The following is a 61,044-nucleotide window of genomic DNA, read 5'->3' as shown; positions in this document are numbered from 1 at the left end:
TCCTCAGAAAGATCGAAGACCTCAACGCCAGGGATCCAGCAAACGACTTACCGTTCTTCCCAGCGAAGGAATCATGGACGTGGTCACCATCTTATCCAACGCAAGGACGTCGAGTCCCCCCGGCAGAGGTTCAGGTCAATCCGGCCCAGCCAGGTTCACAGAAGAACAGGTACAGGCAGACGCAGATCAATTTCGAGTATGCGGCTCCAGGTGGAAGACCGTACACCAAGGAGTCTCGGTCGAGTCAGCGCTCGACCCCCCCAGTAGCTAAGTCCCCCCCTCCTCATTTCCCCAATCCAGAATCTCCGATAGCCCCTCCTGTGTCGAGCAATGGTTTAACGCCCCCAGATAGTGCCCAACCTCTAACCATGCCCAATGTCTGAACAACCGCAACCATCGCCAACAAGACTAAGGATACTTCAAATTAACCTCAACAAGTCATCAAGAGCGCACCTAGAATTGTACAACAGAGTATCGAAGAAGGAGTGGGATATAGTGCTGGTGCAGGAGCCGCACGTGACGGTGATGGGCAACATCAGGACGCCAAACGGTTTCGTCGCAGTGGCCCCAGTAGACCGATACAAGGACAAGGCACCAATGACAAGAGCGGTAACTTGGGTCAGCTCGGATCTCGCAACTAGCTCATGGAAAATACTCAACATGCCGGGAACCAACGACACTGTCACAATCCAGATGGCTGGCGCCTATGGACGACTAACTATCATCAACACCTATAACGACTGCAATCACTCAAGAACTTTATGTGTGGTCCGCGAGTTCTTACGCACAAACCGCGTGGAAGTTCTGTCAAGGGAGGACGACCATCTAATATGGGCTGGCGACTTCAACAGACATCATCCGATGTGGGACGACGACACGGACGACAGACTCTTCACACCAAGAGCCATGCAAGACGCAGGAAAACTGATAGAAATGCTTGCAGACCTCAACCTGAAGATGGCCCTACCGAAGGGGCAACCGACACTGGAGCACCTAGTCACCAAGAAATACTCGCGCCCCGACAACTTTTGGTGTACGGAAGAGATATACGACCTACTAATCCGATGCGAGGTTGACCCTTCAATCAGGCCACCAGCGACCGACCACTTCCCAATAGCAACCTATATTGACCTACCACAAGAGCGCATCACATTCAAAACATCTTACAACTTCAGAGCTACGGACTGGGAGGACTTCCAAGAAAACCTGGCCATTCGACTACTCGACATTCCACTTCCACAGCCACTTACAACAAGGCGACAGTTTCAAGAAGCCGCGACAGATCTTACAGAAGCCATCCAAGACGTCATCCGAACCAGGGTCCCAGAGAACAAGCCATGCCTGTTCTTGAAGAGATGGTGGAACAGCGACCTTAGCCGGAAGAAGACAATGATGAAAAAGCTAAGTCGGCTCGCGTATAGATTCTGGGCACTCCCAGATCACATCTCGCACACAGAGTTACGGAAAGCCAGGAACGAGTACGGGGAGGCCATCATGGAGGCCAAGCGCCGGCACTGGGAGGATTTCTTGGAAAATGCGGCTGAACAAGATCTGTGGACGGCAAATCGATACCTCAAGGAGCCCATTGGAGACGGAGGCAAGACACGCATTCCAACACTCAAGGTACCTGTCGAAGGGGGGGGGCGGCCTCCTGCAGGAAATCAACACCAACGAAGGCAAGGCGAAGGTATTGGCGCAGATCTTCTTTCCCAAGAAACCAGAGCTCTCCAGGGTCCCAGAGAACCACGAGTACCCAGAACCGCTTCCTCCACCGCCAATCATCACCTCAGAGCAAATCACACGACAAATCAGGAGGTTGTCGCCCTTCAAGGCGTGCGGCCCAGACGAGATCCCTAATGTGGTCTTGCAGAAGTGTTTGGAGCAGCTGATCGACTATCTAACTCATCTTTTTAGAGGCGTCTTCGCTTTGAACACCTACTGCCCAGGGTGGCAGGTGTTTACCACGGCGGTACTCCGGAAACCAGGTAAACCGTGCTACGAGATACCAAAAGCCTACCGTCCAATAGCCCTTCTCTGCACGATACCCAAAGTACTAACAGCAATTGTCGCGGAGAACATCTCACACATGGTGGAAAAGGACGCCCTGCTGCCAGACACACACTTCGGAGGACGACCAGGCCGAACCACGACGGACGCCATTCACTACCTGGTAGGAAAGATCAAGTCAGCTTGGGGCAAAAAGAGGGTCGCATCGGTCCTTTTCCTGGACGTAGAGGGGGCCTTCCCAAACGCGGTCACTGACAGGCTCATACACAATCTCAAGAAGCGAAGAATACCAACCGTTTATGTCAAGTTCATCGAGCGGCTGCTGAAAGGACGTAAGACCAAGCTAAAGTTTGACGACTTTATTTCAGAGTTCATCGAAATCACAAACGGTATCGGACAAGGCGACCCGATCTCAATGCTACTCTACGTCATCTACAACGCGGACCTGCTGGAGGCCTTACGACGGCTGAATGAAGACGCCATCGGTTACGTGGACGACGCTCTGGTGGTAGCTACGGCAAAGACATTCAAGGAAACGACACGAGCACTAAAGAGCTTTATGGAGAGAAGGGAAGGAGGCTTCGACTGGGCCAAGGACCACAACTCAAACTTCGAAATCAGCAAAGTGGCCGTGATGCACTGCCAGCCGCAAGCAAGGAAACCTGAAGATCGCCCAAATCCGGTACTCCGGCTGCAAGGGAGGGTTGTAGAAGAAGTTGGGAGCTACAAGTATTTGGGGGTGCACATCGATGCTCAGTTACGATGGAGAGTACAGGAGAATGGGGCTTTGGTGAAGGCTACGTCATATATCATGATGTTCCGTCGACTAACCCGCACTAACCTAGGTATCCGACCAAAGCTCATGCGACTACTGTATATCTCGGTGGCAGTTCCCAAGATGACTTACGCGCTGGATGTCTGGTTTGTGCCTCCGCACAAGAAGGAAGGCAAACGGAACAACAGCGGGTCAGTAAGGGCGCAAAAGGCAATGGGGAAGATACAGAGGATAGCAACGAGGGCAATCACAGGGGGCCTATGGACCTCACCGAACGACCTGCTGGATGCACATGCCGGGGTTCTTCCGGTGAATCTCATGCTCGAGCGCATATGTCACGCGGCTGTAGTCCGAACCGCGACCTTACCCGACAGCCACCCCCTTAGGGCCATGATACGAGGATATAGCAAGACCCCAGCAAAAACTCACCTTGCCCCTTTGCAGAAGTTGATAGAATGTTTCAAGATCAAGCCACGGCGCTTTGAAACAATCAGACCAGACCCACGGCCACCGACGTACAAGAGGGCCTTCACAGCAATGGTCGCAAGCTCGAAGGAAGAGTCGATAAAAGACGAGGCGAAGGACGACTCTGACATCAAGATTTACACCGATGGTTCAGGGTTCGAAGGAGGGGTAGGGGCAGCGGCGGTCCTCTACAGGAAAGGGGTTGAGGAGCCTGAAAGGATCTTACGTTTTCATTTAGGTTCACTGACGAAGCATACCACCTTCGAAGGAGAGGCGGTAGGCTCTATTCTTGCAGCATGGATGCTACAAGATCAACCAGAGGTAGGGAAGGCGACGATCACCAGTTACACAGACAGTCAGGCCTTCATAAAGGCGACAAACACGAGGAAACCGGGCCCAGGCCAATACCTAGTAATGGGTTACCTGGGCCTTACAGAGATTATGGGAGACGGAACTGATGTTCCAGGTCCCAACGATACTGACAAGTTTGCGCTCAAGTGGGTGGCGGCTCACACAGGGGTGAAGGGGAACGAAAGGGTGGATGAAGAAGCGAAGAAAGCGGCACAGGGCGACTCAAGCCCATGGGAGGAGCTGCCCCCAATACTACGCAAGCGCTTGCCGTATAGCGCATCAGCGGTGAAGCAGGAGTTTGGAGTGCAGCTGAAGGTCAGGTGGAAGAATGCATGGAAAGAGTCACCACGATACGCCAGGTTCCAACACGTCGACAAGGACTTCCCCTTCAACAAGTTCCGGAAAATCAGCGACAGGCTCTCCAGGCCCCAGGCGAGTTTACTAACACAAATACGAACCGGCCACATACCCCTCAATAGCTACCTCTATCGCATCAATAAATCGACCAACGGGCGTTGCGCGTCATGCTGGAGTAGGGAGCGGCTGGAGATCACGGAGACAGTGGTGCATTTCCTGTTTGAGTGTCAGACGTACGCGGCAGAGCGATATGATATGGATAGGGCGCTGGGTCGTCACTCGAGGGATCTCCGAGGAATCCTGGCAAGTTTGGACAGGGTCAAGGAACTGCTCAAATTCGTGGGGAGGACGGCCAGGCTCAAGACAACGCTTGGAGACACAATAGGTGATGTATCCCACTTAGAAACTGAGGAAGATTGATGGATAACGCACGCTTTCAGGAATCTTTACTACAGCACAGGTCTCAACAGAATAGCTGGCCCCAGCCAGCGGGCTCGCCCAAAACACCCCCCCTCTCTCCTCTACCCGCTTTTCAGTCTGCGGACCCCAAGCAGACGACCTTTTCTCTCAACAGCTACAAGGATAACGCCGAAAACACATGAAGACAGATACACGGAAACACCAAGACTTTTTGTCTTTCACCTGATCATGCTCGTCCCACCGACTGTGCCTGTCGCCTCGCGATCGGGTACTTAACAAGCCGAAACACTACTAAGATGGATTGCAAAGATAAGCAAGATGACGAGACTACCCCGCTCACTTATACAGATGTGTCCCAAAACGGCGTTTTCGTGCCGGGCTGGGTGGGGGAATGTTCACCGTGGGCGTGCCCTCAACAGTGCATGGGGCAATCTCAAGGGGGTCAGGAATACATGGCATTAGGGGCCATAGGTAGTCTACAAAAGTTGTAAAGTCTGACATAGGGCCTCGCCCTAATGGACTCTAAATTTGACTCGAAAAAAAAAAAAAAAAAAAAAATGTATCATTGTGGTCGTAAGACTGGGTTGATACATGTCTGGAGCTCCTAACATGGTATGCAGAAGAATGGACGTATAGACAAGTGTCCGCGTGACCAGAAAGGAAGTCAGAAGATCCGGTACCGATGTTCAATGGAAAACACCAAGATAGCTCACTGGCGCACCCGTTCGGAGAGGGCGCATAAATGCAGAAGAACGTAAATAGTCCGTTTCTAATTCTGTCATTCGCATCATGGTTCGAGGGTACGAAATGGAGGTTGACGGCCTTCAACAATTGGCAGAGCTTATGTAAGCTGAAGTGCAAGTCGGAAGGAGAACGGAGGGAGGCAGGTGGATGGGAGAGACCAGATCTTCCTTGCAGGCCTTGACATCAGAATCAACCTGGATACGGGAGGGGGGACCCAAAACTTGATGACTAAACCAGGATGTGAGATGCGAAATGGAGGCCTTCGTCATGGGAGTATAGTCCAGCGGTCAATATGCTTTGGGGCTGAAGTCGGAGGATCGTAAGATTGGAATCGTGGATGGCGAAGCGACGGTGGCTGACACGGCGTGTGGCCGCTTCCTCCACAAAAAGAAAAGGCACACACTGCCGATGATATGTATCGCCCGTCGAATCTTATGTGGACTCGCAAGATCTATGTAGTGTCACCATAAACTTGCCCCCCCGATATCGGGATCAGCCTATCCATGACCCTCCCTTGAATCGATCTATAAAAAGAAGTCAGATTCAGGCCAGATTTCAAGGTAATCACCACGAACCAAACGAGGACATTCTCTCTCCTAAGCCCCGCCCACGAATCACCTGGCCCTCACCCACCAATCACCCAGGCCTTGATTATAGTTCTGACAAGCGACTTCGAGGTGACGAAATGGAAAGGGAACATCGACAATTGGTGTATGATCCAGCGATCAGATGCTTTGGGATGAAGAGTAAGCCGGGGAATCGTAAGATTGGAATAGCAGATGGCGAAGCTACGGCGGCTGACCATGGCAGGTGGTGCTTGCTTCGTGGACCCATCGAATCTAATGTGGACTCGCAAGATCTATAGACTTGCCCCGATATCGGGATCAGCCTAGAAGAAGCAAGAGTGGTCCAAAACTCTGTCCATGACTGTTTCGCGGGTTGTACCCTCCCTTGAATCGATCTATGAAAGGCATGGTTAGGTATCAAGGTAACAAGCACGAACCAAACGCAAATTAACCTAGACTTATTCCGCGCCATTATCACCTGGCCCTCACCCACCAATCACCTCAATCTTGCTTGTAGTTTTGACAAGCGAATTCGAGGGTACGAAACGGAGGCGGACCATCGACAACGACAATTGCAACTCCCACCTGGGGCATATATGACCCGTGGCGGAGGGGGATGTATAATGCAGAAGGGCCTGAAACGGCATGTGGTGGGCGCTTGCTTCATGAAAAGAAAGGTACACGCCCATCGAATCTATTGTGGACTCGCAAGATCTAGTGTCACTATAGCCTTGACCGGATATCGGGGATCAGCCTAGAAGAAGCAGGTGTGGTCCAAAAATCGATCCATGATAGTTTCGCGGGTTCATACCCTCCCTCGAAATCGATCTATGAAAAAGAGTCAGATTCAGGTCAGATTTTGAAGGGAACAACCACGAACCAATCTTGGATTAACCTTCACTCATGCCTCGCCCACTCATCACCACCAATCACCCACACCTTGCCTATAGTTCTGACAAGCAAATCCGAGGGTACGAAATGGAGGCGCAACGACAGCGACAATTGCAACTCCCAACCTGGGACATGCATGGCCCGAGGAGTATAATGCAGAAAGAACATAAACAATCCTGGCACTCGGATTTGAGGGTACGAAATGAAGATGAAGCTGGGTATGCGCATGACAACAATGGTTGCTGCTCCATGACGACCTGAGGGAGATTGGAAGGAGAGAAGACTCGATCCTGGAAGGCGGGGATCTATCCAAATCGACCCTAGATAAAGGCAGAGCCAATGGGTGTCGCAAAGAGAATGAACACAACCGCATCACTTGACCCCCCTGTTCAATTGAGTTCAACTTGAAGGGAAGGTCTTGTAGGACGAAAACAAAAGGGAGCATATGACAACTGTAACCCGACGCATGGTCCAGACAATCTGTGTTTAGGGGGCGAAGGGTTGGAGAGTCGATTCAGTGGGTCATGGATCTACATTCCACTGAAAGCCTGCCACAACGTGATTCCTGAACCAGGCTCGGGTTCATTTATAGATCGGAAGAGGGTGGACGGTGTCAGAAAGTAAAGTATGTTGGAGGAAGGTGTAAGAAGTCGGACTGGACGAAGACAATTTGGAGGTACGAGATGAAGCTGAAGCTCTCGGATGTGCGCATGACAACGACGGTTGCTACTCCAGCCTGGCCAAGACGACCTGGGAGATTGGAAGTAGGAAAGAGTCGATCCTGGAAGGCGGGGATCTATCCAAATCGACCCTAGATAAAGGCAGAGCCAACGGTTCTTGGCTGTCGCAAAGAGAATGAACAACCGCATCACTTGACTCCGCCGTTCAAGTTGAGTTTGAAGGAAAGGGAAGGTAGGACGAAGATGAAGACGAAAGGGAGCATTGAACAGTTGAAACCCGACCATGGTTTAGTTCTGGAAACGACCTTCGTAGTCATACAGAAATTGGAGTTTCCACTGTCATGGCGGAGCGCCCATGATCTGTGTGCGAAGAAGAAGGGGTTGAAGGGGTGGAGAGTCGATCAAAGTTGAGGACCGGCATTGCTACACCTGCCACGAGTCGTGTAGATTTCGACGTCGCCAGGAAGTAAGATATTTTCAAAGGAAAATAACCAGGAGGGTGTAAGAAGTCCGGACTGGACGAAGCCTATCCGAGAGCAGAAAGGTGTGCATAGTGCAGACAAAGAAGTTGTGTCCCATGAAGCATACGTGGACTTGAAACTTGGTCCCTCAATGAACGATCTAAACACGAATCAGTTTGATTTCCTAATGAGAACGAAAAGGGACGAACACGAAGAAAAAACAACACTTGAGCTCCTCTCCCTGATGTCCGTAATCCCATCACCTCGCCCTAGCCAACCACTCCATCTCCCCCACCGCATCCGGGTTCTCATCCCTGGGCCAATAATCATCCCTCTGCACCAAATCAATCTCCCACTCGCCCTCTTTAGGGTGCTTCAAACACGGAAGCATACTCCTCTCCCGCTCAACAGCAACCATCGTCATCTCCCTAACCTCCTCCCTCTCCATCTTAACCCACTCCTTCGCCCTCGCCCAAATACTCCCCTCACCCTTAACAATATCACCCCATTCAACACGCGGGAGTCGGTAGTACGGCAGGAGGATGAACCTCGTGTCCGCGAGACATTTTTCAAGGACGTAGTCCCACATTTCTAGATGTGGATCACGCAGGGAATCTGCGTTTAGACTGAGAACGAGACATTCCAGCTTTGGACAGGTATCCAAGATTGTTTGTAGGGAATACGCAACCTTTGCCGCCGTATCCGCCGACAACCCCACACGCGCGTGAACGGCAAGGTGCGTAAGCCCCGGAACGTCCGCAACACTCGAAAAGCGATGGCCATGCGTGATGGAGGTATAAAGGTGCGTGACGCCCTTCAAAACCGGTTCATGAAAATTAACAAGGTGCGGTGAACCATGATGCACTATCATCATGAACCTTGGGTAAATGGGGTGCTGGCGTAACCAATACGCGTTCGCAGATAAACTCTGCCCCGTAATCGCCAACTTTGTTAATCCGCCAAATACAGGCCCGACGCTGGCGAGCGCCGTTTCCATGGACGGACGTCGGTCGTCTACGACTAGCACGAGGGAATCGACGTTGTATGATGAGAGTGGTCTTGGGGATGTGTGTAGTTTGGATTTTAGGGCTGGGATGTAGTGACGGCGCTTTGGGAGGATGATGGTTGTGAAGCGGAAGATGTGTTCTGGGAGCGTGAAGGAGAGGTGGCGGAAGAGGAAGCGGAGGAGGAGGATGTTCACGTCTGAGGAGATTAGGCGGAGGGAATGGGCTTGATGGGGAAGGGAAGAGGCGATGTGGAGTAGGATTTCGCGGATGAGTTCGAGTGGGAGGTTGGCCCAGATGTGTGAGGAGAGTGTCATTTTTCTAGGTGGCTTGAGAGAGAGCGGTGACATTCTTCGTGCAAGAAGCGCGTCATTTTGGTAGAGAGAAGGAAAGCGTGTTGTTTGTTTATGCTGTGCTTGCGTGTTGATTCAAAGTCCGAGTAGCTGCCGGACCAACAAGAAAGCAGCCATTTAAAGTTAAAAAGGCGATTGAGAGTCAGCTGTGAAAAGTGGTAAGTTTTCAACAATTTTTCGTCATATTTTCAGTACAAGGTACGACGGACGAGCGGAACCTCCCCATAAATTTGATATCGACGACAAACGTGAAGTATCTACGAAATGTAACAAAACCAAACAAACATTTCTCCTCCTGCCAAGTTCGTCAAACACCAAAGGTACGTGTCAGACTCTTATCTGAAGGCTCCAAACTTACTAACAACGTCATAAATGCACAGAGTTCTGCAATTACAAGTTAGAATGGTTAGTAAGTCCATGAAAACTCGCATAACGGTAAAACTACCGTTTACTTCAAAGAATCACAATATACGCGAAGCGGAAGACGCCTTCAGCATAGTTGGTGATGTGTAAAAGGTTGAACACCGTTCACAAAGCGATAACACGTGAAAACGACCTTCAAACAAGTAAGCGGACAATCACATCTCAAATCGATGCAAAACTCACGTATTCAAAAGTTACAACGAACGGCGTGTTTGCACAACATCGACGACACCCTCAACACGTACGGTGGATGTCAATACATCGTGTTGGGTTTTGGGAAGGTGGATTGAGGGCATTAACGTTGAAACGGCTGAAATAAAAGGTAAGTTCATGACTACTCTCATAACCACAAAAGCAAACGACTTACCTCGAAGATCAACAGTACAACTGGACGAAATTTGCGTTGAAGCTGATCAGGGTGTAGTTGATGTAGTTGGTGACATTGCAAAGGCCGGGGAACCTTTGGGAGCTGGTAACGGACGTAAACAACCTTCAAACATGTAAGCAATCGCCTTATGATGCAAACCAACCTAAAATTCACCTTTATCTGAAAGCTACAGCATGCAACTGATTTCAACAAGGTCAACGACGTCCCAACGTGTTTGGTGGACGTCGATACATTGTGTTGAGCATTGGAAAGGTGCGGTAACGTGTTGAAGCGGCTAAATGTGAAATGTAAGTCCATGAACTTGCATAACAATGGAAACTTGACAGTAAACACGCCGCAACTCAAAGACGGACTTGCGTTGAGGGCGTTAGGGCGTAGTTGATGTCGTTTGTCACGTCGCCAAGGCCGGGAAACACTGAGAAGCTGGTAGCGCACGTAAACGATCTTTGAAGAAGTAAGTAATCATTTCAGAGCTCAAAGCAATGTAAAACTCACCCACATCAAAGCTACAACATGTGGCACCACGTGTAGAACATCAACGACGTCTTGGCGGACGTCGATACGTCGTGGCGAGCCTTGGAGAGGTGGAAGGCAGGCGGGGGGGTGAGGAAGTCACCCCTTTGCCAAAGCTTCAAAGAATGACAGCGCGTAGTTGTTCCAGCCGCCAACGTCGACCGAAAACGAGAAACGAGCCCTGGCGGGACCCATGTCATGCCCGGATAGGGATTAGCGGACGTCGATATGTTGCGTCAAGGGAACAAAGGGCGGGGATGACTCCAAATGAAGTAGGTAAGTACTTCTTTGTGTTCAGAATGCTAAAACCTATTTATTATTGTATTTTCGCAGTTTTCAACCGCAACGGATGCCATCCGACATCCGTGCACGACCCACGCATAGAGAGGGTGTTTAGCGGACGACGATACGTCGTCTCCAAGCCTGGGGAACCGATGGCGATGTGGAAGGGTTTCTGAAGCTAAAGGGTGGTGTACGATCGTTTTGCGGACGACGATACGTCGTCTTGGGGCCATAAGCGGTGTAGGGTGTTGTGCAACGGTCGGAATTTTTCCCAAGCACATAGAGGGCGTTTAGCGGACGTCGATACGTCGTCTCGGAGCTTGGGAGACTTATGGCGAGGTGGAATGGTTTTGGAAGCTGGAGGGTGGCGTGTGGCCAATATACGGACGACGATACATTGTCTTGGGGCCAGGAGGGGTGTATGGTGTTGTGGAAGAATTCTAAACGAAATGGGTAAGCACCTCTTCGCCCTTATGGATCTAAACACTTACCAAACCTCTTTATTCTTGTCTTTTCGAAGTTCCCAACCCCAGCCAATGCCATCCCATGCATAGAGAGGGTGTTTAGCGGACTGCGATATGTCGTCTTGAAGCCTGGGAGACCCATAGCGAGGTGGAAGGGCTCCAGAAGCTGGAGGGTGGCGTGTGATCATTTTCCGGATGACGACACGTGGTCTTGGGGCCAGGAGGGATGCAGGACGCTGTGGAACAGTGGGAAAAACTTGCTAGCATGTAGAGAGGGCGTTGAGCAGACGACGATACATCGTCTCGAAGCTTGGGAAACCCATGGCGAGGTGGAAGGGGTATCAAAGCTGGAGGGTGCCGTGCGACCGTTTTGCGGAAGAGGGTTAGGAGGCGTGCATGGCAGTGTGTAACGGTCGCGAAAATGTGAAAGGGTTTCCAAGTGGCGTGCATCCGTTTTGCAGGTGACGATACGTCATTTTGGGATCTGGAGGGGCACGGGGCATTGTGTATATGTTGGGAAAGGTTGAAGACACATCCACAGTCCTATACATATTTTTTGCGGAAGGCGATATATCGTTTTCGAGCCCTGGAGACGTGTAGGAAGCTAAACGATAAGAGTAAGTCAGTTTTGCCTCCCTGAACATGCATACACTAACGTACCCCCGTTTAGTGGATGTTGATACATTAGTCAATATCAGGACAGTCATCGACCGAGGCTAAGAAAGGCGATGTGGACGTAGTGAACAGGCAATCGTCCACAATCATGACGGCAGCGAGAACTCTACAATAAATCGGTAAGTATCATTCACACACTATTGAAAAGATAAATGACTTACATTGCATTTGAAAAGGTCGGCGTCGTGGTGCTTTACACCGCTCATCCTCGAACCCTTTGTTCAACAAAGGTCTTCATCACTCGACTGCCAGACTTTAACTCTGGCCAGTGGTCCGCTCGCCGCTGGGCCAAAACTTCAGAAAAAGGGTACGAATCTTTCAAAAAAACGTGAGTATCAGTACATACATCTGAATACCAAAAAAACAAGCAGGCACTGACCTTCATTAAAAGAGGTCCGCTCGCCGCGGGGCCAAAACTTTGCTTCAAATTTTTTGCATCGCATATTGAATAGGCATAGAAAGAACAGAATAAGAGATTGCCTGTTGGATGGATGTATGGATACAACATTGTTGAACAAAGAGGAGCACATGAAAAAGAAACATAGGGAGGAGGGGCATTAGGACCCCTTAGGAAGAGGAGAGAAGGACAAAAGTCGCCAAATATTTCGTGAGGCTTTATACCTGGAGCAGCCAAGGGCTGCGGGGATCTGCGAGGTATGATCTTTCAGCCTTGTTGCAAACTTCTGACTTGCTGTTTATTTTCGCGATGGCCTGGGCAACCCTCCCTAGAAATCATTTCCGTAACAGATCACTAACTACCCTGCCTGATCGAAAATTTTCTCAAGCTGAAGATTTTGGAATTATCCCAACCCATTACAGAATGCTGAATGGTGTCTTGAGTGGCCAACATTTTCTCGGTTTCCTCACTTATTTAGCTTACAATTCATGCTCATTTCAGCAGAATAAAGTACTTGGCAGAGAACCACTGACAGGTACTTTACTCTGATGACATGGGCATGAATAACAATGAGTTATCCGCAAAAGATCTAGAACTTTGAACTTAGATTTGCAGACTCAGGCTTTGATGCACGGAGAATGGACTTTTTCTAGGGCATGTTGACTTTGCGAAGAAAGCTTGCTGCTGATCTGAACCCTGACCCAGCGGGTTACGTATCACAAACACAATCATGAAATGCCAGCTCAGTGCTCACATAATTTCAGCACGACAAACGACCCGATTAGTGATCCCAGCAGAATGGAACACTGGCATCACTTGGTCAGCAGTTACAAAGGGTTGCAACATTTTAGGCTCACAAAGGATTCACGAGAATGAGGGTTGATGAAAGAAAGGTGGCCGTGCACATCGATCAGATCTGAATCCGGAAATTCAAGGTGCGCCAATTGCCTTCCTCCGTTCCCCCCTCCATTGATCAATGACTGACCGAAATCCAAAGGTTACAATTGAAGAAGTAGATATAACATTATCAGTGGTTTTAAATTGGTCAAACTCCCTCATGATTCCAATGAAATGACGAACTTGAATATTCTATATGTGTGTCCATCCACTCCTCCCATCTTCAGAAAACTCACCGCGATCAACTGAATTGACCCTAGATGTATTTCCGAACGTAGGCGAGAGTCTTGTGCAATCTCGTTTCAATGATCCCGCACAATTCAGTAAGTCCACCTGATTGTCCTTGACTGCTTTCTTCTGTGTGTCTTCCGGAATTGCTAATCTTGACACATGACAATACGTATAATGTAATATCCTTCTGATTGATAGCCTACATTTGACTAGATGCTTTTACTTCCGGCCACTTATTTGTATTGGGAAAATTTACTGTTTGCATCCGTAATTTTTATCACATTTTATAAACAGGAAGAAGTCATTGAAACGGTACAGTATTTGATACTGGTGATGTATATTCAGATGCTGAAAAAAGAATCAAGTGAGCGCGTTGCTTTGTTGTGCTGCGCGTCGAAGATGAAGAGACAGCGCATCGGACAACCAAAGGCCCATCTCCTCCTCCCCCATTTCCACTTCTGCCTCTTTACGTACTCTTCATTTTTCATCAAGGGTCCAGCTCTAGACCTAATTACCCCTTCCTTCTATTTTCACTAGCACCATTCATTCCTTGATTTGTGAAATCTTTTCTGTCTCTCGTTCCATCTTCCAGGTCCCCGCATTGAATCCAGAATCCACAGAAAGTGCCAGCACCTTACGGGCACTTTCTGCCAAGCTTCCACATCAGAAATTAGCACCATCAAGGGTCCTACCTGACAGGCCAAACGTGTTTCACCCAGCACTTTTGTGCGATCTTTGCGGTGAATCTTCATTCGAAGGTGGGTAGGAGGCTGTCCTCAATTTTCTACTATTCAATTGTCCGCTTTTGTCTATCCCCCTATCAGATATTCTTTAGGGGTATTACTTCAGAATACTAGATGGCCATGAATTTTTTTATCTTGTAGTATTTCCTTTTCTTTGAGCAGCGCGATCCCGAACATTGTATTTCTTTGTTATGTAGTATGCACACAGAGTCACTTTCCATTTACACAAAAGTATGCGTGAAGATACACCATTACATTTTCATTTCTACTGATTCACATACCAAGAAATATAATATAATTCCTACCATTGGTGAATAAAATGGATAATGGAGGGGTGAAGATACAGTAAATAGCGCACGGCATGTATCTCCGATCAACCAATTCCAAAGTTGCCAACGCAATTCATTTCAATCCCATTATCTGTCAAATGTTCCATTCCCTGACAGGTACGTACTATTCCGGATATGCCCGTACAACCCTTTCCAAATTCTATATAAGCTGGGCGAATTTGTCGTCAACTCTCCATTCCCAAGTTCCTCTCCTCCTCTCCTCTATTATCTCCTCCATCATCTGCTCCCTCTCACACTCCTTGCTACCGCAGCCTTCCTCATCGCCACTTTCCTCATCATTGTCATATGCTGACTTATGACAAGGTAAGCCTCTCAACGTTGCTCTCCACGATGAGCGCAAATTACTCACCACCCGAATCTAAGATTGTCTGACGCTTCCCTCGCTGATTAACGAGTTCTGGATGAAAGGTACATTCATATTTGATTAAACATAAGCTGTTTACTTACAAACGCTACTCCAGTGACTGAAAATTAAGTCTACTGAAAGTTAGAAGGTCAGTATTTGCTTATCCAGCACGAATACGCAGGTACTCACCATGTTTTCTCCTAGGACAGTCAAATTTATGATGAGCAGACCACGACGTTCTCGATAAATCCTTAGGGGTTCTTAACGGAAGTAAGGGATGCATGCTCGACATCGTGTAACAACCCCTAGACATCCTATCCATCAGTAAGTGTCTTAAGCATTCAAATCTTTCGTCAACTTACCTCTTGCATGCACAGACCGCATTTTTTGAAAGTGGTCTACGGAGTCCGCGCCCTGCACTCAGACGGCTGCCAAACAAAGGTCAGTACACGCCTACGCTATGCTAATCAAACTATGCACTTACAGCCCGCTTTTCGAAGGTTCGTGCCTTGTTTTACTGAGGTTTTGGCCCCGCGGCGAGCGGACCCCTCTGCTCTCAGTAAAAGGCCATGGCGACTCTCCCAACGTCGTATTCATTCGCTTTCACTTGTTGTCTCTTTGAGAGTGGCTGCAAGAGGTGCGTAGCACCTTGAGCATGCTAAAACATAGTAAGCACACATCTACGTTATTGCGATAGTCGACGGCTACGCTCAAACCGTGTTTTTTTGGAGATTTTGGCCGTTTTTTCTGATATCTTGGCCCCGCGGCGAGCGGATTCCTTGGCTATTAGGAAAAAGCCGTGGTGACTCTATGCGTGCGCTCTCGGTCGTCGTCGTTTATGGCGGCCACAAGGGGTGCATAGCACCCCGAACACTTGTAAAGCTGATTGAAGAGGGTTAGTACGTGCTCGGATTTTTGTAGTTCGAGGGATTATACTTACGCTCATTTATAGGGAAATCACGCCCTTTTTGGACCCCTCAGCTCTGAGTAAAGGGCCGTGGCAACTCTCCCAACGTCGAATTCATGCGCTTTCGCTCGTCATCATTCACAGTGACCCCACGAGGTGCATAGCACCTCGAGCATGCTAAAACATAGTAAGTACACTTCCACGTTATTGCAAAAATCGACGCCTACACTCAAACTGTGTTTTTTTTGAAGATTTGTGGCTCTTTTTTTCTGAGATCTTGGCCCCGCGGCGAGCGTATGCCTTGACTCTTAACAAAAGGCCCTAGTCTCCCCACCCAATGTCGTATGCACGCGCTCTTGCTCGTCGTCGTTTATGGCGGCTGCAAGGGGTGCGTAGCACCCCGAACACTTGTAAAGCTGATTGAGGGAGGTGAGTACGTGCTCGGATTTTTTGTAGTTTGAGAAATTATACTTACGCTTAGTTTTTTAAAAAAAGAAATGGCGCCCATTTTCCCCATGTTTTGAACTCAACAGAGCGGAAATGATATGCGAAGGTTGCTACATTTAGAATGCTAAAATATCCATGTATAGCATGCGGTCAGTATTGTTAAGGATTAACAAGACATAAATACACCTTACACGACCTTTCCAACCCTATCCCAGCTCGTAAACGCGAAGCGCCCACTGTCCGTAGTGTATACGTTCGTTTCATGCCATTCCATACCCTTCTGGCGGCGTTTACGCGTTACGTTTGAATGTTGAGTCTTCGCGTACGTTTTATTGTTGCCTTGCCGTTCATGCGTGTCGTATCGTTTTTTCGTACATAGTAAAACGAAATCTAATACATTTTGTTAGTAAAAAACTTGTGTAAAAAAGAATATGGAACTATTACTGCATGAACCGAAGTTCTGTTGAAATACAAGATGGGGTACACAAAGTGTACTTACTTCTCGGCCCTCCGTGGTTTTCTTTTGATGGTGTGTACATTGGATACGTGTGTACGTACTCTCTGTCGCAGACGTTAAGTCATTCTTTTGATGTCCCTCGTGCCGTTGACTTGACTTATCGTCGTCGCGTATGCTGATTCTGCCAAGGTATATCATTAGTCCTTTCATTTCTCGTCAACGTGTTTGACTTACAATCTTCACGTAGGTGTTCCATCTCGCTTTTGGAGGTGTTTCGAGACAGAGGAATCAAATCTACAAAGGTACGTTAGATTTACAGCAACCTACAGAGTTGAACTGACCTTACCTTATCGTTTAGCATGCCCCGGACTCCGTTTACACCTCCATAGCTTCAAAACGTCGTCGTTACTCATCTCTTGCGTCGAAACGACGTATTTTCATCCACAAAACCGGCGCCCGCAATCGAGAACGCACCAGGAGAGGTGCCGAGTGCTTTAGAACGACCACGGCGGTGAGTGTTGTGCATGACGTCCAATGTGAGGTAGGTACTTACCTTTCGTCGCCTTTCCACTGCTCACGACCCCCCCCAACTTCTCGCTGCAAGACGCCGCCTTTCCGTAGTTCATACATCCGTTCCCTGCCCTCCCGAGCCCTTCCGAAAGCGTGTAAGCGTTAGTTTTCAATGTTGAATCTTCGTTTACGTGGTATCATCCCCCCGCGTGTCGTGTCGGTTCGGAGTAGGTAGTAGCACGATATCTATGACCTTTAGTCAGTGGAAACTCGTGTAAAAGGTGGTGTCATACTCACATTGCGAGAAACTGTCAACACGTCGACAAGGAGCTTGAAGACGATCAAAGGCATCAGTCTTGTGCAAGGTGAACGAAGCAACATAAGTACTCACTTTTAATGACCTTATCCCACCGCTCACGACCCTATCCCAGCTCGTAAATGCGAAAGGCCGCCTCTCCGTAGGGTTATCCATCCATTCCCTCCACTACTGCATCCTTCCGGTAGTGTTAACGCGTTAGACGTGCATGTTGGGTTTTCGGTTTCGCGTTACCGTTGCCTTGCCAGCTCGTGTTCTCGCGTGTCGTTTCGGTGTGTAGTAGGCAGTAGCACAAAATCTATGTACCTTTGTTAGCAGAAAACTTGCGGGAAAGATAACGTGGTATGTACTCACATTGCGTGAAACTTCCGAACCTGGTTGTTGCTGGGCGCATTCCCGTGTCCATGTCGAATGTTGAGCTAGTTGGCGTTAAGTGGTCGTTGAAATAGAGCGCAAGTTCGTCGTTGTGTGCTTTGACGACGTTGTGGATGGAAGTAAATAGATAACATTGATGTGCGTCTTCAACATCACAAAATCTTGTCTATTCAACGAATACTATTACAGTCCTGAACGTTGTACGCAAGGTGTGATATGGACTACTACGCTCGTTCACCGCCAATCCACCAATGTCAAACATGATCCGACGACCTCGCCAACGCCTGCTTCCAGCCACCCAACTGACGACGAACACCTTCTCTTCAGGGAGGATAGGTAAATGCGCGTCTGGAGTCCAGCCTGCTTTCGCTAAGGCTTTGGCGTCGAAGGCAAGGGAGAGAATGTGGGCGGCTGCGTCAAATCCATTGGGTTTGGGGGGTGGGAGAGCGGCGGTTGGTGGGGCTATTGACGATTCAGGAAGGGGGAATGAAGATGTAGGAACTAAGAAACACGCACCCGCCTCCAACGCCAGCTCATTCCCTCCCTCTCCCGATATCCAACATCCCATCCCATCACCTCGCCCTAGCCAACCACTCCATCTCTGAAGCTAAAGCTCGATGTGCGCATGACAACGACGGTTGCTGCTCCAGCCTGGCCAAGACGACCTGGGAGATTGGAAGTAGAAAAGAGTCGATCCTGGAATGCAGGGGTCTATCCAAATCGACCCTAGATAAAGGCAGAGCCACACGGTTCTTCGCTGTCGCAAAGAGAATGAACAACCGCATCACTTGACTCCTCCGTTCAAGTTGAGTTTGAAGGAAAGGGAAGGTAGGACGAAGATGAAGACGAAAGGGAGCATTGGAACGATTGGAACCCAAACATGGTTTAGGTCTGGAAACGACCTTCGTAGTCATACAGAAATTGGAGTTTCCACTGTCATGGCGGAGCGCGCAGGATCTGTGTGCGAAGAAGAAGGGGTTGAAGGGGTGGAGAGTCGATCAAAGTTGAGGACCGACATTGCTACACCTGCCACGAGTCGTGTAGATTTCGACGTCGCCAGGAAGACATTTTCAAAGGAAAATAACCAGGAGGGTGTAAGAAGTCCGGACTGGACGAAGCGTATCCGAGAGCAGAGAGGTGTGCATAGTGCAGACGAAGAAGTTGTGTCCCATGAAGCATAGGTGGACTTGAAACTTGGTCCCTCAATGAACGATCTAAACACGAATCAGTCTGATTTCCTAATGAGAACGAAAAGGGACGAACACGAAGAAAAAACAACACTTGAGCTCATCTCCCTGATGTCCGTAATCCCATCACCTCGCCCTAGCCAACCACTCCATCTCCCCCACCGCATCCGGGTTCTCATCCCTGGGCCAATAATCATCCCTCTGCACCAAATCAATCTCCCACTCGCCCTCTTTAGGGTGCTTCAAACACGGAACCAAACTCTTCTCCCGCTCAACAGCAACCATCGTCATCTCCCTAACCTCCTCCCTCTCCATCTTAACCCACTCCTTCGCCCTTGCCCAAATACTCCCCTCACCCTTAACAATATCACCCCATTCAACACGCGGGAGTCGGTAGTACGGCAGGAGGATGAACCTCGTGTCCGCGAGACATTTTTCCAGGACGTAGTCCCACATTTCTAGATGTGGATCACGCAGAGAATCTGCGTTTAGACTGAGAACGAGACATTCCAGCTTTGGACAGGTATTCAAGATCGTTTGTAGGGAATACGCAACCTTTGCCGCCGTATCCGCCGACAACCCCACGCGGGCGTGAACGGCAAGGTGCGTAAGCCCCGGAACGTCCGCAACGCTCGAAAAGCGATGGCCATGCGTGATGGAGGTATAAAGGTGCGTGACGCCCTTCAAAACCGGTTCATGAAAATTAACAAGGTGTGGCGATCCATGATGCACTATCATCATGAACCTTGGGTAAATGGGGTGCTGGCGTAACCAATACGCGTTTGCAGATAAACTCTGCCCCGTTATCGCCAACTTTGTTAATCCGCCAAATACAGGCCCGACGCTGGCTAGCGCCGTTTCCATGGATGGACGTCGGTCGTCTACGACCAAGACGAGGGAATCGACGTTGTATGATGAGAGTGGTCTTGGGGATGTGTGTAGTTTAGATTTTAGGGCTGGGATGTAGTGACGGCGCTTTGGGAGGACGATGGTGGTGAAGCGGAAGATGTGTTCTGGGAGCGTGAAGGAGAGGTGGCGGAAGAGGAAGCGGAGGAGGAGGATGTTGACGTCTGAGGAGATTAGTCGGAGGGAATGGGCTTGATGGGGAAGGGAAGAGGCGATGTGGAGGAGGATTTCGCGGATGAGTTCGAGTGGGAGGTTGGCCCAGATGTGTGGGGTGAGTGTCATTTTTCTAGGTGGCTTTGTAGTTAGTTACGAAAAGAAGGATCGCCAAGGTGGCTTACTCGTTAGTAAGTCAGATATACGATAGTTAGCAAGACTAGCGCAACTTTCGAGTTTTCTGAGAGTCGTTTGAAGACGATGAAAGTGGTTGCGGTCAAACAGCAATTGAGTTACCTAATCCAAGGCCACCAACCCTAAACTTCGAATTCCCCACACACCCCGCCGGCCACGCGTTGCACACGTTCCCGTAATCATGCTTTTCACAGCCAACCATGGATGAAACGCTCCCTCTCACAGTATGAGATTTTTTCGTAGTCGTCGTCTAATCTAATCTAATCAACTACGCGTCGGATGCCCGGAGAAAGTCGTCTTATCAACGGCGCATCGGACCAGATTATCCGTTCTTTCATTCAAGACGTCGCTTGCCTTTCCGGGGCCTACACCTATCCCCATGCCCAAAAGGTCGGATTAAACTATCCAGAAACCCCCCTTTCCACGTGAAACCCCAAGGTTTCTATCCAACCACTTCAGAAACCTGGGGTACCACAAGCAATCACTGATGGCCGATGGTCAAAATATTTGAGGTCCGACTTCCCTCGAGGCTCGGCAGTGGCCCTCCAACATTCCGTTTGGGCATTCAGACAGCCCATTCCCGCGCCTCAACTATGGTAAGAACTTTTGAATTCCCTCGCAATTCCAGTTTCAATTGAGTGACTAGATCTCTCCATTAAGAGCCCGAATGGTCCAAGGTTTGCATCTCCCTATTTTCCATTTCTCTCCTCATTTGACATCGTTTCGGATGATTATGTCACATGTAAAATTCAAAGACCGACTTGTCCAGCACTGCTTAATTCATCTCCGACATAGGGTTTCTATAAATACTTCTTTGGGTTGATGATGGGGGGGTTCTACCCGACAACGAGAAATCCTAGGGTTTCTGCCGGAAAGGGGGTTTCTGAGTAGATTGATCCCAAAAGGTCACCTGGTTAAAGAGGACGGGCAGTGTGAGTCAACCTTCCCCGGTCGACGTTCAACTTTCCCCATTAAATTGCTTAATTCCTTTCCGCCACAGTCCGCCACCTGGACCCTCGGGGTCGGAAGGAGCATGCTAGCGTCACTGATACAGATGTCCGTCGACCCTATGTACGCCGGCAAGCACTTCGTGAAATGCAGATTTATGTAGGGCGCCCGGTTATCACAACATCGGGCGGATGTTTGAAGAGCGGACGGTGAGTCAACGCCGACGTACGTGAGTCAGTTCAGCTTTCCTCTTTGGAAGAAAAAAAAAAAAGGGCAAGTTTCGATGCTTTCGCCTTACGATTGAGGGGACCGTTGTGGTGGGCGCAGCGAACCTACACTAAAATCCTTCATCCTTTTACACCCAGGTCGTTCCCTGTGCTCAGTCCAAATAAATTTAACAAACGATAGAACGTGCCAAAAAACTCACTCAGATGAACTTTAGGGCTGTCTGGCATTGGAATCGATATTCTTCATCGGCATTCAAGAAGCTACGGAACCCAAGCGCGATATTGGCACCGGCCAGGAAGGTGAGGAAAACCGAGTATGAATGAATCGGTCATCCGTACTGATGCGCACAGTATACTAGTAGTTACCGTACTTGTCCCCTAGCATTTTTCTTTGGAATATCGGATCATGATGAATATCTTCTAATAGCTGTAAATTATAATTCCATTTGACTGCGAGGAGTCGAGACATGATTTGTCCTGTCGTGAACATTGTTTTGACCTTTCGAACCCCACGGAGCGACGTCGACCAATTGGATACATATGGGTACTAAGGAGTGCCAGATTTAGTCGATTCAACAGGAACCGCGTATTTATCACGCTCGAAGACTGAATAATATCGCGGAGAGTATATATATATATCATCAGTCCAGTACCAACAGAACGTTCGGACCGACTTACAGATAATCACATCATGCGTACAATTTATACAACAATTGGCACCCAGGTTCTTCAAACAAAACGAAGCCCCTATTAAAAATCGTTTTTCATCTCGCAATTCGTCTCGTATCGCAAAGTCAATAAAGGGACTTACAGATTAAGACGTTTCATACAACTGGCAGCCTGGCGTTCATTAAATCCGTTCCTTCCCGGGCCCGCCACAAATAACCGCCTTCTCTGGAGGGAGTTTTGAGTAATCCGCCAAGGGAGAATGGAAGCAAACACCTCGTCTACCTTGGGGACATTCAAGTTTCCTCTTAAATAAGTTCTTCCGCCGGCCCAACCGTCGAGTTCAAAGTCTGCACGCGCAAGAAGGTGCGTGCGTGCCACCAAAATGGCGGCGGGGAAGAGACGGACTTTTATAATCTATCCAACAATTGGCACCCAGGTTTTTCAAATAAAACGAAGCTCCTGTAAAAGATCGTTTTTTCATCTCGCAATTCGTCTCGTATCGCAAAGTCAACCGTGACAAAGGGACTTACAGATTAGGATGTTTCATACCAGGTCTTCATTAAATCTGTTCCTTCCCGCCACGAAAAACCGCCTTTCCTGGAGGGAGTTCTGAGCAATCCGCTCAGAGAGAATGGAAGCAAACCCCTCGTCCACCTTGGGGACATTCAAGTTTCCTCTTTGAATTGTTCAAGTTCTTTCGCCAGTTCAAAGTTGAGGCTGGGCGGAGCATGTCGTAAAGAGCCGATGGGGGCTCTTGTATTGTGTGAACATGCTGGACGCGCAAGAAGGTGCGTGCGTGCCGCCATTTTGGCGGCGGGGAAGAGACGGACTTTACATTCGTTTTGAGCCTTAAACTGCGACGCGATGTCGACGCCAACTGGATAGATAAGAACTAGTGAAGCCAGTTTTCAATTGACTTCAGAAATCGCGCGATTTGGGAGTACTTACAATTTCATCATTTGTGCGTGTAGCAAGAGGGCGACGAGCTACGTCATTAAGTTTACAATGTGGAACAAAATCGTTGCAGCTTCACATACCGTTCGCTCCGACGTACGGATTCTACTTCATCCTCACCCGACTTTGAGATACATATAGCAAGAAGATCTCTGGGAGCAACGAGGCCTACGAGTCATAAGCTTACAACGTGGAACAAAATCATTTGCAGCTTCACATACCGTATCGGTCCGACGTACGGATTCTACTTCATCCTCACTGCCCGGCTTGGAGATGCGCATGTACGGGAAATGCACCCGACTTCTTTCACATCGGACAAACTACTATATGAAAGAATCAAAATTACAATTCGCCAATTGTTATCGACGACTCACGCGACGAGGACAAAGGGAGCTCCATTTATGTACTCCGCCCAATGGGTTCTTGGTTGGTCTCCAAGGAGCTAAAGCCACGATGAGCAAAAGATGCGGTGTTCAGTAAAGTAAAATGACCTGGTACGGAACGAAGCAACTGCGATGGGACTGAAAGGTAAAGATAGCCAGTTCCGTGGGGTTACGCGCGATTCCCGACGTTGAACTTACCCTGAAAGGGAGGTGCCAGGAATGAGATCCGGGCTGTGTCAATGCGGAGTTTCCTCGGGGCAAAGTAGCGAGGATTACTTTCGACCTCCCGTTTCGTGCAGAGAAACAGAAGAGGTAGGCCGATATACTTCGGTTCAACTTTGGAAAGCAGGAAAGTTTTGTGGTAAACATGCTGTGCTGTAACATTTGGCAGTGGTACACAACGAATGCTCAACCAAATATAGTATTATATACGCCAGCATAGAGTTAGGAGTCTCAGTCACGGCTCAACTCAAGCTCAGACACTCAAAAATCTTGCCAGAAGCTGAGCACCATCTGCAGCCGACGTTTTTCAATATGCCGCCCGAACTCCATCAAGCCATTCAAACTCCCCTCAACTCTTCCAATCGCAAGGACACACGAATTGGTTTAGAACAATTTGTCGTTGACGCGGAGAGAGAAATCATCCGGCTGAGACAGACGATCTTCGCAGCAAAAACTTCTATCAACGAGTGCACCTCCATATGGACTCTGCCGCCAGAGCTTATAACAGAGATCTTCATTCTTGCATGTCACCCCGAGTACGATGCTACCAGGGAGGGGTTAGGCGAGCAGGAAATGTGGCCTCTGCGCCTTGGTGCAGTTTGCAAGGCGTGGCGCGATCTTGCCTGGTCTTCGAGCCAACTCTGGTCTTCTATAGTTTTTGTAAGCCGAAGAGACACTTTGACATTCGATCTTCAAGATATCCTGGGTTCGTGGATTTCACGGTGTAAAAGCCGCCCTCTCTCAATCCACATCGACGCACCAAATCTGGACATATGTTGCGGTCACGTATTCTACACGTCTACCTTCATCGGCACAGCGTCAAGATGGAAAAACGTCTCACTACGCCTCCCCCAAGGATTCCTCTGTTATTTCGTAAATTTGGTCAGCTGTTTTCCCATCCTGGAGCAACTTTCTCTCATAACACCTGATCTTGTCTCCGGGCGCGAATGGAACTTCGGAGAAAGCCTCAATATACTCCGATCTTCGACTATGCCGCAAATCAAGCGTCTCTACCTGCCACAATATGTAAAATCCTTTGATATATGGCCCTCCGCCTTACGATCGCTTACGACGTTGTCTATGGATTACATCTACGATGATCAGGCCTATCACATCCTCAATTTTACTTCAAACTCCCTGCAAGAATTTGTTGCACAGCATCTCATGGCTGACAATATGGACAGGAGAGAAAATCGCCCTTTGATTCTGCCTATCCTGCGACGCCTGGTGTTGAAGCGTGCACTCGATTACAATTTCGCAGGTCTGAACAAGCTGCTATTAAAAATCATTACCCCCTCAATCAAAGAACTGACTATTGAATTATGCAACGATCATACATTGATTCCATCCCTGCCCGACTTCATGTCGGACTTTTCAAGGAGCCTCCAGCGACTACACATTACTTGTCTTGGATTGAACTCGCTGGCAGACTGCAGATGGTTGATCAGTTGCATTTTGAAAGTTGACTCACTCTTGGAATTACATTTCACAGGTGACGAGCAGAGCCGCGAAGCGCTTGTGGACTGCTTAGGCCCCGCTGCACCGAAAGAATCAAGTGGCGATCATCTGCCTCTGCTCGAAACGTTTACAATTACCGTCGATATGGGCGTTCTGCCCATTGAAGGTCTTCAGAAAATGTTGGTCTACAGATTTTCCGGAGTTTCTACCACTTGCGTAAGGCTAAAAACGGTTCGCATTGAAACTTGCGGATGCTTCTGGGAGGATATAAACGTCCTCCGAACGGCACTAGCTGATAGCAAATCGGAGATTACATTTGCCACCCTCAAGGATCAGTATTGTTGGTTCCAATTTTTTCCTGCTATTTTTAATCGAGCTAATCTAACTTACAGGTGATTGCGCTTCTTCGGATGACAAGCCTGAATAGAACCGTCGTCGAATTCTCTTGAACACATTTACAAGAACTAGAAAAAAAAACACCAAATCACGAACAACCAGGTTGAAGGGAATACAAGGGAAGTTGATTATTTCAAGATCAGGCCATTCGTCGGAACTCCGGGAGAGGCGTTTGCGCGTGGAGGAAGACGTAAATATATGCCACAATCTGCTACCAAGGTCAATATGGAAAGGTTGAACTTGGAAGGCCGAAAACTCGTGGTGAACATGCTGTGCTGTAACATTTGTCAGTGGTGCATAACATGTGGGCTATATCTACGACGATCAGGCATATCACATTCTCCGTTGTACTTCAAACTCCCTACAAGAGTTTGTTGCACAACGATTTGTGTCTGACGAGTATTCGAACACAGAAGAACGTCACACTTTGATTCTCCCTACCCTGCGAAACCTGGTGTTGAAGGATGGAATCACAAATTACAACACAGGTCTGAACAAACTCCTATCAAAAATCATTACTCCCTCAATCAAAGAAATGACCATCGAATTATACGATTGCGATAATACACCGATTCCATCCATGCCCGACTTCATGTCGAACTTGTCGAGGAGTCTCCAGCGACTACACATTACTTGTTATTAAGCATCGCCGAAAGACTGCACATGGACAATCAGTTGCATTTTGAGAGTTGAATCACTCTTAGCATTACATTTCATAGGTGGCGAGCAGAGCTGCAAAGCGCTTGTGGATTCCCTAGGCCCCGCTGCACCGAAAGAATCAAGTGGCGATCATTTGCCTCTGCTCGAAACGTTTACAATTACCTCCGATATGTGTTTCATGCCCGTTGAAGGTCTTCAGAAAATGTTGGTCTACAGATTTTCCGGAGTTTCTACCACTTGCGTAAGGCTAAAAACGGTTCGCATTGAAACTTGCGGGTGCTTCTGGGTGGATCTAAACGTCCTCCGAACGGCGCTAGCTGATAGCAAATCGGAGATTACATTTGCCACCCTCAAGGATATTGTTGGTTCCAATTTTTTCCTGCTATTTTGGCTTGCAGGTGAATGCGCCTCCTCGGATGACGAGTCCGAATACTAGAACCGTGGTCGAATTCTCTTAAACACACTTGTAAGAACGGAAAAAAACAATCCCCAAATCACAAACAACCCTATTTCCAGGTTAAAGGGGTCAAAACAATAGTCTCCCCCGTCGCAGTTGATGGCATGTTCGTGGATAGCGAGTTGTTTATACAACCTAAAACTGCCGAAGGAGGATATTAGCGGAGCTTTTAATCTGGGAAAAATGGCACTTATTGAGGGAGTCCGAGATTTTAGCCCCGAGTTAATGGAGTCACCATCGTGAATAAGCATTGTCTCGGAGGGTCAAGCAAAGGAAAGATGCTGTAAGGTTTTTCGACAGGTCTCTACAGATTGTGATGTTCGCCCAAAAAGTAGCATGAGCCCGTTACACGATCGCAAACTTATGTAGCTACCACCCACAGCCTCGCCGTATACTACAGTAGGGTAAATATACGCGTTCAGATATGAGTCGGTCTCTTCAACAAATTCAGCGGTTGATTTTGCCGTTTTTTGACGCTGGAAGACAATCAATTATAGACGCCCGTCGTTATGTGTTTACTGTCATGGTTCAGGTTGGGCGATACAGGATCGGCGCTGGTGTCAACGTCAAGACCGAAGCTGAACGGGGTGTGTGGATCTTCCGCCAACCTGAAACACGATTGTAAGACGACGAGGTGACAGATATCCTACAAACACGAATTACGGCCGAGGGGAAACAAATTACAATATCTAATCAATAGATTAAATAAATTTACGACTGAAGGCCGTGTCGAGTGAATTTGAATCTATTTAGAGTGTTATTCTGTGTAAAATAATGAACGCTCAAGCGCTCACCTGCCAAACTTTACAACGGCAACTACCATGAGGCCGCCTCATGGATCGCAAACTCTGCCCATAGCCTCCCCCGTCAACGATCGATCATTTATCCATGTGCGTAGACGGTAGGTGAATTTATCACTCCGCGTCCGAGTCGGTCTCTACTTTGGTGTCCATGACGGTGTTAGACAATTAACAATTAGACGCCGGTCGAAAGGTTACAACTGCCAGGGCTGTGGGATCGGACGAAGCTGGGGGAAAGTCAAGGTCAAACAGACAGTATGGTCTGGTAGCGTGCGTGGCAACGGTTAATATCTACCGGCTCGATCGACGGGGTTGGAGGGAACGACTGGGCGCCCGTGACTTGGATAAGACGTCGCAATGAAGACATATCAGTAAACCCGTGGATTATAAGAGTAAAATTAGCTTTCGCTCACTAGCAAAAACAAAACACCGGATGGAAATACGGCATGATGAAAGCGCTGGCGATCCGGCATGCATGAGAACTCAGGAAACATCGAAAACTTCATCGTAAACGTAGATCAGGTTATCGATGTGATTGTGTGGCAACTGTGTCAAAAATGGGGTTTGCGAGCCGTTCTGGACTTGGGCTTAAGGGTGTTCCACTGCAGGGTAGGAGGAGAGGGGGACTTGAAGCGAGATTCCGACTCGCGAGGGGGCACCGCCCACTTTGATCACAGCATAAAGAGTAAAAATCCCCGACGCGTCGGAAAAATATCGTTTTGTGTCTAAAATCGCTGGAGTTGTGGAAACGCCACTGGCGGCTGCAAGTCTGAGTTAAATCACCTATGATCACCCTGAATAAAGTATCATGAGAGTACCAAATTTACCGTAGGACCGAAATCCGAGCTTACAAAGACCTGCACCTCCTTAACCTGCTAATTTAACAGGAAAGGATTCCGGAAATCACAGCCGAGCATTTGTGAGTCGCGCGAGGGCGAGCTGCTTCAAGTTAGTTGAACCACGAAAGGAGGCTGCGCATGCAAAATCGTGGCTGACCGTTTGTAAATCGCTTGTGAGCTTGCGCATTGAGAATCTTCTACTGATCTAGGATTCGACGCCTTTGCCAATATCTGCGCACACCTGAAAGAGGCAAAATGAACACATTTGTAACTCTCGATGGTCTAGAAGGGAGGTACTGTGCGGGTGAACCCGGAAACCGAATGGTAGCGGAGTGGCGCACTGCCGACAGTGTTCCCAAGACCAAATATTTGATAAAGAAGGCACGTTTCGTGATGCTCGGGGGGTATGCCGCAATATGGATTGGGTTTGAACCAGAGCACACAGAATAATGGATTCGCCGAGGAGCCCACAACCTAGCGATATCAGAAAAGGTCAAAGAACAAAAGAATCATCCTTGAGGGGTATCTGAACAACACCCACAAACCTTCCCGACCATCGGTACACGTGTTGTCACGTCTAGCGCAGGCGCCCGACTAATGACATGGCAATGGGATTTCGATTGTAGAAGAGAAGCGTATGTAGATTATTGCGCTGACTTCTGGCCCAGCAGACGTTCGACGAAGATAGAAAATGGAATAACTGGATGGTGTGTTGAACCCTAAGCCCGAACGCCGTTACACGTGCAACAGTGTTCGGCAAAACAACATCATGTGGCCTCTCTGGTTCGCCTGTTCAAGATTGTGATTCGCTGATTCCCATGCTATGTAAGCACCCATCGATTAGTTCTGGCTTGAAATTACATAGAAAATTGACACTTACCACAGTAGATTAGCGTTGCTGGAAAGTTTTGCTGTGAAGATGTGGGTCAACCATTCAAATTAATACTCGATATTCCTCTTCTGTGAAGAGTGGGCGATTCTGAGATCTATTCATTAGCGCTCCATTGGGATCTGCATATGGTTCCTGGAGATCGAGATGTGATACCGGGGACTGATTAGATACCATCAAATCCGGGGTTGTTTGTTTGTGTTGAGGCGGGGAGGGCCGACCAAGCACAGATGACCCGAGAGAGCCAGAATAGAGTCTTGAGGCGAGGAGGTGCAACAAAAAATACAAAGAGAGTTGAAAAATAACAGTAAGAAGCATCAAAAAAAGCGAGAATCATCAATCCTCATGTGTCGAGTCTGCGTCTACTTCTTTCCCTTTCAAATATGTTTTGAGAATACAAGCCTGACCCGATCCCGTCTTCTTACAACCTTTGCATAATCGTCCATGCTGTATCATCAACACATGCAAATCGTATTTGAGCTCGTCTGGGACGCGAATGTCGAGGTGTGCCTGTGCAAGTACACGATCTGACTTTTGAGGGACCCACCCAAGGAGCTTGCTCAATCGGAACACATGGGTATCCACAGCGAAAGAGTTCCGTCCGAGGCAGAACAACAGAACGCACGAAGCGGTCTTTGGACCCACCCCGTCATAGGAGATGAGTTCTTTCATAATTTCATCGTCGGACATCCGCCGACCGCTGCTTTCCGCGGCAGCGAGATGCTGCAACGAGTACTCGCCATGCTTGCCCCGGATAGAGTGTAAAAGATTCTGAATGGTGGCAGCTTTTTTATTCGCAAGGCCCCCGGATCGTATAGCGTCGACCAAACGTTCCCTCGGAGCTTGAGCGATAGCTACAAAATTGTTTCTCCCAAAAACAGCGTCAAGACTTGTTTTGGCACGATGACAATTCTGTCCGGACGTGTTTTGTGAAAGGATAGTACCAATGAGGGCCTCGATCACGTTTGGTACATTTCCGCAAGTACCTGCTGAGTTGTTGGAATTTAGAGGACGCCTACGGATCGGCTCGTGTGGACGGTGGGCTGTTAGGAGAAGCTCGTGAACTTCGCGTGCTTCAGCAGGTGTTGGGTGTGCGAACGTTTGGAATGGAGAGGTATCAACAAAAGAACTGTGGAGCTTCAGTTTCTTCGATACTTTGGAAGACTGGGATGGCGATGCCACCGTGTGTGCCAGCGGCGTGCTCAATGTCGGAGCCAAAGTGGTGGAAAGAGAGGGGCTACGAGGTCTCTTTCGTAGGGACATAGGTGTGTGTTCCTCTAAATTCAGGGAAAATGACTGGGCGAAAGTGTGAGACGAAATCGCTGCGGGCACAAGGAATCTTTGCAAGGAATGCGAGCGAAAAGCGATGATGACGCCAGCGTGACGAAACGTGGAAGATCACACCGTTGTTGCACGCGAGCTGTCACGATACCAGTTACTGCCTCCTTGGCAACGCTCTTTGAACTGCCTCGAGGCTCTGACTTTCCCATTCTCGCCGTCAAGTCGAGTCATGGTGAGTGCGGGGGTGGGTATATCACAAGCTCGCATGCATGATAGTATTGATCCAATTTCACTGATTTCTGGCCACTTCTTGAAAGGACTGTTTCGAACCTCAACTTGAACCAGGGCAATCGATAATTTAGTGGTTTGCAAGTGTCCACAAATGACGAATGATTCAACAAGTCGATGTGAGTGTTACTATTGCGGAAATCAACCTCTTTACATCAGTTAAGTCTAAGATAGTACACCGCGGTGGCCGATGCCCAGACCCGCAATAAATCCCGAACGGTCGATAATCCTCGTCGTCCAGTGACCAGGATAATATGATCTGGAATAATACTTATTGCTTTAAGGTCCGTGGTTGAGAGGAATAATGCATGGAGACCAGAATGCCCATCGGACCATGTTGATCCGCTCCCCGCCTTCCCCGACGGAACTTATCAATGACGAATGTATACCCTGAGATATCGTACCGGAATCCTGACAGGTGGAAGGACTTCATTAATACAATGGGGTCGTACGCGTCAAGCGAAATATTCTCAATTACGCGCGTAGGATGTCGGTTACTTCCGATTTTAAAGGTGGCTGTTCATTCATTTCCGCACCTCGTTTTACCTAAGGACATTTTTCAGAATACCGACCTTAAACCTAGGATTTGTACGCGTCCAGCGTCCAGCGTCGGGAAGTAAGTATACGCACAAAATGAAAGTGATGTTTGTGGATCGTGATAGTGGCGTCAGCCTAGTCATCGCGTCGCAAATGGTAATCAAACTACCATACCATCTTCGTGAGAGTAAGGTGAACCACGCACCTGCTTTTGCTTTGATCCATGGGATATTGCGGCGTAGCTTCACCCCTCTGACTCTGACTATGGCTATTTGAAAGCGCGCGTCGACACGCTGCGCTCATTTATCGTACTATGTCAATCATCACCCGTTATTATTGAATCCTTCGGCCCTGCAATCATTTCTACGCGTTCTCGACCAGCTAATATCGAAGTCAAATCATAGGCGCACCAAAGCCGCTTGATTACTCACTTTTGCATTGTTCGCTCATTTGGGCAGAGTGGAGCTCATGACAAGCGATCGTAAAATGTCGGGATGCTTCGAGGTCAATGCGCTTATCCTTACTAGTGTTTCTAGTCCCATGTCTTTCATCTCTCTCCGCCGTTTTTAAAACAGGCGACACAGGGGCGTACGCATTCTGGATTTTGAACGTCAGCGCGTCAAGCCTTGACGCATTCCCGCATTGCGTGCGTGAGTATTTACCCACCATTTTTCCTACCGCTACCTGACTCGAATGATGCCAATAAGTACCGAATCTTTTGCGCGTCCGATCAACCTTCGCGCTCCCAATCACAAAGAAGCAATCACTCATTATGGTCACCCCGTCAGTTGCGAGTACGCCTATGATATTCCCGGTCGATGTTCGTATTTACCATTGTCTCTTAGAAGTGAAGTGCATAGGACGCGAGCGCGTCGCCATTCCTCATGAAATCCGTCGTGGCGTTCCAAACTATTTCCAATCCATCCGTGGTTTGGGCGTAGATGTCTCTCGCTCATTTACTCATCTACATTGTCCTTAACGTAATCTTCTCACTAGTGAATATTTTTTTGCTTCCTTTCGATGGCGCAAACCTTGGCCGTGCGATCATGGACCCCTGTGTCCTTTGTGCCCCCTGATCACTTACATCACGACGCGATCGAATATACGCTTTGACCGCGTACAATGAGTATACTGCCGCCCTGTCGGTATGTCTACCCTATTGGGTACGAGAAGCGCAGCCCGACGATGACTCGGGGGACCGCTCTCGCGATATCTTCCTACCATGACTCGTACTGACTCGACGCTCAAATTCCCGCACCCACAGTGTCCGCTTATTTTGAAAGCGATGCAATCTCTCGTATTGACGCTGGGAGCTAAACTCGAACCCATTCATATACCGCCATTACAGTTCTTAAATCCCAGAAGTAAATATGATATACGACGCATGGTCCTTCCTATTTCAGCATACAATGGTGAATCCTAATTCTAAATCGATCATCCCCTCCCGATCTTATCATAAGTACCTCTTGGGTCTTGGATCAATGATCTTGAAATTGTGATTTTGTGACGATTTACAGAACCACTTGATTCCGTTTCAAAATTGCATCCGTTCTTTTCCAATGAAATTACAATTTTATATCAGTTACGAAGCGACGGTCGACGCCTAGAATGTACTGATGGAGCTCGGCTTTCATGGGCGGTTATTACAGATTAAATTCGGCGCGGAAATGTGTAGGACGACGAAGGGGCATGAGGACATGGGTTATGGGGCAAAGCAAAATATTAACTGATATTGATGGGCCGGCGAATTCCGACCTGTTTAGGCAGTAAAGAAAGTAACCGAGAGATCGAAAAGTGACGTCTTGTATCACAGGATACGGGATTTTCTCTTACAGCCCCGAGTTGACCAGACAGCCGTGGAACGGAGCATAGACCACGGCCCTAGCACAGATAAGCCAGTAAAATTCATCTGATAATTAGTTGGGTATCGCATTGCAGGACGATATAATGGAAGAGAAGGTCTGACGCAGTTTGAAGGAATCGTGAATGAATTGTACGAGATGCACGATCGGGTGATGAGAAGCTTACGTGAGCTCGTCTTCTGCAGATGGGGGAAACCTTGTGGTTGAGACGAGCGGACGGCTCTCAACTTCCGCATCTGGAATTGTGAAGGCGCTAGGACATTTTGGATCATTTGGGCGACTGGGATTTGTGCACGTGGATATTTTTATCAAGATATCATTAGACCATATCACGCAGCAGAGAAGATCGAATTCATTTACAGTTGAATTTTGGGGTATATATTGCCTGAGAGGGTATGACTATGAGCGACGGAGGCAAAGGTAACCTAGAGCTTGGATGTAACGAGGGATTTCGGGCTGGAATGGCAGATTGACGAGTCATGTTATTTTTTTGGATGCCGCGGCGCTCTCATGAGGGATGATCTTACGTGGGCTCACCGATAAGAAGGAATATTGGACAATCGGACGCAATGGTTCGCTCGGACCAAATGGCCGGGACAATAACAGGGTGGACGCGTCTCTTCATTGGTGATACAAACATGTGCAAATGGATATGCCTTCCATATCGGGAGAGCGGCATCTCGTTCCTCTCTGGTCCCTAAATGGCGCAGACAATGAATGTGGAACTGAGCTGAATAGAGGCGAACCTTACGAAATTCGGACTCGTGTCTTCGGCGGAACCTTTCCTGGTATCCAGTCCAAACTAGAGAACTATAAAACTGTCCGGTCGTATTGTTTTGCTTTTTTGTGCCCCGCCGTGCAATTGTTCTCTGGTCGCACTGAGAGACAAACAAAACGATTGCCATCCGCGTTGCGACACCCTTTATTCTTTCCTCCCTCCTTGTGCGTACGACCAATCCGTCATTATTCTCCTCCTCCCGCCTCTCACGAACACTCCCCCATTGTCATCTTCCCATTGTCCCCGACGAACAATCATGCCTGCTCTACGCACTCGCGATACCCAATCCCGATGTGAGCACCTGTCTTTCTTTCTTTCTTCCCCTGCTCATTCCCTTTCAGCACTAGAAGTGACGACGGACGCACCACAACAAGCACCAACTCTTGCCATCATCTCCCCGACGCCACGCGCTTTCACCTTCCCTATCTCCCATAACCTTTCTGACAGTCCTTACTCTTCCCCTTCTAATTCCCCTTTCGAGCCTGATCATTATCCACTCCCTTCACAATGTACAACACCACCACCACGACATTTCATGCGCACCCTTTCCCCCGATTCCCCGAGATCCGCATCACCTTCACCGTCCACACATAAACGGAAATCGTCGTGCAGCACCGACGCCATCGACAGGCGACCCAAGAAGGGGGACGAGGACTACATCAAACGTCCAGAGAACGCCTTCATCCTCTTCCGACGCAAATGTTGCGAGGATCGCCAACAAGCGCAGGAGGAGGCCGCGACCGCAGCAGATGGGCCCGCGAAGAAGCAACGGCAGGCTGATCTTTCAAAGACGATCAGCCAGCAGTGGAAGAGCTTGACTGCCGAGGAGCGGCAGTACTGGGAAGGTTTGGCGAAGGAGAAGAAGAAGGAGCACGAGCAGATGTACCCCAACTACGTCTATCGTCCACAGCGCGCCAAGGACAAGGATGGCCGGACGAAGAACAAGAAGGCCAAGGGTCGTCATGAGGAATCCGAGAGCCTTTCTTTTGTGCTCCCGATGCTAGCTCGTCATCATGGTCGTTCCGCGTCAGCGCCGACCCCGCCTCCTTACCAGTCGATTCAGATCCCCAATATCTACCACATGACGCCTTCTTGCCCAACCTCGCCCTCCCTTCTCCCCATGATCAGTCGTCGATCAGCGCATCCTGGTCATGAGGAAGCAGTGTCAGATTTCGACTACATGCCGACTAACAGCTACCTACCGCAATCGTTCGGTCAGGTTGGACAATTTGAAGCTAGCCTTCAGGTAACGTTATCCGCACTTCACAGCAACAGCGATCCAGACTGACGTTTTGACTCCACAGTCGTCCGAGTTCCTAAGAAGTATGTTCAGCATTAGTGGCCAACCTGTTCAAAGGAGCGACCCAACTCAACTACACGCGCTCACCATGCCGCCGCACGATTCGATCCTTCTCCCGTCTCATCTCATTTCTCCCTCCTCGTCCAGAGGCTCCATATCATCCTCAGGTCCTTCCTCGCCCAATTCCGGTCCTTTCACCCCCACGTCCGCGCTTCTCCCTCAACCATACTGCGGATCCGAGCCTAGTCAAATTGAGCTCGATCTGCAACTGGAGATGCAGATGCAATCTGAGTACGCGGCGTACTCATGGGAGACCAACGGATCGCTCTGGTCCACGGGCTCTGAGATGCTTCTTGGGGACGACTTCGATTTGAGCGCCATCCCCCCCATCGAAATCGGTGTACCGAAGTACCAAGATGACCTCGGCGCTCCCTGCGGAATCGAGTTTGGGCAAGCGTTCACTCAAGCCCTCGAGGGAAGCCAATACCCTGATGAGAGCCAGAACCTCGACAGCCTCCTCGGGTTCGACGAGATGATGGCAGGACATGGGTTCTAAGCCTCCGGATGCTGCGCGTCTAGGTTTTTCGTTGGACTTTGTATATTGGATACGTGTATTATCGCGCACCTGTCTCCCCTTGGCAAACTTCTTGGAGCAAGCCCAAAAACGCGCTTGTACGTTTTTTTTCTTCCCCAGCATTATTTTCGCCCTCGGGCCTGTAATCATAGTCGCTTTCTTTGCGTTACCACACCACTCACGATCGAGGTTGTGTCGTCCGGGGCGTACTGGGTATCAACCGCCGGCCTTCCTTCGGATGTGTCTCGACGACCATTCGTTCATTCCGAATTCCTCATGCGCGACACGTTGATTATGAAAACCCGTTTACGAGTCATTCCTTCACCACACCCATACCACCCCCCTCCGCATTATACCCAACCACTTACTTTTATTCTTTATCACCTCGTGCGACATTGTCGCCACCTTATTTTTTCTGTCGTGTCCTCTGTTCATCGGTTCTCGTCGCTTATTCTTAGACTAGTCCTGTATGTCTTGATCAGCGATAGCACCACTTTTTTGGCGCTGCACTCCACTGCAAAGATGAAACACACTGTCAAGAAGACAATAAGAGAAAGCCAAGCGGGTAAATGTCCGAACCGGAATATAGAAATCCAATTAGAATCGGAGGCAATGCGGCTTGATATTAACAGGGTGCTTCTTTCGAAAAACGGTTGGTCAGACGGCGGAGGGTCAAGCAGCCTGTGTCTAAAAATGGCGCGATCGACATCTCCAATGATAGGCACCTGGGAAGATTACATCAAAAGTGGTCATGCTTGTGATATCAATTGTGTTCGGCCCTGCAGTTTTATCAAAGTAAATACCGAGGATGAGGACCCAACTAAGACATACGTACCTATCGTAGAGGACGAGGGAGGCAACTTGGGAGCAGCGAATTTGAGCGCGACGCAAAAAATGTTTTCTTGTGTGCGAGTTGCCGGAGTTGACGTCTGGCATCAGGCGCATGATCAGAGGGGCAGAGGTCGCGCCGTCGTGGCGCAGGGTCCTCAACACAAACACAGGGACTGGCAGTGGCGTCCAGAGCGTCTGAATGTGGACCTGCAGTCTGTAGACTGGGCGGCGCATCCTCCACGGTCTAGAGAAGGTTCTGCTCGGTTAAACAAGGTTTACTCGGGGCATTGCAAAATTAAAAAAGATGGGAAAGGCGTTTTGTCGATTAGGAATGAGGAAGCCGACGGTGCGTTCCTCGGTCCGAGACCTGTCGGAGGGACTGGGCGCAGGTGAAGACAAGGCAACGGAAAAAAGAATTTTGATGAGGAAATAGAATGCGAAAACAAACCTAGACATTGGTCGAGACCAATGTTCCAAAAATTGGATAGACGCCGAATAGTCACGATAATGATAATCCTTGAACAAATTGTAAGCGCTGACGAAGGGAAGAGAAGCAAAGACATGGATTGTAGCTTACTTTCGCAAGGAGATGTAATATTCGCAATAATCTTTGTGAGCCACAGAGTATAAAGAATAGATAACTGTAAAAGAACCAGGTGTGGCGCCTTTGAGCGATCGATAGACGCAGGAAGAAGCAATCCCATCCTTTCAAAGTGAGCTTAAGGAGGTCTTTGGGAGAGGAGTCAAGCGGAGCAAAGGGATAGAGCTTGGTGATCCAGCAGAGGGAATTTTAGCGACAAGAGAGGATGAGAAACGAAGGGGGCTTTACCTCTTTATAAAGCAAGCACGCCAGGCAAACATGCGTGCTCAAGGGGTCTTATCCGTGGGCCTACACAGGGGCACTTTTACGGTGACATTAGGCGTTGAAGCAGTCCACGTTGCCGGCAATGAAAACGAAAACGAAAAGAAACCTCGTTCCTCTTATGCGTAGAGATTATGTGTGGTGTCCTATCTTGCCCTACGTGTGCAGTTGGGTAAGAGAAGTGCACAAAAGTGTAAAATGAACGATTCTTACCGGGTCGTGGTTGATCCTAAAGTCGAACATGTGTTGCTGAGCGGCATCTGATGGCGCCCACAAAAAATTGGAATTGAGATTGCCAGCGGATAAGTTTCTACCACCCCTCCTTGTGGAGGCTCACATAGGTTTGTGAGTATTCATATTTTGTCCAGACTCATTGTGATACTAGAAACCAGGTCAGAACTTGGAGTTTGGTGACGAGTGGTGACGAAAGTGTTACATAGAACGGAGTTTGGTGCGGGCCTTAACACGCTGCATGCACAATCCCTCGTGGCGTAGACAGGCTCAAAAGCGCTGAAAAGCCGATAAGGTTGACCCACCCATGACGACTGACTGAACAAGAGCATCGTCAAGGCGCGTCGCCGCTGGCTAAACTGCCGTGGCGAACGATGAGACAAAAAAGTGACTGCAAGCGCGTTTCGGTGCTGTTGACGCGTATCTTTCTGCAGCCCTGCGGAACGGGAAGCCGTTTGGTACACATACTGGCGAGCGAAGCAGAACCAACGCACCTCATCCTGACCATCCGGAGCACGGACATTCTGGCTTTGAACTCGACCCTCCCCACAACGCGAAATCCATATCAGCAGCGCTAAGTAGCATATGATGACGGTCCCCGTGCTTCAGGCGTCGAGAGTGCTCGAGAACGAGGAAATAGGATGGTATGGCGGTCAAGAACAAGAACGATGTTAGAGCTCCGTCACAACGCACTAAATTTTTGACACGTGCTATCTTGTCCTCAAATTGGTATGTCGTTTGTCTCTTTCCTTTTGCACACTAAACCCTTGCCAATCCCTGAACCTACATATTATCTTTTCCAGACCTCTTGAAGCCTTAAACTCGGTCCCACCACGAAGAGGCAAACACCTTTTTGCTCAAAATCGCGTTTCCATAAGTCTCTTGTAGTCTCCTCGTCTAGGCAAGAAAAGGTTAGAATTTTGGAGAAACCTCTCGTCCCAAGACTTAGGCTCGCGGCACTAGTATCCAATTGGACGCCGCGAAGATCCCTTCACTATCCGCTCTGAGTCCACGCTGGAAGACCGGAACGCACCCGAAAGCTGGCAAAATCTGGTACGTCATGCGTGTCTCTATCCCGTCAGATTCCACCGATATGACTAAGTGAAGGGAATCAGAACCCTTCAGACAAGGTATCGAACTCAGGCACCATGCTGTTTGTCGTTCCAGAGAATGTGTGTGCTCCTCCCGGTCTCATATGCGTTGACAGCTTTACGGCAGATACAATTTTGAGGGAGGGAGGGGCCTTTGATTAGACCCTTTAACAGGCTGCCAGAATCGTTCTATTTACTTGGAAGCGGCTCGGTTCGCAGTCCACCAGCCCTTATTGTGGTGTAAGAGGGCGCTCCTCCCAACATCCGAGGGTACTTCCCTTCCGATGACCTAGGAAGGCGCTCCCCAGGTGGTCATGGGAGGCACCCCCGATGGCCTTGGATGACGCCCATCCGATGAAAAGTCCAACGGTTCGAGAAATTTTCATCCTCGCATTTATTCAAGCGCCTAAAGTAAATTCAATATCACCCAAATATCACCCCGAAATTCGTGAGACCTCATCACCCGCCAGAACATCTTTATCTTCTGCCATGTGGCGCTTACACGGCTCACATACGGAACGAGGCCGGTGGTGGTCACCTCGCTAGATGGAAGTACATAAGTAAGAGCAATTTATATCGGGGCTCTTTCCTTGGACTATGGTCACGGTGAGAGTCGTTTTATCGTTCAGTATTGGTGTCCACGTTACATTTCTGAGCCTATTTACAGGCCACCATACCAGCCTCCCTGGTCCATACTCTACCCAGACGAGAGGATGAAGGAACCTCGGTGCCCTATATGAAGACGCTTCACTGCGACTGAAAGGTAGATATCATGCTCCACACGAACAACCAGATTGGAAACCGCTAGCAACGGAAAATGATCGCGCGTTTCATCTCCGCCAGAATGACTGCCCAAATTCTAGAATACTGACGCCTCAGTTAAACACATCGTCGTTTTCAGATTCATCCGATTCACGCCCTCTCGTCATCAACCAAAATCGCAACTCTAGTTGGAGTTGAGAATCGGATCTGCGACCCGATGGTACGATGGTCCCTGATTGAAGAATGGCTTCAATTGCGCGATTCCCGCGCGAACCCACATTTTGGCGTGGGTGCTGTTCAAGGCAATCTTGAAGTCAAGGATGAGATACATACTCTCGCGTCTGATCTGACTGATTGCCAGAATTCACAGGAGAGAGACAACTGTAGGCGACGTCTTAGTACTGAGAGTGGGTCTGTTTGCGGTGTGCGCGACTCCGAAAGCTTTCGCTTTGGATTGTGCGGCCCAAAGCTGGGCATGTTTAATGGGACTTATGGACGTATGGAGTGGATTGTCGCCTCCCCTGCTATCAAAGAAACTAATGGATCCTTGGGTAACGCCGCCTCCTTGGCCTTTACTTATCTGTTGAACGCTCTGGCCTCCTTGGAAAAATCCCGGAGCTTGATACTCTTGGACCCTCTTTCCGTTTCCCGGTCCCGTATTATGTGGTACACTGTCGAGTACCAAATTGTACTAGTCCTCGTGGAATATATGCTCCATCGCTCTAGTTGACTGGGTTCCAATATTTGATAGACTTGTCATATGTGCGCAGGAGGAGCTCACGGCCGACAAGTTTTTCAAAATCTTCAGGGTTCAAAGCGTTATGTGCGAGATTTTCTGCAGAACAAGACTACATTTACCGAGACTATTTTCAACCTGATTCCGTGTTTGTCGTGGTCAAGTCCAGAGGCCAACCCAGGTAAGAACATAGCTGTGAGGATACGTCTTCGCTATGCTCCGGGCGAGGCGCATAGGACTTGCGATCATGTCTGCCTGCAGGTTGTACGCTGCCTTCAAGTTGTTTTGTCCATTCAATGCTGACCAATAACAGTACAAGGGCTGCCATTCTCCCGCTGTTCCCAATATATTTCGTGCTGCATGCTAACTTCCGACCATCTTGGAGTTTTCGTGACCGTCGTCAGGTTGCTGTCCCCGTGTATCGTCCAAAAGCTATTTAGAAAAAAAAAAACACAAAGTTCTGCCAAATTTGGAGAGAAACGTCATATCAGCTACTTTTTGATGTTGCAGAGATTCAGAATATATCGTTAGTAGGGAGTCGTGCGCTTGAGAATATGAGCCAAGGGACGTTTCCACAGGTAAGGATTGGGGCTGTCACAAGCACTGGCAGTTGGGGCAATGACTATTTCCTCTGGATGATAGGAGGACCTTCAAGTTTTCGCGTTTTATCTTCACTAGGAGTTTCAAATTGTGGGGCCCACATGTAAAAGTCAGAGTAGCATCTGGATGCACTTTACCGATGGCAACAAAAGATTGTGCCAACTTTCACCATCGTGATTAGGTTGTTAAGATTTTCACTACCGGTTTAATACTTGACAAATGATGGCAGTGTGGGTCCGGCACGCATGAGGAATCATCATGTAGTTCTAACGAAGCGGAAGTCAATAATTGAAGCGCTGTGCAACATGAAGGTCCCCTCACCTACTTCGTTCATAACCCACAACCAACGCAGGTTAATCCTTCAAATCAACGACTACAGGTTGAAACCCCGGCCCACCAAACGGCATCCTTACTCCATCTCGCGATCTTCTAGTCCCAGCGGGCCAAGCTGCGGCATTTACGAATGCGGTTCTCTTCCACCCTGCCATTTCTTCAGTGTCCATCTCCGCTTGTGAAATCTCGTCGTCAGATTGTACAAGCGGGATCTTTCCCTTATTGTTGGGGTCCCAAGCGTGAATATACGCTCCCCGTCCTTCGTGGATGTGTCCGAAGAGATGGATGCGAGGTGTTAGTACAGCCAAACGGGCACGGAGGTTTTCACAGCCAGCGTCTTCGCCGTCTACGCATCGGTCAAAAATTCCGAACGGCGGGCCGTGCGTCAACCTGCGCAATGAGAGGTGAGGGAAAGGAGGATTCTAAAAGCGGACGTACAGAATATCAGTTTTAGGAATCTTCGAGACGATGCCTATATAACGGTCAATGAGCAGATCAAACAAGTCAGGCAGAATAAGAAACTCACGGTCGGCTTCGCTTCTCTTGTAGTTGAACGCCCAATCGCAGAACTCTGGTGACCACTAACACAGTATCACCGATACTTGAACAGACTCCGAAATGGTGGTACGAACGGGTGAGCCGTAAACGCTCCATTCCCTTCCTTCTTCCCTGACCTTGAACTTGTACTCTTCGTCTTGAAGGTAGACAATGCCCGCATCAATGGCTCTCTTCCCTTTGAGCATCTCTCGGATGGGAGCGGTATCCTGAAGCAAAGTTTTAACTGCCTACATAGGAAGGGGAGTAAAGCAAACCTGTTTTCCAGAGGACCAATGCCATCTGTCATACTCGTCTGCGTACCAATCCTCATGCAACGTGAGATCATGATTCCCTGCAATGATACTTCCTCCAATTTCCCAATATCAAGAAAAGCTCGCATAAGGCTATGAAAACGACTCACATCTTGAGCTTGTGGGGTAATCCATACAGCCACTCCATCGTCTTTTTAAATTCAACCACTTTCCCGGTGTGTGTCAGGTCCCCGCTATGAAGCAACACATCGCCATCTGGGACATGAAATGTATGGGTATGGGTGTCGCTAATGCACACGAAGCGCGTCCAGTCCTCCGAGGGTTTTGGTGGAAGAGCGTCTGGCTCGTATTCGAGATGTACCGTGGCTGTGGGTGATTCGAGCGCGGTGGGGAAGTAAGATAACAATGACGCTTGAGTTGAAGTCATATTGCAATACGATAGTGCTTGACTTTGTAGGCTTTCAACTTCCAGAACTTTTGTTAGACAAAACGGAATCAATGCGACTTGATGATCTTCTCTTCTATACATGAAAACACAAAGGATTGATGGCTGACAAATTCAGCTTTATCTTACTAAGCACTTCACACCCTCACGAGACTTCTCAACACGGCTTCAGGCTGCTCCTGCCTCACTGTTCCACAAACCACCACGAACTCTGATACATTATTTTGTAAGTTTCTGGATAACATTTTGATCATTATGGAAAGCCTTCAACTATTTTTAGATACCTTCAATTGACATTTTGTCCACTTGGATTGCTTCTGATCACTTTTGATGATAGGATTTCACAAGGTTTTGCTGATTGGTTAGTTGCTTCAATATGTGGATCTTTTTCTCTTTTTTTTGGTAATCAGAATATATGCTTCAGTTGTCCTTTTGGTCTTGATGTAGGATATTTCTTTTGCTCCCTGCCTTTATTACTTAACTATCATTTATTCCCTAGGGATTCTCCTCCTAATACTCCACAAAGGCATAGAAATATTGAGAGGGCAAGAGAGCGTCAAGAAAGGATGTTGGAAAGTCCTGAGCATAGGAGAACACCTCAAAATCCTGCTGTTGGTGGTGGTGTACCTTTTATTCTTCCTTTCCCTATTCCACCCCCATAAAGCTCAACAACGACTTGGTCAACTCAATGCAGAGCAACGTGCAGCATATGATGCCATTATAAATGCAATAGAAAGTAACACACCAAAAATGTTCTTTTTGAATGGTCCTGCAGGAACAGGAAAAACATTTCTTTACAATACCATTTGCTACCATCTTCGAGGGAATGGAATGATAGTTCTTTGTGTTGCATCCTCTGGCATTGCATCCCTGTAATTGATTGGAGGAAGAACTGCTCACTCCACATTCCGTATTCCAATTCAACTCCATGATGGAAAAAGTTGCTCAATTAAGAAAGGGACACATCTAGCAGATCTCATGAAAATTGTCAATGCAATTATCTGGGATGAGGTACCAATGCAAGATAGACTGTGTCAAGAAGCAGTTGATATTAGCTTCAGAGATATTAGAGATCAACCAGATGTACCATTTGGTGGAGTTACTGTTATTTTTGGAGGAGACTTTCAACAAATTCTTCCAGTAGTTGTCAAAGGTGGACGGGAACAAATTGTCAGCCAGTGTTTTCAGCGATCACATCTCTGGACATCTGTCAACATTCTGACTTTGAAAGAGAATATGCATCTGGAGAATACTTCACAGGAAGAAAAAGACTTTGCATGATGGCTTATTGAAATTGGGCATGGGAAGCATACAAATGCAGATGGTTCTACTCTTCTGCCAGAAAGAATGAAATGTGGGAATGATGTTGTATCTCTAATTAATGCTCTCTATCCTGGCCTAACCACTTTGTCTCAAAATGCAAGAAATGACCAGTATTTCCTTGATCGGACCATTTTAACAGCTCGAAATAATGATGTTGATGATCTCAATGAAACGATACTTCAACGCATGCGTGGAAATGAATTTACATTTCACTCAGCAGACTCTATTATGAGAGAAGGAGGTGTGGATGGTGAATTTGAATACCCAGTAGAATACCTCAATTCCATCAACCTTAGTGGAATGCCTCTAGCAAAATTGAAACTCAAGATAGGTGCACCAGTAATGATCCTTCGAAATATTGATCCAGCAAATGGACAATGCAATGGAACCCGGGCAATCCTCACCTGTGCCTCTTCCCGAGTTTTAGAAGTACACATTCTGGGAGGAGAATTTGCAGGACACACAGCATTCATTCCCCGCATAAGATTTGAGCCTTCAAATGGTGAACTTCCATTCCAGTTATGCAGAAGGCAATTTCCTGTTCGCCTGGCCTTTTGCATGACAATCAACAAATCTCAGGGACAGTCAGTGAAACATTTAGGACTGGATGTTCGGACCCCAGTATTTACACATGGACAACTTTATGTGGCTCTTTCACATTGCACATCAAGCAACCGTATCAAAGTTCTCTTCAAAGATGGTTCACAACAAACTGTAACACAAAATGTAGTCTATCCAGAGGTATTATTAGATTGATGTAAATGGTAAAAGTACTGATAAATGTCACTTTATTTTGATTGAGATGTAAGAAGAGCCAGAATTGAACATGTGTACCAGAACTAGGATTAAACATGTGTACCAGGGGGTCCAGGGGGCGTGCTCCCGGCAAGCTGTGACCAGTGCTGGAGGAACGGCCGAGCGTTAGCGAGTGCCGTGCCGTAGGCACGGGTCTAAAGCTTGTTCGGAGTGAATCCAAAATCGGCACCGTGACGGGAGCAATTCTGAAGCTTACAAATCCTACATACTCGCTTGCTTCGAGTGACTAGAGACTTTCCCTCAATAAAATCGGGGTATTTGGACGACCCAAGAGACTCGGATAGTCAGGATTGTTTTCAGTAACCAAAGTCTAATGAGGAGTGCCACAGCCAGTGGTTCCGTCATTTCAAAGACTACTTAGCCTGTTGGTACCTTGAAGTCGCAATCCTTTGCTACGTGGAAGACTGGAGGTTTCAGTGGACTCAGTGGATCATGTGGGTGGAAGGGGATCGCAGGAAATTACTCCGGATCTATCCACAGATCCGTCGTCGACAGGTATGAACCAGCGGGAATAAAAATTAGGCAGGAGTTCAAACTGTTTTCCTATCAATTCAGCTGATGACGATTGATAACCCGAATCGTTAAAAGGTCATAATTCATGCAATAGCAGTCACTATACGAGAAGTAACGTTAAAACAATGAAATCAAACACCGCACCACCCATATCAAGCCCAGTAGTCCAAAATGTGTAGTAGTCCATCGGGGAATCGCCCCATCTATTAAAGGTGCATTAACACCTATAGTCTGGTTTAAACAATTCATAAGTGAGAGATCAACGTTCGAGGGAAGCGCTGTATCAGGAGTGTCAGAAGCCATCGTCGCAGTGTTATTGTATCCATCCAGAGTGAGGGCAATCGTGCTAGCGCGATAATATTGGATGACCTGTTCCGGCTTGGGTGCAGCCGGATCGGAGGCGTTGAATGGTATCGGCTTGGTTGCAACGGACGAACCTAGGTAAGTGCTGCAGTTGGATGAAAGACTGGTGATGAGGGAGGCGACGGTCGTGTTGTCTGCGACGAGTTGGAAGATACATGTTCCCGTTTTAGAGGGGAAGGCGGCGGTGGCCATTGGTCCTCCTGGGCGACTTGTATTATCTGGTTTTCCGTACTGTGATGTATGTTAATGGTTAGACGCAAGGAGTAAGCAAGTTGTTCTAACCTCATCGCTACCACTGAGATACGCAGCCGCACTAGCTCCAACAGCTACAGGCCATACAATCGGCCAAAAGAAAAACGGGAAACCACGGCCTGCGGTACCGCGACCGACTACTCCTGGGTACCCGCTGCCATACGTTCTAAAAGGCCTGTTTTAGGGAGTAATCAAATGAAGATCGTGCACAACACACCTGGATCCAAAAATCTGAGATCTCGTTCCCCCGCCTGCAATGCGCCCAGCAAAAAGCTGCCCAGTTGGTATAACCTGGGCAGCACCTCCTCCCCGACTTCCCGGTGTACTCTTCGAAGACTTGGAGGGTGAATTCTTGATGGTCGTAGTCTTTGAGGAACTCGAACTCGAGCTTTTCCCTGAGCTGGAGCTTGAGCTTTTCCCCGAACTCGAGCTTTTACTGGAGCTTTTACCCGAACTCGAACTCGAACTCGAGCTCTTCCCGGAACTTGAACTCGAGCTCTTCCCCGAACTTGAACTTGAACTGCTCTTCCCTCCACCTTTCCGCCGAGAAAGGCTTCCCCGGGAGTCGCGTGAGGTGATGAACGGAACGAACATGGCGAGTGGCAAAAGCGAAAAGGAGAAACGACAAGGTGTGAAGAGGTTTAGAGAAAGGGCCTGTTTTATGAGGATCCGAGAAGAGGAATGCGGCTACGGCCCAAATTTGGTGCGCTGTTCATTGCGGTTTAAAGCAGTTTAAAGCGATGTAGAAGGAGTGAAGAAGGCAGCGCCCTGCCAAGACAGACAGTCTCTAAGCAATTTCAAAGCTGGGCAGGGGTCAGAAATTCCCAGATTTATCTGACAATATTCATAGTAGTGCGCGGCCTGTTGAGAGCACGACGATAACGCGAGGCGTGAAGGCGAAGTGTGAGGTGACAACGTTGTCAAAAGTGGCTATGCACCATTTAACACTAGATACTGGATTAGGCCCCTACATCTATTTTACATTGTTACAATGATTTGCTATGTATATCATCAAGAAACAATAAATTATCAATCCTTTCCCCCTGCCTAGAGGAGGTCCCGTATGGTATAAAGCGTCGCTGCACAGCAATGGCGGAACACTGTAAGATACGCCGCGGAGAGCTGAACCGAACGGGTTTAGCTCGCGGTCGGTCCTCTATCGCCGGCCAAGATGGATGTATACGATAAAGATATAGGGAAATCGGTTTATGGGTTCGATTCGATTGCGATAGTTGGGGGTGATATATGCCCCCCGCAGTGTCCATTCACTTCGGTGGAGGAGTCGATGGTCCTGGATTTGATGGTGAGGGTCGTGATCCATGGTGAGTATTCAGCTGAATTTATCTGCCCCCGCCGCCTGGAGGGGGAGGTGTAGACGCACCAAAGAGGCCTGCGCGTGGTGGAGGGGATACGGATGTGGGAACGGGTGGTTGGACGGGCGTAGGTGCCAGAAGGGGGTTCGCTAGTAGGATATGTGAGTGATGACGTGAATGATTGAACGCAGGACGTACGTCGCCATTGAGCCCAAGAAGGTACGTTTTGAACGGGCGGGGGAAGAGCCGCTGGAGCTGGAGAGGATGATGGACCTGGGCCTGCTGTGATCTTCGGCTGCGTCCTTGCTTTACGCTCGGGTCGCTTGTGCACTACGCGCCACCCAGGTCTGGCTTGCGGAACATCCTCGATCGCTGGTGGAGGCAGGGGTGCCTCGATTGCGGGTGGAGGCATCTACAAGTCGCATCGTAAGTCGTCCGATTGCCCTCGGGCATATGTAACGCACTGGGGGTTGCCAATCGGGTTGAAACTCCCCACCAAAGCCATGTTTGGCTTTCATAGCTAGAAGTTCGGCTACCTCGCTGCGCGGGGGTGATCTGTGATCAATTTGGAGGAGTCCTTCATCCAAAAACTCACAATTGCAGTTGTTTTCTCTCGTCCCTCAGCTTCCCGACCTCCTCCAAAAGAATTCCGAGCTCGGCAGCAAGAGCCTTGCCCAGGTCGCCGTTGTACCTGCTGTACCGAATGTGAGTTGATTATAAGCCCAAATAAGAGTCGAGCAAGCGCACTTTGATTGGGGAGAATGGTATCCTGCGTTCCTCGAGGCCATGATGGTAAGATAAGGAGGATGAGCAAGTGGACGTTGTGTGGCTCTGCCAGTGGAAAAGGGTATCACAAACAAACAAAACCAACATTTTTCGTTTCAACTTGGTTTCAACCCAACTTTGACTCAACGGCGACGGAATTTGAAAGGAAACACGCTAAACGCGTCGCGGAGCTCCTCAGTTCGAGCGAATGCATAACGGTGAGTGCATTTCCATCATGGATTCTGAATCCGAATATTGTAGCCTTAAATTTGCTCTCACCGCAGGCCGATTGCAAGACTCGGGGCAACTCGAAGGGTACTGGGTTCTCGGCTATCGACGTCCTCTTTGTCTTCGACGGTATTTACAATATAAAATGGACGCAGATGTTATTTCAGCGCGGCCCGCCCACACCACACCGCAACGTCTTTCCGTCCGATCATGGAACTCAAAATTGTGCAGAATTACAAATCTGCAAGTCCCAACTCAATGTTTCTCTGGGACTGGCTTCCTTGTTGTTCAACTCACCATGTCTATTTAAACTCCCCGTGCCTGGCCTCTCTCTACTCATGGCATGTCTTTTTTTTTCCTCGTGGAGAAGTCTGTTCATTTCTGCGAGACGAACATGCCTCTGGCCCAGGTTGTCACTTTAATCTGGAACAGACTGCGCCAATGTGAGTGCCACCCTCTTCGGAAACGACTGTCAGGCCATCTTAGATGCGCGTACAAAATGACCGTCGGTCAGGCTGGTTTTTAGGTAAGTAAGGATGCACGGGGTCAATGCATGTGTTATTGGGAATGGATTATTTGCTGAATGCAATTTTTTCCCCTTAGGTTTCGGAAAACGTGTTTTCAGAGGTACTTACCCATGCTACGTTTCAGGACTTAAATGTGAGATGGCAACCTTGAGCAGGAATCTTCACCCCAAGCCTCTTCGTTATTTTTTTGTAACCGCTTCTCTCGCTACGTATCTTTCCGACCCTTCCGACGTCGCCGTTTCTCAGAGTCAAATCACAGCATCTCCTTTCCAGCCTTAAACCCAACCACTTGTTTCTACTGTCCGGAGACCAGGGGTCGGGATCAAGCTTCGCACATCGAATCGGTCGAAATTAATGGCCCCTCATAATGACCTTTCGTCGGCAGCAATTAAACAAGTATTCCAGCGTGTTGGACCAACGCCTCCCCGGCAGCTTTCTTCAGTCCAGCATCACGCACTAAGTTTTTTGGAATAAAGCATACGAACGAGATAACTTCTCCAACTTCCACCTATCATCGGAAAATATACATATTTCGACTCGAGTGACGATTTATAGGGTCTATCGGAAGTTTGTCCTGACTGCTGGCAGCGCTGTGGATATGAATGCATCACAAAATTAGTGGGGAGTTACAGTTTCTCCCTGGCTAGTTTTGATACTTCCGCAGGGCGAAAATATCTGTTGATGCAGTTAGTGATGTGCCAGGCCCGGCCCAAAGCCGTAAGCCAGCCAGGGCCAGCCGTTCCAAAGCTGGGCCTTCTTGGGCCGTCATCAAGGCCCAGGAAAGCCCAAGGCTCAGGCTCACAATGCATGCATGAAGCCTTGAGCCGTGGCCTGAGCCATGGCCTCACAGAGTGGCAGGACCTTGCTTTGAAGAGGTATGGTTTGTATGATTTGAAGCCTAGTGCATGCAAAATTGCATTGAGGTGGAGTCAAATGGTTGCGTGAATTTTGTGGGGGGAAACACTTTGGAGAATTGGCTTCGAACCATGAACCACACATTAATTCCCAATGTGAATGTGCTGGATCCACTGACACCACAGCAATATCTGAGCACACACATCCATTTTTAAAATGAGAAACACGCACCAACTCCAAACAACTCCCTTCCCTCAATTGTGCCTTTGCCCACTTTGTCATATTCCCACATCCCATATCCAGCACTTAGTCCGCACCTTGCCCAGGGAGATATGGCATGAGAGGTGAACTGTAGGGTGCATGGTTAGGAGCTTCAAAGAAAGTGATAGCGGGAACACACCGTAAACCTCAAAGAACTTGACTAACTGATTGTTAGTGCAACTTTAGCGCCTGAGCCTGGGCCAGGCCACATACACTGGACACATGACAAGATAATCTGCACTGAAATACTCTAAAAATATCTTTTGAAAGTTCCTTATTTTTCTTCTGTTTTCTAGTAAGAAACATGTAATACATCTACAAAGATTGTATTCAATAAATGAAGATTAAATACTTATAAAACATGTTAAAAACATATAGAAACTTACTTGAAAGATATTGGGTTAATTTGAATTGTCTATATATGTATCTCAATATGTTCTACATGTTTTCCAACATATTTTATCAATATTTGACATTCATTCATTGAAAAGAATCTTTATAGATGTATTATGTATTTCTTGGTGGAAAACAGGGAAAAAATAAGGAACTTCCAAAAGATATTTTTAGAGTATTCCAAGACAAATTACAGTCGTTTGCATAATGGATTGCACAACGATTTTTTGAAAAAATATTTGATCTTGTTTGTATAGTGTCATGCTCACCCGTTTCGGCTTCACCTCGAGGTAGTCACATGGTGCGCTTTGACGAACATACATATTGTAATTAGTAAAACATTGTGAAATATCTTTTGAATGGCACCCCACATCTCAGAAATTGTGCGTGAGTGCATCCTGGCTTGGCGCGATGAGGGGAGGCATCCACAAGAGATGGCAGACCTCACTGGCTGCAGCCTTCACACTGTGTACTACCTTATTTCCTATGGGACAACTACAAACCCCTTTATGAGAACATTTGGCCGCCCTCGTAGCCTTGATATTGGGAAAGGTGGCTCACAAAATGGGGTTGGAGAGATGTGTGAAGCGAGCTGATCATATTCAGTCAGAACGGGGTGTGGAATGTGGCCAGCAGAAACCAGCGCATTGTTGATTTCTTCATGAGAGTAGTAGAGGTGTGGCGGGTTGACCCCGCCATCTGTGTGAAGATCATTGGATGAAAAAACTAATAATTGCTGCGACACATACTAATCTAGGTGGGATTCTTCAACTAGCCTGCAGAAGGACACTGGTTGTTGGATCAGTCATGGACAAAGGGGGGTGATTTTCATTGTTCCCTGCAGTAGTATTGGTGTTCTGAGATGGCTGAGGAGGCATGATGAGCTTGGAATGAATGCAAAAGATGGTCTTTCACTCACCTTTTAACCTTTGCCCACTGAAAACCTGTGGCGGCTGGCCCAAGCATCATTCGAGGAGGTTCCGCCTGTGGTTACAAGCTAAATCTTGGAGCTTTTGAATGGCGCAGCAAGTAAACTGTATGCAGGTCAATGGTTAAGAGCTGGTGTGCCCACTGTAAAGCGAGTATAGTGATTGGATTCACACGAGTGTGTTGGCATGGGAAAGGGGTACATTTTGGAAAGTGTGACAAAAAGTCACACTACCCAACACTACCAAATAAGTTTTTGAAAATTCCCTTGTGCAATCCATTATGCAAACGACTGTATCTTGTCATGTGTCCAGTGATATGTTAGTCATAGTGTTCGCAAGTTCAGTTCAGTCTGGTTCTTTGCCCCCAAAACGCACAACCGTGGACCACAACCAGTCTAGGACCGACCCAGATATTGAGGGAACCGAACTGGACCACCTAGGACTAGGGCTGCTCACTGTGTCTGTCTTAGACAGATAGACAGGTCCGTCAGATGGGCACCGTCACCCTACTGTCTGGGCCTGTTGCAAGTCTCCTGACATATGGTAGATGTACGGGAAAGGCCGTCTGTTTCTGTTAAGTGATGGGCATTAATGGGGTTGATGGGTGTCACCACATATGTGGAGTCTGAAATGAGAATTGCACCAAGGCCGCTATTGCCTTCCAACCCCCATGTACCCCATGAACTTTTTTCTGAAACCAGCAATCTGTCCTTCAAATATTTCTTCATTTACGTGCAGCCCCTGTTGGTTTTTAAATTTTCGGATACTTAATTACTATTATTATTTCTAATTATCACTAGGAATGAATTTTTTAAGCAAAAGCACTCACCAAGACCGAAAAATTGATCTCATTGTGGACTGTAGCAGGTAGGTATTGAGTAAATTTCTGCTTTGTATGTACTTTGTAATCAGTACTCATGTGTTTATTACATTGTGCTAGTCTCCATCCCATCTGATGTTCGCTAAGAGACAACACATGCACAGACAAATGCCACCCTACGCTACTAGATAGTAACAATTGTTTTTAATACCTTTGTAATATCATTTATTCTATGTATCACTGAAATTTGTCAACGTCAATACAATTGATGTCTGTCTACATCCGTTGGCAGCTGTTTTATATCAGTCCGTCTCTGTTTGCTTCTGCTTGGGTGACCCAGACGGACGGTTGCTGGTTGAACTGCCCCTGTCGACACCCGTCGATTAGATGACTGTGTCCGTCAGACAGACGGTGCGCAGCCCTACCTAGGACCGGTCTTTTGTGGTCTATGGAGCCAGTTCAGACCGATCCAGACCGGTTTTTTTGCGTATAATTTATTATACCAATATAAACCATTTGTATCTTGACTATTATTACTCTGAAAAATAAACGGGTTATATAAAGTAGTAAAGCATGTAAATACCCATCATTCTACCAATCTTTAAGAGATTTAATGAAGATTTGACATAGCTATGACTGAAACCGAATTACATCTCCTAGAGACTTGGGTAAAATATGGATTTGGTCATATCTTTCTCAATTCTTAACCGTTTTTGATGAAACAAAAACCCAATAAAAGGTAATAAACGTGGTTACAAGGCTATGTAATGCACGTGACCGTTTAACCAGTTGCAATTGATTAAAACCAGTCTTTGAACAGTTTTAAAGGATTTTCAAAAGGAGGCAACCGGCAACTGGACCAACCCCAAATTGGGGCAACTGCAACTGAAAAAAGACCGGTCCATGGTCCGGTTCAGTTCGGTCCACCAGTTTTTTGTGGTCCTATGGACTGAACCTTTAAACACTAGTTAGTCACATTGTGCCTTACCTAATGGAGTAACTGGAGGTGACAAAACACCATACTACATGGGCCCAGCCGGACAGCCAAAATCTTATGATGTGCCTTTAGTGATGGTTCAGCCGCAATCCTTACAGGGACTCACTAGCATGTGCTGGCTGTCCTTTTCACCGACAGCATAGTGTCTCACCGGCAGAGATGTCCTGATGCATGGCATCAACCAGCAGTGAAAATTGCAGTGTACCCTGTCCTCTGGCGGCACAAGTTGCGGCGTACCATGTAAACATAGATGGTGATCATATGTAGTGATAGGGCTGCAGTCATCAGTTAAATGTCATGAATGTGAGCCATTACAACTGAAAAATATACTGAATGATCAATCACAATGAGAGTCCTACTGCAAGGTGATGAGATATTGCAATTTCTTTTGAAACACAAGCAGCCCTCATTAACTATTGTCTACATCATGTCCCCCCATAAATATAACAAACCAGCAGAACACCTTCCAATAAAAAAACATTGCCTTTTCATAAGAGACACTTTTTGAATAGCTGTGTTGGAGGTTTAGAGCAATATATATATATAATAAAGCTCTGTCACAGCAGTGCAATTTTTTCAAAGAGGCTCCGGAAGAGCAATGTATTTTTTTTAATGGCACCACCGGCACAATGTATTATTTTTTTAAATGGCACCGCTGGAGCAATGTTTTTCTTTTTCAAAAATGGCACTGCCAGGGCAATCTATTTTTCTCAAAAATGGCACCACTGGTGCAATGTATTATTTTTTAAAATGGCACCACCAGAGCAATGTATTTTTTTTTAAAAATGGCACTGGGGTAATGTATTCTTTTTTAAAATGGCACCACCAGAGCATAAATGGCACCACCGGAGCAATGTATTATTTTTTTAAATGGCACTGCTGGAGCAATATATCTTTCTCAAATGGCACTGCTGGAGCAATATGCTCTGCCTTTGAAATTGCTTTGGCAGAGTAGTGCTTGCATATTTTTTAGAAATACAAAAATCATGTTTAGAGCAAAGAACACTAGAATTAAATAGACAGTTGATACATATGATTACTAGTAAATGGGTGGTACTGCTGATGTACTCTTGTTTACTTCTGCATATGTTTTCTATGGGGGGACTGAGGGGTGGATTGCAGAGGGTAGATTGCAGATGGTAAGATTGCAGCTGCGGAGGGCAGAGTGCGGCTGTGGATGGTATATTGCAGGAGGTAGATTGTGGAGGGTAGGTTGCAGCTGTGGTGGGTATATTGTGGGGGTATGTTGCAGAGGGTATATTGCAGCTGCAGAGGGTATATTGTGGGAGGTAGATTGCAGAGGGTAGATTGCAGCTGCAGTGGATAGACTACAGAGGGGAGACTCATCTGGATCCTTCAAATTGGTTTGGAAGAAAGTATATAAACCTCTGTACATGCTCACAAGTGTGTTTTGAAGAGTCACTTATGTGAAATACCTTTTCACAGATTGTTTCAGCTGCACAGAATGAAAAAATGACTGTCAACCCACATAAAAACCACCTCTGGAAAACTTGAGAAAGCAGGATTTGGACAAGCTAGACCCAACTGTAAGTTACCTAGGAAAAGAAAAAGTCTTGATGGTGTTCATTGTAAAATATACCTTTTCACAAGCTGTTTCAGCTCTGCAGAACATAATAATGGCTGTTACCTCACATAAAAGCCACCTCTATAAAGCTGGAGAAGTCAGGATTCGAACAAGCTAGGCCCAACAATAAGTTGTTTGAGGAAAATAAAAGTCTTGATGGTTTCTATCATAAAAAGTACCATTTCACAGGTTGTTTCAGCCCCGCAACATGTAATAATGACTTTTGACTCATGTAAAAACCACCCTTGAAAAGCTTGAAAAGGCACAATTCTAACAAGCTAGGCCCGACAATAAGTTGTTCAGGAAAAAAAAAAGTCTTGATGATTTTTGTTGTAATGCCACCATGCAGTCAAGGTTTGATAGAGATTATCAACATAAAACCCTCTTTTCTGTGTTTGTCAACAGAAACAAAACATCTCTTGAAGATTTTAACATGGTAATTACCATGGCATTGAGGTCTATCAGCTGGCTGGTTTTCAGGTTACATGGATTGAAATTGGGTGAGTGTTTGCATGTGGCGGAGGGCCCGTGCACCAAGCACATCACCTCAATTTGGAAATGTCTCAGGCACAAACTGAAACTTTGATGATCCCTGCCCAGCAACAAGCAAGATAGCCATACCATCCTCGTTGCTGCAACACCCTTTTCTGGTCCTGCATAATGCATACTTTGTTACCTCTGGCTATCAGAGCCAGAGCTCATATTAAGAGAAAGTGTGCACAGCTAAGTCAGAAGGACCATTAGATTGGTGGTGTTTTTGGGGCAATGTGTAGTGCTTAGCTTGGCAGGGTGTTCTATGTGGTGGCTAGTCCAGTGGAGTATCATAAAGAAATGACACTGCTGGCAGAGCACTATTTGCAGAGGGATTGTGTACTCAAATATATTTTCAGTGTAAATGTGTCAAATATATTCTAACAGGCTATTATACATTTTTTAAGATGGAAGTGGAGGCAATGTGCAGTGGCTGGTCTGGTGGAGTATCATAGGAAAATGACACCACTGGCAAAGCAATATTTGCAGGGGTATTGTGTACTTAGATATGTTTTTGGTGTAAATGTGACAAACACATCCTAACAGGCCATTATAAATTTTCAATATAAAAGCAGAGGCAATGCATGATGGCTGGTCCGACAGTGTATCATAAAGAAAATGACACTGCCAGCAAAGCAATATTTGTGAGGTATTGTGTACTTAAATATGTTTTTGGTGTAAACATGTTAAACATATTCTAACAGGCTATGATAAATTTTCAATATAAAAGCGGAGGCAATTTGCGGTGGCTGGTCTGGCAGCGTATAATAAAAAATGACACTGCTGGTGAAGCAATATTTGCAGAGGCATCATGTACTCAAATATGTTTTTAGAAACATGTCAAAAATATTCTAACACGCTATTATAAATTTTCAATATAAAGCGGAGGAAATTTGCGGTGGCTGGCCTGGCGGCATATCATAAAAAATGACACTGCCGGCGAGGCAATATTTGTGGAGGCATCATGTAGTTAAATATGTTTTTAGTATAAACATGTCAAAAATATTCTAACAACACTATTATAAATTTTCAATATAAAAGCGGAGGCAATTTGCGGTGGCTGGCCCAGCAGCGTATCATAAAAAATGACACTGCTGGTGAGGCAATATTTGTAGAGGCATCATGTAGTTAAATATGTTTTTAGTATAAACATGTCAAAAATATTCTAACACACTATTATAAATTTTCAATATAAAAGCGGAGGCGATTTGCGGTGGCTGGCCCGGCGGCGTATCATAAAAAATGACACTGCCGGCGGGCAATATTTGCAGAGGTATTGTGTAGTTAAATATGTTTTTAGTATAAACATGTCAAAAATATTCTAACATGCTATTATAAATTTTCAATATAAAAGCGGAGGCGATTTGCGGTGGCTGGCCCGGCGGCGTATCATAAAAAATGACACCGCCGGCAGGGCAATATTTGCAGAGGTATTGTGTAGTTAAATATGTTTTTAGTATAAACATGTCAAATATATTCTAACATGCTATTATAAGTTTTCAATATAAATACAGAGGTGATTTGTGGTGGCTGGCCCAGCAGCATATCATAAAAAATGACACTGCCGGTGGGGCAATATTTGCGGAGGTATTGTGCACTTACAAATATGTTTTCAGTGTAAATGTGTCAAACTTCATTATAATTTTTTTTCTATGTTTGCGGAGTCAATGTGCGGTGGTTGGTCCAGCGGTGTACCATAAAAAAATTATATAACTAGTGGAGCAATATTTGCAGAGGAATTGCCTTGCTGGTGTACTCAAATACTTTTGCAGAATAAATGTGTGAAGCTTCTTCCAACAGATCATTCCAATATGTGTCATTTTTGCAGAGGCAATGTGTGGTGCTTAGTCCAGTGGAGTGTTTCAGAAGCAATGTGCAGTGCTTAGTCTGGCAGAGTGATCCACTCAAGTTATAGCAAACAACATACATAGTGATGTGCAAGGGTTTGCAAACCCTTAGGGGTACAAGGGTAAGGGTAGGGAGGGTAAGGGTAGAGGTTAGGATTTTCTGACCCTCAAAAAACCCCAACCCTTGACAAGGGTTGGGGGTTTTTGTGAGGGTAAGTCAAGGGTGGTCAACAGATTATGTATAGATCATGTGAGCCGCATGAGCGGTGTTTGCCAGGAACGTTACATACATCAACAACAAACAAACACTTTTCTTTCTCAACAACCACTATCCACATCGACGACCACCCGCAACCGCGACCAACAACCCCACCTTCCGCAACCACCGCCGTTCAACGTTCTGAACCACCATCGCACACGTCGACAACAACGACAACATGGCAACGCCACGTCAGCAGCCCAACGGCTGACGGCGACCTGGCACGTCAATGGACGTGCCACGTCGTCAGACGGTGACGACGCAATCGTCGTCACTGCCCACATTAGTTCAAGTGCCATTGTGATCCCTCCCCCGNACCCTTTCCTTTCTTCACACAACAAAACAGGTGCCACGTCAGTGACGTTGACACCGACAACGACCGAACCACACTTTAATCACCGCCACCTTCCCCAACCATGGTTCGACGCCCCAAACCACCACTACACATGCCAACAACAACAACAACGAGGCGACGCCACATCACCAGCCAAATGGATGACAGGTGACGGTGACGACCTGGCATGTCAACGAGTGCCCAACACCATGAAAAGTGACGAATGCCCAGCACCACCACTCGAGCCCAGGTGAGTCGTTACAACCCTGTCATCTCACTCCTTCCTTTGACATTGAATCCAGGTGCTACGTCGCTGTTAGCAACGTGGCAACCAAACGACGAACAACGGCCAATTCGTCGTTCATTGTTGTCATCCATCTTATGACCCACCGGTGAGCACCCCTGTCCCAACCCACGTCTCTAACATTACATGACACAATGATGACACCGCGCTGCAACGACGACACGACGACAATGACAGTGGACGGTGGAACGACCGACACAACGACATCTGATGACACGACAAGAAGAGGGGGGCGCCACCTTGACTTATGTACTGATTGATTAGACTACATAGTGTACATTATACCTGACCCTAATGTCCACCCGTTGTGGGTTTTCGACCCCCCAAACCCTGTACAAACCCCTACCACCACCCCTGAAATACCCTTACCCATGGAAAGGGTACGGGTTTGCATCAGGTAAGGGTAAAGGTAGGTGTGAAAACACCCGCGGGTTACCCGTGCTCATCACTAAACATACATAGGTTGATAATATTGTGCATGATTGATAAAAGCCAGACTTGTAATTCTAAGTACTCAACTGGATGATCGTCGCTGGCATGTCACCAACACCCTGGTGGAGGGCAGCCCTGCACTGGGTTATGACATTCAAGGTACACCCAGCCACTCCAGTGGTATGGGACATTGTTGCTGATGGCCCACACATAGTTACTGGGACACTGTTCTTCGAGGGAGGGAGGACACCATTTGTCAAGGGAGGGAGGATGCCATTTGTCAAGGGAGAGAGGGGGCCATTCATTGAGGGAGGAAGAAGACTGTCCTTTGAGGGAGGGAGGAGGCTGTTCTACCTAATACACAGGAGTAGTGTTTAAAGGTTCAGTCCATAGGACTGCAAAAACTGGTGGACTGAACTGAACTGGACCATGGTCCGGTCTTTTTTTTGGTTGCAGTTGCCCAAATTTGGGGTTGGTCCGGTTTCTGGTTGCCTCATTTCAAAAATCTTTTAAAACCGTTCAAAGACTGGTTTTAATCAGTTGCAACCAGTTAAACGGTCACATGCGTTACATAGCCTTGTAACCACGTTTATTACCTTTTATTGGGTTTTTGTTTCATCAAAAACAGTTAAGAATTGAGAAAGATATAACCAAATCCATATTTTACCCAAGTCTCTAGGAGATGTAATTTGGCTTCATTCATAGCTATGTCAAATCTTCATTAAATCTCTTAAAAATTGGTAGAATGACGGGTAGTTACATGCTTTACTATGGTATATAACCTGTTTATGTTTCAGAGTAATAATAGTTGAGGTACAAATGGTTTATATTGGTATAATAAATGATACACAAAAAAACCAGTCTAGATCGGTCTGAATCAGTTCCATAGACTGCAAAAGACCAGTCCTAGGTGGTTCAGTTCGGTTCCCTCAATATCTGGGTTGATCCTAGACTGGTTGTGGTCCATGGTTGTGTGTTTTGGGGGCAAAAAACCAGACTGAACTGAACTTGTGAACACTACACAGGAGGCCATTCATCAGAAGGAGGTCATTCTTTGGAAGGAGGTTATCCATTGGGAGGAGACCATTTGTTGAGGGAGGGAGAAAACCACTTGCCAATGAGAAGGCCATTCATCAATGGAGGGAGGAGGCCATCCCCTGAGGGAGGCTTTTCATTGAGGGAGGGGGAAGACCATTCATTGAAGGCAGGAGGAGGCTGTTCGTCAGGAGTAGGCCATTCATTGAGTGAGAGAAGCTGTTTGTTGAGGAAGGAAGAAGACTGTTTGTTGAGAGAGGAGGCCATTTGTCAAGGGCAGTAGGAAGCCATTTGTTGAGTCATCAAAAGACATGGCCATCTGTTCAACATCTGTTGATGTGGTGGAAAGGAAGAACTATGAGTTTTCGCATTGTCAACGTGATTGCATGATATCGGAGTTTGAACAGACTTGAATGGAATGTTTGGGTTTAGTTTGTCATTGTCCTTTCACACGAATGCATCAAGCTTGGCAATCAAGATAGTGTGAGATTTGAGGGAGTACTTGTAAAGTACATGTAAGTATGACTAGGACATGCCTGAGCTATGACTACAAGACAACCAGTCAGTGATTCCATACAAACACATGACTTTTTACTCACCTTCTCAAGACTTTTAATTGACTGTGTCTGACTCTGCTTTTTACTGAGGGTTAGCATGGAGAAAGAATAGTGTTTGAAAGTCTGGTTCGGTCCGGTTTTTTGATGCCCAGGGGTGTTAACCGTAACCGTAACCGGTCTGCCTTTTCCCCAGAAGTCAAAAGACCAGACCAGACTGGTTTCGGTCTGTATCGGTTTTAACCGGTTTATGACCGGTCTTTAGGCCAATATTTTAAAATTATGAATCGGTAAATTTATTAACATCTCTAATAGCTTCAAAACGAGCCCAAGAACGTTAAATTCCGTTAGGAATTGGTGCTTCTATAAAATAAGTCTGGTACATCTATTATTCCCAAAAGTAATTTACATTTTAATTCATATCTCTCTCGTTTTTTTACCAAATTGTACGTTCTTGGGTGCGTTTTAAAGGGTATTTAAGGGGCTACAAAAGACCGGTCCAAACTGGTCAAGACCGGTTCACGTTAACCGGTTTTTTTGCGGTCTTTACATTTCAAAAATAAAAGACCATAACCGCAGGTCCGGTCTTTTGCGGTCTTGGTCCGGTCTGGTTATGGTCTTTTTCCAGTCACAAGACCGGACTTCCAAACACTAAGAAAGAAGGTGTCATGGTGAAGGGTTCATCCTGGGGATGTCTCAGCATAGGGCATGGGTGTGGGATGGTTCGTGACAGCTGCATCCACAGGTCAACACACCATTAAGAATTAAAATTTGCAAATGGAATGGATTTCAGAATTTGTCTCTTTGGCAGGCAAAACTTATTTTGAGCAAACCTTCATTTTGGAAACACAGTTGCAGATAAATTCAAATAACAAGTGCATCAATTTTATTTATTCTGTCGGTGAACAATGGGAAAACACACTGTGAAAATTAACATTGTCCCATAGACCTGTCCTAATCACAAAAAAGGTGCATAAATGTTTCATTTGTCAAAGATCTTTCCAAGGCTTTGCTCAACTGCCCAATCATCCCTTGTTAAATGTTTGAGGTGCTTACTATGACAGGCTACCTTGTAGGGTATCACTCAGCCATGTGAGCAGTGATAACCGATTGTGCTTATTCTAATATCCTTGAAACCATTTTGATCTTTGTCGTTCGATATAGTGAATCCAGGGTGATCAAAATAGTAATGTATACACACGAGGGCACGTGACTACACGATGATCCAGGTGCTCTTGCTCCGCCCGCCCTCGGACCATAAATCGAATGGGCCCTAGAAATTCCTTGACCTGTGGCAACGACACAAAACGTTGACGTTGTACGTTGCTTGTCGTCTTCGTCGACCTCAAC

The 61,044-nt window shown here is 47.4% G+C and overlaps 18 protein-coding genes across 18 annotated transcripts; 9 read left to right on the top strand and 9 right to left on the bottom strand.

Moving 5' to 3' along the window:
* Positions 1 to 1,906: 1,906 nt before the first annotated feature.
* On the top strand, positions 1,907 to 2,095 carry LACBIDRAFT_170165 (uncharacterized protein; the record flags this gene model as incomplete). Its single annotated transcript, XM_001881980.1, has 1 exon — positions 1,907 to 2,095. A coding segment is annotated over one exon (189 nt), but the record flags the coding sequence as incomplete, so codon positions are not given.
* A 4,509-nt stretch (positions 2,096 to 6,604) lies between these two features.
* LACBIDRAFT_298766 (uncharacterized protein) lies at positions 6,605 to 7,186 on the bottom strand (the record flags this gene model as incomplete). Its single annotated transcript, XM_001881843.1, has 1 exon — positions 6,605 to 7,186. Exon 1 carries the CDS (start codon positions 7,019 to 7,021, stop codon positions 6,605 to 6,607), a length of 417 nt encoding a protein of 138 aa, XP_001881878.1. The 5' UTR covers positions 7,022 to 7,186.
* A 790-nt stretch (positions 7,187 to 7,976) lies between these two features.
* On the bottom strand, positions 7,977 to 10,593 carry LACBIDRAFT_328011 (uncharacterized protein; the record flags this gene model as incomplete). Its single annotated transcript, XM_001881842.1, has 7 exons — positions 7,977 to 9,131; positions 9,433 to 9,458; positions 9,743 to 9,807; positions 9,883 to 9,987; positions 10,028 to 10,044; positions 10,239 to 10,329; positions 10,502 to 10,593. 7 exons carry the CDS (start codon positions 10,591 to 10,593, stop codon positions 7,977 to 7,979), a joined length of 1,551 nt encoding a protein of 516 aa, XP_001881877.1.
* A 4,467-nt stretch (positions 10,594 to 15,060) lies between these two features.
* LACBIDRAFT_328010 (uncharacterized protein) lies at positions 15,061 to 16,179 on the top strand (the record flags this gene model as incomplete). Its single annotated transcript, XM_001881979.1, has 7 exons — positions 15,061 to 15,107; positions 15,161 to 15,224; positions 15,270 to 15,420; positions 15,481 to 15,637; positions 15,736 to 15,846; positions 16,016 to 16,119; positions 16,172 to 16,179. 7 exons carry the CDS (start codon positions 15,061 to 15,063, stop codon positions 16,177 to 16,179), a joined length of 642 nt encoding a protein of 213 aa, XP_001882014.1.
* Positions 16,180 to 16,710: 531 nt separating this feature from the next.
* Positions 16,711 to 20,438, bottom strand: LACBIDRAFT_294544 (uncharacterized protein; the record flags this gene model as incomplete). The annotated part of the gene is made up of 13 exons (XM_001881841.1): positions 16,711 to 16,769; positions 16,829 to 16,888; positions 17,069 to 17,142; positions 17,402 to 17,412; positions 17,496 to 17,556; positions 17,655 to 17,718; positions 17,775 to 17,961; positions 18,103 to 18,257; positions 18,312 to 18,339; positions 18,387 to 18,491; positions 18,712 to 19,009; positions 19,113 to 20,174; positions 20,383 to 20,438. 13 exons carry the CDS (start codon positions 20,436 to 20,438, stop codon positions 16,711 to 16,713), a joined length of 2,220 nt encoding a protein of 739 aa, XP_001881876.1.
* Positions 20,439 to 21,958: 1,520 nt separating this feature from the next.
* LACBIDRAFT_328008 (uncharacterized protein) lies at positions 21,959 to 23,786 on the bottom strand (the record flags this gene model as incomplete). The annotated part of the gene is made up of 9 exons (XM_001881840.1): positions 21,959 to 22,017; positions 22,090 to 22,217; positions 22,298 to 22,494; positions 22,630 to 22,756; positions 23,029 to 23,066; positions 23,135 to 23,158; positions 23,274 to 23,334; positions 23,409 to 23,476; positions 23,616 to 23,786. The coding sequence occupies 9 exons, from the start codon at positions 23,784 to 23,786 to the stop codon at positions 21,959 to 21,961; spliced, it is 873 nt and encodes a 290-aa protein (XP_001881875.1).
* A 165-nt stretch (positions 23,787 to 23,951) lies between these two features.
* Positions 23,952 to 25,524, top strand: LACBIDRAFT_328007 (uncharacterized protein; the record flags this gene model as incomplete). The annotated part of the gene is made up of 2 exons (XM_001881978.1): positions 23,952 to 25,437; positions 25,490 to 25,524. The coding sequence occupies 2 exons, from the start codon at positions 23,952 to 23,954 to the stop codon at positions 25,522 to 25,524; spliced, it is 1,521 nt and encodes a 506-aa protein (XP_001882013.1).
* A 1,609-nt stretch (positions 25,525 to 27,133) lies between these two features.
* Positions 27,134 to 29,104, top strand: LACBIDRAFT_328006 (uncharacterized protein; the record flags this gene model as incomplete). The annotated part of the gene is given in 8 exon segments (XM_001881977.1): positions 27,134 to 27,231; positions 27,398 to 27,500; positions 27,618 to 27,680; positions 27,867 to 28,019; positions 28,298 to 28,329; positions 28,459 to 28,653; positions 28,974 to 29,074; positions 29,094 to 29,104. 8 exon segments carry the CDS (start codon positions 27,134 to 27,136, stop codon positions 29,102 to 29,104), a joined length of 756 nt encoding a protein of 251 aa, XP_001882012.1.
* A 370-nt stretch (positions 29,105 to 29,474) lies between these two features.
* On the bottom strand, positions 29,475 to 30,401 carry LACBIDRAFT_235799 (uncharacterized protein; the record flags this gene model as incomplete). The annotated part of the gene is made up of 1 exon (XM_001881839.1): positions 29,475 to 30,401. The coding sequence occupies one exon, from the start codon at positions 30,399 to 30,401 to the stop codon at positions 29,475 to 29,477; it is 927 nt and encodes a 308-aa protein (XP_001881874.1).
* A 1,445-nt stretch (positions 30,402 to 31,846) lies between these two features.
* Positions 31,847 to 32,258, top strand: LACBIDRAFT_298749 (uncharacterized protein). Its single transcript, XM_001881976.1, has 3 exons — positions 31,847 to 31,894; positions 31,952 to 32,038; positions 32,090 to 32,258. The coding sequence occupies exons 2-3, from the start codon at positions 32,017 to 32,019 to the stop codon at positions 32,221 to 32,223; spliced, it is 156 nt and encodes a 51-aa protein (XP_001882011.1). The 5' UTR covers positions 31,847 to 31,894; positions 31,952 to 32,016; the 3' UTR covers positions 32,224 to 32,258.
* A 2,404-nt stretch (positions 32,259 to 34,662) lies between these two features.
* On the top strand, positions 34,663 to 34,818 carry LACBIDRAFT_169971 (uncharacterized protein; the record flags this gene model as incomplete). The annotated part of the gene is made up of 1 exon (XM_001881975.1): positions 34,663 to 34,818. A coding segment is annotated over one exon (156 nt), but the record flags the coding sequence as incomplete, so codon positions are not given.
* A 1,216-nt stretch (positions 34,819 to 36,034) lies between these two features.
* Positions 36,035 to 36,982, top strand: LACBIDRAFT_298747 (uncharacterized protein; the record flags this gene model as incomplete). Its single annotated transcript, XM_001881974.1, has 1 exon — positions 36,035 to 36,982. One exon carries the CDS (start codon positions 36,035 to 36,037, stop codon positions 36,980 to 36,982), a length of 948 nt encoding a protein of 315 aa, XP_001882009.1.
* Positions 36,983 to 37,708: 726 nt separating this feature from the next.
* LACBIDRAFT_298746 (uncharacterized protein) lies at positions 37,709 to 38,355 on the bottom strand. Its single transcript, XM_001881838.1, has 2 exons — positions 38,204 to 38,355; positions 37,709 to 38,118 (listed from the first exon to the last, which is right to left on the bottom strand). Exons 1-2 carry the CDS (start codon positions 38,265 to 38,267, stop codon positions 37,805 to 37,807), a joined length of 378 nt encoding a protein of 125 aa, XP_001881873.1. The 5' UTR covers positions 38,268 to 38,355; the 3' UTR covers positions 37,709 to 37,804.
* A 1,397-nt stretch (positions 38,356 to 39,752) lies between these two features.
* Positions 39,753 to 40,711, top strand: LACBIDRAFT_328002 (uncharacterized protein; the record flags this gene model as incomplete). The annotated part of the gene is made up of 3 exons (XM_001881973.1): positions 39,753 to 40,260; positions 40,377 to 40,452; positions 40,585 to 40,711. 3 exons carry the CDS (start codon positions 39,753 to 39,755, stop codon positions 40,709 to 40,711), a joined length of 711 nt encoding a protein of 236 aa, XP_001882008.1.
* A 513-nt stretch (positions 40,712 to 41,224) lies between these two features.
* LACBIDRAFT_298745 (uncharacterized protein) lies at positions 41,225 to 42,440 on the bottom strand (the record flags this gene model as incomplete). Its single annotated transcript, XM_001881837.1, has 6 exons — positions 41,225 to 41,594; positions 41,643 to 41,676; positions 41,731 to 41,785; positions 41,837 to 41,968; positions 42,017 to 42,104; positions 42,163 to 42,440. 6 exons carry the CDS (start codon positions 42,438 to 42,440, stop codon positions 41,225 to 41,227), a joined length of 957 nt encoding a protein of 318 aa, XP_001881872.1.
* A 2,186-nt stretch (positions 42,441 to 44,626) lies between these two features.
* Positions 44,627 to 47,826, bottom strand: LACBIDRAFT_328000 (uncharacterized protein; the record flags this gene model as incomplete). Its single annotated transcript, XM_001881836.1, has 13 exons — positions 44,627 to 44,731; positions 44,794 to 44,823; positions 45,255 to 45,704; positions 45,756 to 45,900; positions 45,943 to 45,976; positions 46,017 to 46,120; positions 46,175 to 46,433; positions 46,508 to 46,528; positions 47,107 to 47,187; positions 47,237 to 47,450; positions 47,503 to 47,593; positions 47,634 to 47,729; positions 47,786 to 47,826. 13 exons carry the CDS (start codon positions 47,824 to 47,826, stop codon positions 44,627 to 44,629), a joined length of 1,671 nt encoding a protein of 556 aa, XP_001881871.1.
* Positions 47,827 to 49,356: 1,530 nt separating this feature from the next.
* Positions 49,357 to 49,980, bottom strand: LACBIDRAFT_298739 (uncharacterized protein; the record flags this gene model as incomplete). The annotated part of the gene is made up of 4 exons (XM_001881835.1): positions 49,357 to 49,586; positions 49,645 to 49,762; positions 49,814 to 49,834; positions 49,888 to 49,980. 4 exons carry the CDS (start codon positions 49,978 to 49,980, stop codon positions 49,357 to 49,359), a joined length of 462 nt encoding a protein of 153 aa, XP_001881870.1.
* Positions 49,981 to 57,035: 7,055 nt separating this feature from the next.
* Positions 57,036 to 57,884, top strand: LACBIDRAFT_327999 (uncharacterized protein; the record flags this gene model as incomplete). Its single annotated transcript, XM_001881972.1, has 3 exons — positions 57,036 to 57,619; positions 57,672 to 57,761; positions 57,851 to 57,884. The coding sequence occupies 3 exons, from the start codon at positions 57,036 to 57,038 to the stop codon at positions 57,882 to 57,884; spliced, it is 708 nt and encodes a 235-aa protein (XP_001882007.1).
* Positions 57,885 to 61,044: the final 3,160 nt, after the last annotated feature.

The sequence above is a fragment of the Laccaria bicolor genome, genomic scaffold, assembly GCF_000143565.1.
Source record: "Laccaria bicolor S238N-H82 LACBIscaffold_14 genomic scaffold, whole genome shotgun sequence".
NCBI classification, from domain to species: Eukaryota; Fungi; Basidiomycota; class Agaricomycetes; order Agaricales; family Hydnangiaceae; genus Laccaria; species Laccaria bicolor.
The sequence above is the reverse complement of the archived record's forward strand: the minus strand, read 5'-3'. Positions and strand labels throughout refer to the sequence as shown.

What these genes read in the sequence shown, in the direction of transcription:
- LACBIDRAFT_298749 (XM_001881976.1), top strand. Translation starts at nt 32,017, where the DNA reads ATGGTCACCCCGTCAGTTGCGA. An exon ending in GGTCACCCCGTCAGTTGCGA is followed by an intron (nt 32,039 to 32,089) that starts GTACGCCTATGA and finishes ATTGTCTCTTAG; the next exon opens with AAGTGAAGTGCATAGGACGC.
- LACBIDRAFT_298746 (XM_001881838.1), bottom strand. Translation starts at nt 38,267, where the DNA reads ATGCTACTTAGCGCTGCTGATATGGATTTCGCGTTGTGGGGAGGGTCG. An exon ending in GTCGAGTTCAAAGCCAGAAT is followed by an intron (nt 38,119 to 38,203) that starts GTCCGTGCTCCG and finishes CCCGTTCCGCAG; the next exon opens with GGCTGCAGAAAGATACGCGT.